This window comes from Gossypium hirsutum, chromosome A01, assembly GCF_007990345.1.
Source record: "Gossypium hirsutum isolate 1008001.06 chromosome A01, Gossypium_hirsutum_v2.1, whole genome shotgun sequence".
NCBI classification, from domain to species: domain Eukaryota; kingdom Viridiplantae; phylum Streptophyta; class Magnoliopsida; order Malvales; family Malvaceae; genus Gossypium; species Gossypium hirsutum.
This window is the reverse complement of record NC_053424.1, coordinates 113,599,539-113,670,708: the sequence shown is the minus strand read 5'-3', so window position 1 is coordinate 113,670,708 and position 71,170 is coordinate 113,599,539. Positions and strand designations below refer to the sequence as shown.

The window sequence follows — 71,170 nt, the reverse complement described above, 5'->3', positions numbered from 1 at the left end:
AACTTTTATGGTAAGTAGGAATATGAGTCTAGTTTCACGGAAAATTTACGGATTTAAATTTTGAGTTTCGTAACTCAAGTTATAATTAAATTAGTGACAGTTGCGCAGGTGGACAGTGTTGTTATGAACAGTGAATTTAATTTTAAAAGCAAATTTTTATGCTCCGAATCGGTAAGTTAAATTGGATGACATCTCGTACTCGATTCCGGAGACGATCTCGGGTAAGGGGTGTTACATTTAGTGGTATCAGAGCTACGGTTTAGTCGATTCTCGGACTAACGTAGCGAGTGTAATAGACTATCTATACATGCCATAATTGAATAATGATAGTGTGACGACTCCTGACATCTTAAAATGTTTTTTTTATAGTAATGGATTCTAACCGAGATACAGCTGATGATGCTCAAAGTAATGTGCCTGTTGAAAGTCGATTCGAGACTCAGGGTCAAGGAGATGAGGCTCGAGAAGCTTTTCTCCAAATGATGAACAATTGGTACACTGAGTTTGTTAGAACTAATCCTAATGCTCAACCTCCTCCGCCCCCTCCTATTCCTCAAGCTGTTCCCATAGCTCCTCAACAAACTGAAGTGTTAAAATTGTCAAAGCCTCCAGTGGACAAAATTCGAAAGTATGGAGCCGAAGAGTTCCGAGCTAATGTAAATGATGATCCTGAAAGAGCAGAGTTCTGGCTTGATAATACTATCAGAGTGTTGGATGAATTATCTTGTACTCCAGAAGAAAGTCTCAAATGTGCTATCTCATTGTTGAGGGATTCGGCTTATAATTGGTGGAAAACTTTAGTGTCAGTGGTGCCTAAAGAGAAAGTTACATGGGACTTCTTTCAAGAAGAATTCCGGAAGAAGTATGTGAGTCAGCGTTTCATTGATCAAAAAAGAAAAGAGTTTCTTGAATTGAAACAAGGGCGCATGACGGTAGCCGAATATGAGCGAGAATTTGTCAAATTAAGCAAGTATGCCCAAGAGTGTGTATCTAATGAAGCTACATTGTGTAAAAGGTTTGAAGATGGATTAAACGAGGATATCCGATTGCTAGTGGGAATTCTTGAAATTAAAGAGTTAGTGGTACTAGTTGAAAGAGCTATCAAGGCTGAAGAATTGAGCAAAGAGAAAAGAAAGGTGGAAAGTGAAGCAAGAGATGAAAGAAAAAGATCAATGGGCAAGCCATTTTAGTCTCAAGCGAAGAAGTTTAAAGAAATGAATACTCGATCGAATGTTTCTAGTGTGAATTTTCAAAGAGATTGAGGAAGACAATATTCAGGTTCTAAAGCTCAGGCAACTTCTATGGCAAGTACAGGTAGTGTTAAACCTACTAGACCGGAATGTCAACATTGTGGAAAACGACATTTGGGGGAATGTTATTTAATCAGCCGAGCTTGTTTTAAATGTGGATCTCAAGATCATTTTGTGAAAGATTGTCCGGAAAGAGAAGAGATAGAAAAGTTTCAGAATGTGAGATCGAGCAGTGTGACTACTAGAGGAAGACCACAGAGAAATGTGGGGATTGGAACTAGTGGTAGAGGCGTAACAAAAGACACGACTGTAAGATCTGAAGTGGGAGCTCCAGCAAGAGCTTATGCCATCCGAGCTAGAGAGGAAGCATCTTCTCCTGATGTGATCACTGGTATATTTTCTCTTTACGACACTAATGTTCTTGCATTGATTGATCCTGGTTCTACTCACTCGTATGTATGCATGAATTTAGTGTCTGATAAGAATTTGTGTGTTGAATTGACTAAGTATGTGGTTAAAGTGTCGAATCCTTTAGGCAAGCATATGATAGTTGATAAAATATGCAAAAATTGTCCTTTGATTATACAAGGTCAGTGTTTCCCTGCCAACTTAATGTTGTTGCCATTTGATGAATTTGATGTTATTTTGGGAATGGATTGGTTGACATTACATAAGGCCAAGATAGATTGCAGTCAGAAAATTCTTGAGTTGAAGTGTGGTAGTGGTACAGTTCTTCGGGTTGAAACAGATAAGTCAAATGTGATGCCAATTGTGATTTCTGCCATGTCTGCTCAGAAATGTTTGAAAAATGGTTGTGAAGCATATCTTGCTTATGTGTTGAACACAAAAGTGTCTGAAATAAAGATCGAATCAGTGCCAGTGGTATGTGAATATGTAGATGTGTTCCCAGAAGAGTTGCCAGGTTTGCCTCCGATTAGAGAAGTAGAGTTTGGTATTGAAGTAATGCCAGGTACTGCTCCAATATCGATTGCTCCCTACAGAATGGCACCAACTGAATTAAAAGAATTAAAAGTGCAATTACAAGAGCTGACAGATAAAGGATTTGTTAGACCAAGTTACTCTCCGTGGGGTGCTCCCGTGCTATTTGTGAAGAAAAAGGATGGGACATTGAGATTGTGTATTGATTATCGTCAACTTAACAAAGTGACAGTGAAGAATAAGTATCCATTACCCCGAATAGATGACTTGTTTGATCAGTTAAAGGATGCCACAGTGTTTTCCAAAATTGATTTGAGATCCGGATATTATCAATTGAGGGTTAAAGAGTCAGATGTGCCAAAGACTGCTTTCAGAACCCGATATGGCCACTATGAATTTCTTGTAATGCCTTTTGGTCTGACTAATGCTCCAGCTATTTTTATGGATTTGATGAATCGAATTTTCCGGCCCTATTTGGATAAATTTGTTGTGGTGTTTATAGATGATATTGTTATTTATTCCCGAAGTGAAGCCGAGCATGCTGAACATTTAAGAATTGTGCTACAAACGCTGCGAGAAAAGAAATTGTTTGCTAAATTTAGCAAAAGTGAATTTTGGCTTAGTGAAGTTGGATTTTTGGGGCATATTGTCTCGGGAGATGGCATTCGAGTGGATCCGAATAAGATATCGGCAATAATTGAGTGGAAGCCTCCAAGAAATGTATCTGAAGTTAGGAGTTTTCTGGGCTTAGCCGGATATTATCGTCGATTTGTAGAAGGTTTTTCGATGATAGCTTCACCGATGACAAAATTGTTGCAAAAAGATGTTAAGTTCGAATGGACCGAGGAGTGTCAACAAAGTTTTGAGAAATTAAAGAAGTGTTTAACTGAGGCACCAGTGTTAGTGCAACCTGAGTCAGGAAAGGAATTTGTTGTTTATAGTGACGCGTCACTAAATGGGCTTGGATGTGTATTGATGCAAGAAGGAAAGGTGATAGCGTATGCTTCTCGACAATTGAAACCGCATGAACGAAATTATCCTACCCATGATTTAGAGTTGGCTGCTATTGTCTTTGCTTTGAAGATTTGGCGTCATTATTTATATGGTGAGAAATGTCGTGTTTTTACAGATCATAAAAGTTTGAAATATGTTATGACACAAAAAGATCTGAATTTGCGGCAAAGAAGATGGTTGGAATTGTTGAAAGATTATGAACTTGTGATAGATTATCATCCGGGAAAAGCTAATATAGTTAAGCAGAAAGTCTCTCTTTGCTTTGAGAGCTTTGAATACGAGATTAACATTGACTGAAGATGGATCATTGTTTGCAGAGTTAAAAGCTAGACCATTGTTTCTTCAAGAAATTTGTGAGGCTCAGAAAGTGGATAATGAATTGCGAAGAAGAAAGACTCAGTGTGCAGTGGACAATAATTCTGATTTTCAGATTGATTCAGATGGATGTTTAATGTTTCGTGATAGAATATGTGTTCCGAAAAATGTTGATTTAATTCAGAAAATTTTGCAAGAAGCACATGATAGTCATTTGGCAGTTCACCCCGGTAGTGTAAAAATGTACAATGATTTGAAGAAATTTTATTGGTGGTCGGGTATGAAACGGGATATCTCCGAGTATGTGACAAAATGTTTAGTGTGCCAACAAGTAAAAGCTGAACACCAAGTACCTTCAGGATTACTTCAACCTATTATGGTGCCCGAGTGGAAATGGGATAGAATTACTATGGATTTTGTTTCTGGATTGCCATTGTCACCGAAAAAGAAAGACTCAATTTGGGTTATAGTTGATCGATTGACTAAGTCGGCTCATTTCATTCCTGTGCGAATGAGTTTTTCACTTGATAAGTTAGCTGAATTGTATATTGCTGAGATAGTCCGATTACATGGTGTACCTATGTCTATTATATCTGATAGAGATCCACGATTTACTTCAAGGTTTTGGAAGAAATTACAAGAGGCATTGGGTACTAAATTGAATTTTAGTACAGCATTCCATCCCCAAACCGATGGACAGTCTGAAAGAGTAATTCAAATACTCGAAGACATGTTGAGATGTTGTGTTTTGGAATTTGAAGGTAATTGGGAAAGATATTTACCTTTGGTGGAATTTGCTTATAATAATAGTTATCAGTCAAGCATAAAAATGGCACCTTATGAAGCGTTCTATGGACGAAAGTGTCGGACTCCATTATATTGGACTGAACTTAATGAAAATCAGTTACATGGAGTCGATTTGGTAAAAGAAACCGAAGACAAAGTGAAGATAATCCGTGATTGTTTGAAAGCTGCATCGGATCGACAGAAGTCGTATGCGGACTTGAAAAGAAAAGAGATTGAGTTTCAAGTGGGAGATAAAGTATTTTTGAAAGTGTCTCCATGGAAGAAAATTTTGAGATTTGGCCGTAAAGGCAAATTAAGTCCAAGATTTATTGGTCCGTATGAAGTGATAGAAAGAATTGGTCCAGTGGCTTATCGATTGTCTTTACCACCGGAATTGGAAAGAATTCATAATGTGTTTCATGTTTCTATGTTGAGGCGATATCGATCGGACCCATCACATGTGATTTCACCGACTGAAGTGGAAATTCGATCGGATATGACATACGAAGAAGAACCGATTCGAATCTTGGCACGAGAAGTGAAACAGTTGAGAAACAAAGAAATTGCTTTAGTGAAAGTGTTATGGCAACGACATGGGGTGGAAGAGGCAACATGGGAAACTGAGGAGGCTATGAGGAAACAGTATCCCAACTTATTCACTGGTAAGATTTTCGGGGACGAAAATCCCTAAGGGGGGAGAATTGTGATAGCCCGAAATAGGGCCTAATCAGAATAGTGGTTTCGTAACCACAAATCCGAAGTGAAATAGTTTAATTTTATAAATTTTTATTAGTTACTGATTGATTGAAATATTGTGTGAAAATATGGATAGGAAATTTTAATACTTTAGTGCTTAATTGAATTTTTAGGACTAAATTGAGAAAAATGCAAAGTGTGTCTAATTAGTGATTAAATGACTTAATTGAATTATTGCATGAAATTGGAAGTGTTTATGTGGCAATTAGACCATAAATTAGTGTTATGGACACAAAAGGGTATTTCTAGAAAAAATATCTAAGTAATGGGTCAAGGGCATTTTTGTCCAAATTGGGTAAAAGACAAAATAAAGAGAAAATAAGTGTCCATCTTCTTCAAAAAAATCAGAAGCTTGCTGCCGAAAGTTTCAGGTTACCATAGTTAAGGGTTTTGATTTTCCTAAGCTCAATTGTAAGTGATTTCTTGCCCCGTTTTTAATTATTTTCGTATTTTTATGCTTATTGAAGCTTGAATTTCATGTTTCTACCATTTAATTTAAATGAAATTAAAGTTTAAAAATTGACCCATTCATGATATAATTGTAAATTGATTAGTGATGTTAGATAATGAATGTTTGAAGTGTTAATTACAAGTTTTACTAGATGAATTTCAATGAAAAATGTTGAAAAAGGGCTAAATTGTGAAAGATGGTAAAGTGTGCATAAAGTTGTGATTTTGTGAAATTGAGGCCCGTTATGAGCATGAAATATGATTTAGTGAAGTTTGAAATTTAAGAATTTAGAGAATTTTATTTTTACGAGCTTAGGGACAAAAGTGGAATTTTTGAAAAGTTATGGGGAAAAATGTAAATGTGTCAAAATGTTGTGTATGAATTGTATTTGAATGGAATATTGATAAAATGTATTAAATTGTGTTAATATAGATCAAGAAAGAAGAAATAGTGCAAGTGATCGGGGAAAAGAGAAAGTTATCGACTAAATTACAAAAATAGTCGTTTTGCATCCGAGGTAAGTTATATGTAAATAATAGTTATATTTGTATAAATTGTGAATTATATTTGATATGTGAATTAATATTGAATGTGGAAGGAAAGTTGTTCATGAATTATTCAAGTGATAAAGTGTTGAAAATAAAGTGTTAAGTGTAAATTCCCGGTTGAACTTAGGAATAGAATTGGATACAAGTGACATGTCACTAGAGACCAGTGTTACAGTGTTACAGTGAGTCCCGGGTGCTGGGTGATCTAGCATGTGTTGCAGACACCTGACAGCTTGTGTGAGCAGACCCGTGGACATTTCCAGTGTTATTGATCAGTGGTAGCTTCGGCTACATTTCAGTGGTAGCTTTGGCTACATCCAGTGGTAGCTTCGGCTACATATCAGTGGTAGCTTCGGCTACATATCAGTGTGGCACTTATGTGCTAAATCTCTACGTATCCGTGTATATTCCAAGTGTTCAACGGGATTAATAATGAATTAAAGTGAATATGAAATGTTAAGTGTGAAAATGTATATGCAAGTGAATTGGTAAGATTGTGTATGTGTAAGTGATTGAAATTGCTAAGAAATATTTTGATTAGTTATATGTTAAAAGTGTTAATTATTAATTGAGTAATTATTGTTTACATGTAACTTACTAAGCTATTTATAGCTTACACATCTCTTTCTTTCCTTTGTTTTATAGTGATTTGAACTTGATCGAATAGTGGACCGTCGGAGCTCGTATCACACTATCATAACCATCTCGGTATTATGTGCTTTTCAAAATGTTTAAACTATGGCATGTATAGAGTCTTAATCATTTTGAGCATGTCCAAATGATATGGCTAATGTTAGCTATTGAAGTAGTTATTAAAGAATATGTTTTGGAGTTATGTATGTTTAAATGGTAACTAATTCAAAGAAGCAGTTTCTTTGACAGCAGCAGTGACGTGAATGTGAAAAATCACCATAAATAGTAGAAATGGAATTAGAGGGTGAATGATATATATAATTAAAGCTTATCAAGTCTATTTTTACATGAAAGAAACGGTGTAGGCAAAGGAATTTTATATTTTGAGATATTTAAATTTTAGTGAGACAGGGTCAGAATGGTTTTTTGAAGTCCCCTGTTCTAACTTTAGAAAATCATTATAAATTGTACAGATATAATTATAGGTCATAATTTATATGTTTAGATTCCTTAGTGAGTCTATTTTCAAAATAAATTAATGGTAACCTTATATGAATTCTGTACAATTAGATATTTGATTTTTAGCGCCAAGAGGTCAGATCTGTCGAGTTGTGAAACAGGGGATACTTTAATGAATAAACTGTACTAATGTGCTAAGTCAAAAATTCTGAAACTTTTATGGTAAGTAGGAATATGAGTCTAGTTTCACGGAAAATTTACGGATTTAAATTTTGAGTTTCGTAACTCAAGTTATAATTAAATTAGTGACAGTTGCGCAGGTGGACAGTGTTGTTATGAACAGTGAATTTAATTTTAAAAGCAAATTTTTATGCTCCGAATCGGTAAGTTAAATTGGATGACATCTCGTACTCGATTCCGGAGACGGTCTCGGGTAAGGGGTGTTACATTCAATGTATATTTAGGGCCTTGAAAGCCCATTTAAGGGACAAGATATGAATGCCTGAAAGTTTCAGATCTAAGCTAAACCTGGTGAGTCGATCCAGTATGTTTTAAATGTAAACTTCTGGTAATTCCTTGAACCCTATCCTGATAACGGATACGGGTGAGGGGTGTTACATAATACTTTTATACATGTGTACATTATTAATACATATGTATCCATATATCACCATGCATTTGCCATTCTTTTCTTTATTCTATTTATTTAATATTTTATTATAATAAAAATCTATTTACTTAAATAAAAAAGTAATTAAATAAACATATCACAATTGTACCAATATAATTATTACACATGTATATTTTTATTCCCATACATTTGTCTTTACTTTAATTTATTTCATAATATAATATCAATTTAATAGAAATAACATTAATAAATATAAAATAAAAAACCATAATAAATAATAATATACATATTTATGCATAAAAATCAAAGATTTTTGTGCGTTTTCCGCCTCAACTATATCAAATGGCATATTTGCCATTTTGGTCCCCTCTTTCTTTTTATTAATCTATAATTAAATCTTTACACTTTATTCAATTTAATCCTTTCATCCAATTATCCTTAATTAAGTTAAATTTACTTAATTAAACTTTAATTAACCACTCACTTAACTTTGTAAATATTTGTAATAAATATTTACAAATTCATTTTTCAGAAATGAAGACCCAAAAATACATTTTTTCGATAACCGTAAAGTTCGGGTTATTACAGTATCCGCCAAGGAATAGTATCTATGAACAACCATTCTGGGGGGGAATGTTAAATGTTTGTTTGAAAAGGAAACTCAAGTGGGCTCTGTATAGATATTCTTTTCAGAATTACCTTCATTGATCAAAAAGAAAAGAATATATATATTGTCCGGTAAGATCTAGAGTCAACCAAGGTGTAAATTGAGAGTTGATACATTAAGTATGGTAATTGGCGTATAAGTATATATCCAATATTATCATTGTATTCGCCAAATGATGTTCACAAAACTAACTATAAATACGACAAATGCAAGCGCACCTATCGAACAATAGTATAGCTACGGTGAGTAAAGACATCGTATCCACAAGGACTAAAAGTATTAGTAATTTTCGTTTTCTTATTATTTAGCCGACAATTTGGAGTGATAATTTTTAATCTAAAATTACTAAACTAATTTAACTAAGAATACAACAGAGAACGAATTAAGAAAATAATCTAAAGATAACCAATGAGAGAGCTGATACCTAGGAAAGAATCCACCTAGACTTCATCTATTGTTATGACTCTGGATTAAACGATTTATTCACTTGGTGTCTTGATCCGTAGAAACCCCTAAATTATGTTAATATCTCTTTCGATACTAAGAACAGCTGACTTTAGGTTGATTAATACAAATGACTTTAAGTTGATTAATACAATTGACTTTAGGTTGATAAATTGAAATCTCTTTCTAATTAAATCCCCTATCGTCGCATTAACTCGATCTATGGATTCCCCTATCAGATTTGACTCTAATCCGGTAGATTTATGTTGTCCTATTTCTAGGATTGCATACAGCACCACTCAATTATGCTAGATCTACTCCTAAACAGGGACTTTTCCTCCATTGAATTAAGCACATTAAACATGAATTAATATCCTAGAAATATTAAAACAAGAAAAAAAAAACACACATAATTGAGAACAAGAATCAAGTATTTATCATGTAAGTTAGAAGTCAAATAATAAAATTCATCTTAGGTTTCATCTTCCCTAGGTATCTAGGGAATTAGTTCACAATCCTGAATAAAAACATCTCAAAGTTAGAAAAATCACAATACATAAAGAAGCTCATAAAAACTTCAAAAGAAATTAAAAGGAGATCTTCAATCTTAATGGAGATCCGCTTCTGAGTTGGCTCTAATGGTGTTCTTCGAGTGTTTTCTTTGATCTTCTTTGATGGCTCCCATATTTATTCTTTTATTTGATATTTATAGACTTTAGAATGCTCAGAAAGCCTAAAAATTGTGTTTTTCCGTGTATTTGGGAAGCAGTCTGTGAAATCGACACGGGCTGGCACATAGGCGTGTGTCCAGCCAGTGTGGCTCTTGAAATCTACTCTTTTCTCTAATTTTCGCTCCTTTTTCTCCCAAATGCTCACCTATGTATAAGAACATGAATTAAAAGATTAGGAGCATCAAATTCACCAATTTGCATAAATAATCATCCAAAAACGCATTAAGAATGGGATTAAAATATGTTAGTTTTATCATTTATCACCAAAGATAAAGATGTAATCCAAAATCTTCAGAATGAGGAATTCAACTAGAAAGGCTCTAAGGTATTCTGTATTAAAACTCACTAAGCTTGCGTGAACTTACAAATGCTTGTTCATGTGTCAGGTTTTGTTGTGATAGTGAGTATGCCAAGAAGGACCAAGCTAGGCATGCGCCAAGAATACAGCGAGTTTGGGTTACTATGCATATAAAGGACATCTTAAGATTATGGCATATAGTATACCATGCCTTAAAGAGTCTGTCTTTTAATGAAATTTTATGTTGTTGTAATGTATTATATTAATTCAAAAGCCTATTGTATTCTTGAATGTTTTCCTTATCTATTTTGTTCAGAAAATCTTTATTAAAATAATGTGAAGTATGTTTTAAAAGGATTATACGCAGATGTCTTAGAAATTATGCTAAGTGTTTGTATATCGTAACATTCATATCCAGAATCAGTGACTCGGGTTGGGTAAAAGGTGTTACAATACTAGTATCAAATACCAAAACCACATATCCAATTTACCACAAGTATGACCAATTCCATCTTACCTATCAATATCCGACCATTATTTACATACCAATTCAATTTTAGCCATGAATCAAACATTCATTATAGCATATCATCAACATTACATTATTTATGTAGTATGATACACAATTCATTTACTTTGTTGTCATCTTATTCAACTCGTTTCTGGAGTCTATCGACTCCTTTACGTTCGTTTTGGCCCTCAAGACTTATTTTCATTTAATTTTCATAATCATAAGCGTAATTCCCTTTATCTCAATTTACATAAAATCATATCTAGTTCGATAGCATCATATGTTACCATATTCACATCATTTATCAAACTCACAATTTACAACCCCTATTACACTTGGACTCGAACGAATACTCAGATCGTCCAACCAACATACCAAACTAGCATCGAAGTGCACCATTGGATAAAATGGAGTAAGGTAATTGACACGTAACGTGCATATTGGCGTGCAAAACGCATCCTAGTGCAAAAAACGCATACTAGCACATGAAGTGCATCCTGGCGCATAGAGTATGTATCTGGCACACAAGGTGGATCCTAGCATGTAAAGTGCATCATGGCGCATAATCGCATAATCCCGTATACAATTTTATGGCATGCCAACTATACCTGACTGATGCGGTCGTTGAGAGTACCAAAAATATCCTATCCCTATAAAATAATAAAAATAATAGTATAAGATAAGTAGAGTCAAATCCTTAGGAACCGGATTCGCACAATTACTTGTTCCTCGAAATCCTAGACAGAATCGTGCCCAATAAAACCTGCGTACCTGAAAAAAATAAAAAAAATAGAATTAAAAGTTTTTATTTAATTAAAAGTGCGAAAATTAAAATTAAAATAGTAGAGATAAATAGAGTTGAGAAAAAGTTTCTTATAGAGAGGTTCTAACCTCCGGTTGTCTCAATCCGCCTTGGGTTCAATCTTCAACTTTTAGGTGATCCTTCTTAAACAGAATAAGCCAGTTATAGTGGAAGAGGACGCCTACGACCACCAGTTCCAAGAATTTAGACTTACGATTTAGAGGAACCTGACTCTAGCCAACAATTATTTCTGTTGGACCATCTTATGCTAGATCATCGTTTATCAATGGCGAATCCCACGCCATTTTGTCTCTTAGGCTCGTCAACCTCTGACGCAGTCAGCTAACGAACCAACTGTGCAACCTTCCCAAAACATACAAAGTGATCGCCTTTGTACACGTTGAAAAGATCACTTTTCAAGGGACATGGATGAAAGCGTCAGCCCTGTAATATGGAGAAACGACGAATACTCGTCGAGAAGGCTAAGTACGGATTCTAAACCTTATGAACCCTTTTTTGGGGAACTTTGACAACTTTCGACTAGATAAATTTAGCGGCTCATGCTTTTTGAGAAAAAAAAATATAATGGAAATGGAATTTTTATTGAAAAAATATGGAAAGAATAAAAAGCTAAACTTTTTGGGGGAGAAAGTGTTTACAGAAAAGATGAGTGAAATTTGTGTCACTCCATCCCCTATTTATAGTACTTAGAAAACCTAGTCCATTCCTAATTAAATTCTAAAAGATAATTAAAGATAAATAAAGATAAAAGCTAAAATTAAATCTAAATAATTATCCTTAATAATTATCCTAATATAATTGAAATTAAAATAGAGTCTTGTGCTATAAAATCTCTTCTTTTGCATTTTTGTCTCCCAAAATCTTCCACGCTTTGTATTTTCGGCACCACTTCTCTCCCACTTCGCATGCTGGCCCAATTTAACTTGAAATTCACGCTTTCAGCCCTTAAATTTCTTTTTGCCTTCAATTTAGTCCCAATAAGATAAAAAAACCATAAATAGCTCAAATTAGTAGGATCATACTCAAAATAAACATATAATTAATACATAAAAATATGTCATCCTAGAGTACTATCACCGACACAGCCCGAACAACCAATACGATACCAATATTCAATTTATTTACAATTTAGTACAATTACCATTTATCAATTATATTCATAATCACAATCCAATCAATTAACATATCACATAAGCTTCATGTCATTCAATACATTTTCATCCAATCTCATAGCACATATAATATTCTGATTAATTCAAAATATTTTACAACTTATTCAATTTAGTCCCTCATTTCGGGCAATTCACAATTAAGCTCAATTCAATAGCTTTCACTATCACTGGGTACTCACCTTGATATTTCTAAATGTATTTAATATGAAGATGCAATCAATTAATACAAGCCTAAATCGTAAATGTACAAGTCGTAGTCTCGCGTCACTCGTCGCAACTCTCGCTTTTCCTTTCCTTTTCGAAAGTTCCACATCAACGTTAGCTACAAGTAGTCACAAAACAAAAAAACATTATCAATTTCCAAAAAATTCATAATAAATTATCAATTCAAGCATATTTTGAAATTTATTCAATTTAGTCCCTAAAATTAAGAGAAACATAACTTTCAATTTAGGACTTTGGATTAAAATCCAATTTCACTAAAATTCATTAGGGGCCTTATATTTTCTATTCTTATCATAACATTTTTTTCATTTTATTCAATTTAGTCCCTAGTGTATGAAACTAACAACCAAGCTTTACAATTAAGTCTTCTTAAACTAAGTTTAATTTCTAACAATTTCACACCAATTTTATTGAATTTTCAACAATGGAAACTTTCAAAAACTTTAAAAACTTTACAAATTAGTATATGGGTTAGTTAAATCAAGCTCACATGATGCAATTTCCATAAAAATCTAAGAAAAATGACTAGGTACTTACTTGAATTAAAGATTAAAAGCTTTAAAAAAACCTTAGCAATGGCATTAAGCTTCTTCCTTTCTCTTATGGTCGACTGCAGAAGATAATGTTTTATCTCTCCATCCACCAAATTTCATTGTATACTTAGATTTTTATTTAATTAACCTTAATTAATCCATAATTATCATTATTGCCCACTAGCAAGTATTTAATAATGGTTTATTAACCATTTTGGCCCTTTAGATAACCGTTTTGGCCCTTTAAATAATTGCAATTTAAGTCCCCAAGCCATTTCCTAAGTAAAAATCTATAGCAATTTGACTTTACAATTTAGTCTCTAGGCCTTAATTAATTATTATTTCGGGTAAATCACTTATCCAAATTTTAATTCATCTATACACTAACTTCGTAAATATCCCTATTTAATATTTACGGACTTGGTTTACAAAAATGGGGTCCTAAAACCATTTTTTTGATACCACTGGAAACTAAGTTGTTACAGTGTCTAGGTCTGTTTTACTAGGGTTCCATTAGGCGAAACATTGAAATTGAATCTTGAAATTGGAAAATGAAATAAATTCAATTTGGTAATCTATTATGATATCTGATTTAAATTGAAATGGTATGAACTTGTAAATTGATTATAGTATATGAAATTTGATGATCTTGTATGAATTGGAATAAGTTGGTGATGTTTTGGACATTCTATAATGCCTAACACATTTGTATACTTATGCTTGTTATGCACTTTTTTGTGACATTATGTACCAAGCTTTAGCCAAATGTATGTCAAATCCTTTTGGTAGTAGCAGGTAAGTGTTGTAATTTTTATATGAACTTACTAAGTGTTGGTTTGGATGGACAGTGTGGTGCAGTGCATTTAGTTTACTTTTTGTCTCATGCTACAGTATCTAATCTCACTGGTACCTCTGCCTTAACACTAACCGTAGGTAAATGCACCGTCCATCCAAACTTACACTAAGCATTAAATGCTTATCTATCTTTGTTTTTCCTACATGCAGATCCCCAACTTGCGGAACTCACCAAGCCAGATTAGTGTGGATATCCCACTATCATCAAGACGGTAAAAATATGTACATTTTGGTATCTCATGTTGTGGCATGTATATAAGGTCTTTAATATGTAAATGGTCATCCCTAATTATGAATGTTATTTTTGGATTTGGGCCTATGGGTATGTGTAATTAAGCTTGATCTATGGCCTAATTATGCCTAGTTTTTGGTCATGAGTTGTGTATGCCATTTGAGCATTTGGTTGTAAAGGTTTCTTAAGCCTTAATTGCATAAGTTGGCATGATATGATGAATTGAGAAGCTGGGATGAAATTTTACTTGTTATGCTTGCCATTATAGGTCCTAAAGTTTGGTCATTTTATGTGATTAATAGGGTGGAACCAAAAATGGATTGAACTTGTAGTAGACTGCTCTCAAGATCGTAACACCACCTCATAGATGTCGTGACACCAGCCTTCAATGTCGGGAGATTGTACCCCTATTATTGTGACACTAACTCAATGAAGTTTGGAAACTTTACATTTTAATCCTCAAGTTGTGATGCCAACTTACTGTTTTGGAGGTCACAACATCGAACCCTTAAAGTCGTAACTCCAACCCGAAATATTTTGAAACCTTGCAATTTAGTCTTTTAATGGTATTAGGTTATGAAAAGAGTTTTTGCAAGCTCGTATAAAGCCAGGATAAGATAATATATTATAAGATAAAGATGTAATAATCAGGTTAGTAGATATAATATGTTGAATCAATATAAATTATGTTACATTTGATTGTAGTTGCTCTAGCAATGGATGTGACATCCTATAGCTCAGACCCGACGATTAGGTCTGGCAAGGGGATAGTTATACTTCTCAAGTGTTAGAATCAAGTCACCCAAATTCTTATTTAAATAAAATACGATGGAAAATAAAATAAAAGTAAAATCCATATAGAACTAGACTTCTTTTATTTTATTTTAGAATAAGGTTTTTAAACCTTATTAAACTCCATCTATTTCATATTGATTAGGATAAGGTGTTTCAATCCTACTAGAATATGGCTTTGCAAGCCTATAAATAGACATAGTCTATTCCTCTTGTATTGATTGAAATTTTTCAACATAGTGAATTTTCTTCTCCTCTGCCCGTGGTTTTTTCCCTGAAAGGGTTTCCACGTAAAATTTGTGTGTTCTTTATTTTATTTATTTTATTTTATTTTTTCACAAATTGGTATCTGAGCTTCTGGGTTATTCATCTCGATCACGGTAATGGCGTCTTTGAAGTATGAAATTCCGCTGTTGGATCGCAACACTAGATTTGCATTGTGGCAAATTAAGATGCAAGCAGTTCTTGCACAGATGGATCTAGAGGATGCCCTGCTAGGGATAGATAAGATGCCTTCGACATTAACAGATGAAGAGAAGAAGCGTAATGATTGAAAGGCATTAACATAATTACATCTGCATTTGTCCAACGAAATTTTGCAAGATGTGATGAAAGAGAAAACTGCCGTTGCATTATGGAAGAGGCTAGAACAAATATGTATGTCGAAAACTCTAACAAGCAAGTTACATATAAAGCAACATCTTTATGCTCATCGTTTGGAGGAAGGTGCGTCTGTACACGAACACTTAACAGTGTTTAAAGAAATTCTCTCAAACTTGGAGGCCATGGAGGTTCAGTATGATAAGGAAGATCTAGGGTTGATTCTACTTTGTTCGTTGCCTCGTCTTATTCAGCCCTTAGAGACACGATTTTATATAGCCGCGAGTCTCTCACAGTTGATGAGGTTTATGATTCTTTAACCTCGTATGATAAGATGAAGCATCTTGTGGTTAAACCCGACTCTCAGGGAGAGGGTCTCATTGTTCGTGGGAGACAAGATCGGAATGTTGATGATGATCGTGGTAGGACACAGGAACGGAATCCTCGTGGTAAATCTAAGGGTAGATCGAAGTCTTCAAATAGAGGTAAAACTTGCAACTTCTGCAAGAAGAAAGGGCACATTAAATCTGAGTGCTATAAGCTACAAAATAAGATTAAAAGGGAGGCTGCGAATCAAAAGGGAAAACAACCAGAAAATTCTGGTGAAGTTGACGTTGTAGAATACTACAGCGATGGTGAACTTCTAGTCGCTTCTGTCAATGATTCTAAAGTAAGCGAGGAGTGGATACTTGATTCAGGTTGCACCTTCCACATGAGTCCCATTCGGGATTGGTTTACAACTTACGAAACAGTATCTGAAGGTGTTGTTTTGATGGGAAATAATGCTTCATGTAAAATCGCAGGTGTTGGAACAATTAAAGTTAAGATGTTTGATGGAGTTGTTAGAACACTTAGTGATGTACGGCATGTTTCAGAATTGAAAAGAAATTTAATTTCGTTGAGTACTATTGATTCAAAAGGGTATAGATACACAACTGAAAGTGGGGTTTTAAAGATTTCCAAAGGGTCCCTTATTGTGATGAAAGGGCAGAGAAAGATTGCCAAGTTATATGTTTTACAGGGTTCTACTGTTACTGGTGATGCAGCTGTCTCTTCCTCTTCCTTGTCAGATGATGATATTACTAAACTTTGGCATATGCGCCTAGGGCATATAAGTGAGAATGGCATGGCAGAATTAAGCAAAAGAGGACTTCTTAATGGGCAAAGAATTTGCAAACTGAATTTCTGTGAGCACTGTGTTTTTGGGAAGCAAAAGAGAGTTCGATTCACTAGAGGAATCCATAACACGAAGGGAACGTTGGAGTATATTCATTCTGATCTGTAGGGGCCATCTAGAGTGCCTTCAAGAGGTGGGGCTAATTATATGCTAACCTTTATTGATAATTTTTCCAGAAAAGTTTAGGTGTTTTTCTTGAAGCAAAAAAGCGATGTGTTTTCCGCATTTAAGTCTTGGAAAATTATGATTGAAAAACAGAAGGGAAAACAGATAAAATACCTCCGCACAGACAATGGCTTAGAGTTTTGTTCTGATGAGTTTAATAGATTGTGCAAGTCAGAAGGGATCATGAGACACTTGACAGTTCGTCATACTCCACAGTAAAACGGCATTGCAGAACGAATGAACAGAACGATCATGGAGAAGGTTCGATGTATGTTGTCAAATGCCAACTTATCGAAGGCATTTTGGGCAGAAGCAGCCTCTACTGCATGTTTTTTGATCAACCGATCTCCATCCGTTGCCATTGAGAAAAAAACTCCACAAGAGGTATGGTCTAGTAATCCTGCTAATTATTCTGATTTAAAGATTTTTGGGTGTCCTGCGTATGCTCATGTTGATAATGGAAAATTGGAACCGAGATCTATTAAATGCATTTTTCTTGGTTATAAAGTTGGTGTAAAAGGGTATAAGTTATGGTGTCCTGAAAATAGAAAAGTTATGATTAGCAGAGATGTTGTTTTCGATGAAACTGCTATGCTACCTAACTTGCCTCTTAAAGACTCTTCCAATAAAGAAAATCAAAAGCAGGTGGAGCATCAGATTAAAACAGAGTCAACTCCTCAAGCCAGAACAAAAATTGAGAATAGAGTTGCTTCTTCACCACAATACTCTATCACCAAAAACAGAACTAGAAGAGAAATTAAACCTCCAAAGAAGTATGCCGAGGTTGATCTAGTTGCTTATGCTTTAAATGTGGCTGAAGATATAGATGCGAATCAAGAGCCATCTAATTATTCTGAGGCGGTTAGCTGTGAAGACTCAGAAAAGTGGATGTTTGCTATGCAAGAAGAGATGGAATCACTCCACAAAAACAAAACATGGGACCTTGTGAAACTTCCTAAAGGTAAAAAGGTTGTTCGTTGTAAATGGGTGTTTAAAAAGAAAGAAGGGACTCTAAGAGTTGAAGAACCTAGATATAAAGCAAGGCTTGTTACAAAGGGTTACAGTCAAATTCCAGGAGTGGACTTCACAGATGTGTTCTCTCCAGTTGTTAAGCATAGTTCGATTCGAGTTTTGCTTGGTATTGTGGCCATGCATGATTTGGAGCTTGAGCAGTTAGATGTAAAAATTGCATTTCTGCATGGAGAACTTGAGGAAGATATTTACATACAACAACCAGAGGGTTTTATAGTCTCAGAAAAAGAGGACTATGTTTGCTTGCTGAGAAAGTCCCTTTACTGTTTGAAACAGTCACCAAGACAGTGGTACAAGAGGTTTGATTCCTTTATGACTTCTCACGATTTCAAAAGAAGTAGTTTAGACAGTTGTGTTTACTTTAAGAAAAACAGTGATGGTTCTTTTGTGTATCTACTTCTTTATGTTGATGACATGTTGATAGCAGCAAAAGATAAAGGAGAGATAAGAAAGGTTAAAGCTCAACTAAGTGAAGAATTTGAGATAAAAGATTTAGGACCAGCAAAGAAGATACTTGGTATGGAAATTCTCAGAGATAGAAAAGCAAGTAAATTGTACCTAAGTCAGAAGGGGTACATTGAGAAAGTTCTTTGCAGGTTCAATATGTAGAGTGCTAAGCCTGTTAGTACTCCTTTAGCAGCCCATTTCAGACTTTCATCGGCCTTGTCTCCTCAATCAGATGATGAGATTGAGTACATGTCACATGTTCCATACTCTAGTGCAGTGGGATCTCTCATGTATGCTATGGTTTGTTCACATCCAGATTTATCATATGCAGTCAGTGTAGTTAGAAGATATATGGAAAATCCCGGTAAAGAACATTGGAAAGTAGTTCAGTGGATTTTAAGATACTTAAGAGGCACTACTGATGTTTTCTTACAGTTTGGAAGAACTAAAGATGGAGTTATAGGGTATGTTGATGCTGATTTTGCTGGAGACCTTGATAGAAGAAGATCTCTCACAGGTTACGTCTTTACAATCGGAGGTTGTGCAATTAGTTGGAAAGCCACTTTGCAAACTACAGTCACTTTGTCTACCACTGAAGCTGAGTACATGGCGATTACTGAGGCTTGTAAAGAAGCTATTTGGTTGAAGGAACTATTTAGTGAACTCAATGAAGACCTTCAAATCAGCACAGTATTTTGTGACAGTCAGAGTGTCATCTTTCTTACAAAAGATCAAATGTTTCATAAGAGAACAAAACACATTGATATTCAGTATCATTTTGTTCGTGATATTATTGCTCGTGGTGATATTGTTGTGAGCAAAATTAGTACTCATGAAAATCCTGCAGATATGATGACTAAGTCACTTCCTATAACCAAGTTTGAGCATTGCTTAGACTTGGTTGGTGTTCATTGTTGAAGTTAAACCCTTAAGGGATTTTATGGAAGAGGTGGAGAACTTGTTTATTGAAAGTTCGCGATGAAGAACTTGTTCATTGAGAATTTGTGTCAAGGTGGAGATTGTTAGAATTAAGTGACCCAAATTCTTATTTAAATAAAATACGATGGAAAATAAAATAAAAGTAAAATCCATATAGAACTAGACTTCTTTTATTTTATTTTAGAATAAGGTTTTTAAACCTTATTAAACTCCATCTATTTTATATTGATTAGGATAAGGTGTTTCAATCCTACTAGAATATGGCTTTGCAAGCCTATAAATAGACATAGTCTATTCTTCTTGTATTTGATTCAAATTTTTCGACACATCAAGTCATCAAGATCTAAGTTACCTACACACGAAAATAAGCAAAACGCATGTTGAACAGTAGAGCTCAATGGTGCTACATTATTTGGAAATAATAGAACACATATATAAGATTCAACAATAGATTAAATCATATCTATCTTTCTTGTCTCATGCATTTATTTATCATGTTTTCATACTTGTTTAACGTACCACATATCATTATCTTGAATTCAACTATTATACCATTTCAATTTCAAGTATCATGATGTATATCAATTACACACATTAAACTATCACATATTTGCCATACCATCTCAATCACATGTACTCTATGACATTTCATAATAACATATTGACTTTCTCATTTCTCACAATTGAATCCATTGATTTTTGTTATATCTATATTAGCCTTCAAGGTTTGTAATAATCAAATCACATGGTCTTTACCATGCTATCATCAATGCTACGATGTTCATATACAATTTCAAAAATCAACATTCAATATTCATCATCATTAACCAATTCACATGTTTTATAATCCATATTAACCAGACATAGACTCAAGACAGATACACGGATCAACCAATCACCACACCAATATAACTGGCACTCAGTGCATCATCGGCACGTTCAGAGTATATTATACTTCTTGCCTTATCAGTATAAACCGAAGTAATAAATATAAATGCGTCTAGCACCTCATTGGTACGTCCGAAATATAATGTGCACTCCATGCCTCATCAGTATAAACCGAAGTAAACACCATATACTAACCTTATAAGATGCCAACTATACCAAATTTAATCCAAGATTGTTAATAGGGTATTCAATGTTTCATAGCATTCGTATTTCACATATTTTAAGTCATCATATGGCAAATTCATATCATACACAATTTATTTTCATATCATTGAATATCAATACATCACATTATCATGCTTTCTAATTGTACATAACACATTCATGTTATATACATGTGTTTACATGAAGACATCATTTGCTTATCATCATATACATATATATATACTTTCATCTCATTTCCATAATTCAACCATAGCATAAATATACTCACCTATTGTGCTATGTATTGAGAACAAATCATGAAAATAAAAACCAGGATAGGTTACTCATCTACTACCTTCGCATTTCCTTTATCTTGAGAAGGTCTAATGTTGTTTTTATCTAAGTACGTTAAATTCGATAATAGAAATAATATTAGTTTCACACAATCACATGTACATACATTAATAAAACATAGTTTGCATTTTATTCATCTTAGTCCTTATATCCGAATTACTCATATCTTTTGATATTTAGTATCGAATCAAAATTCAATTTTATAATTATTCATTAGGGACCTTATACTTTTAATCAATAGCATAATTTCTTAATAGCTTTCAATTTATTCAATTTTTTCCCTAATATAAAGAATTAACTATATAGCTAAACATTTAAATCTACGCTAATTTCACTATTTTATGATACAATCTTAACAAAATTTAAGCTTAACAATTAGGTATCCATCATTTTCAAGCTTTGAACCTAACAACTCTTTATTGGCAACTTGGTATAAAGTTAACAAATTGAAAATCTATTACTTAGGCTAGTTAAACTGAGCTTAAATGATAAAGAAAAATATATTAAAATTTCATGAATTTAACTTAATTACCTTATAGAATCTTGGACCAAAGTGAAAGGAATAAAAAAACCTATTTTTTTTCGTTTTTTCCTTCAAGCCTTGGAAGACAAATCCAAGGGAAGATGATGACTTTCATCCCTTTCCCACCAACTTATCATATATATACTTAGGTTAATAGGTTTAATTAAACTTAATACACTTAACTTAACTTAATGATTATAATATATAATTATTTTTCTTTATTAAAGAATGAATGGATGAAATAATCACACTCCATTTATCTATGTTAAAAAAATGGTTATTGATAACCATTTGCCTTGGTTGAATTACTAATTTAGCTCTATGACATTTTTCTAAATTAAAATTTAATAACGATTGAACTTTTACAATTTAGTTCTTGCATTATAATTACTTGCTTTCTCGATTTAATTATTCGATAATTCAATAATATATTTTGGTACTAAATATGTAATTTCTTCTATTCATAATTTCACAGATTAACTTTATAGAATTTGATTCCGAAATTGCAGTTTTAGACACCAGCTAAAATTGGATCGTTACACCTTCAATACGGGGAATGATAGAGTATTACATGACAACTAGTGCCCTAGGCTGGCACGATCATCTTATCCTAAAATTGTTGATGAAGTGGCGTAATTGGACAAGGAAACCCCTCACCTACAAGTACCCCATAGAAAGGGTAGCAACATACTAGACTATCATTCTCCTCTTTGCATATTTCGACTCTCTGCTTAACTCAAGTGAACTGACTTGTTAACCATCATTACCATCTTCTCCTTATCTCTTCCTTTATTAGTGTCTTGCATCAAAAAGTCTTATTAAAAAGGGCGGGGGATTGTGAAATGATGGGTGGGACTTAATGTTCCCCCATGTATTTAAGGGTGCATGGGCCTCTGTCACATTTTTGCAATGAAAATGAGTAAAAGCACAATATATAAATGCAGGAAAGAGGCTACAAGAAAAGAAAAATGAAGGACCATGCATGGGAAAGCTAAAGAAGTACAAAAGCTTAAATTGCTTATAAAGGATTACACCGCCATAAGCTAAAGTATATTTTTGAGTTATAAGTTGTTTATAATTTTGTTTGCATATTGATGGATGAATTTTTGTTGAAGTAAATTTGTGATGATTTTATTGTTATGAACATGATACATTCTTGAAAATTTTGTGTTTTTGTAAAGTCTATTGTGTTTGGCTATTCTCCATGATAAGTATTTTTTTGGGTGAAAAACATAGAAATAAAATTACATCAATATAAATTGAATAAAAGCATCATTATTCTTATCTTGTTGAATAAGATCTAAAACTTCATTCGGGGCACTATCATAAACCTAAATACTTGAACTTTATGCTGGACTTAATTTCGCCAAACAATTACCAACTTTATTAAAATCTCTAGGACATATCTTATGCATCATTACCCTTCAAATCTCATAATTCTTTGAAATCTTCTGAGCACAATGATATTGGAGTTTGTCATCATTTGTAAAGCCCTAGCAACTTCCAGATCATCCGTTTGAATCGTGGCCCTTTTAATCCCTTTGCTAAGCATCACCGGCAAACCATCCAAGATTCCCTAAAGTCTTAATTTGAAGATTGAGCAACGTCTCAAACAATGATTAAACCTCAAAATCCAACTTCCATGTTGATATCGTAAAACACCCCTAGCAGAAACACTTCCTGCACCGCTAATAACTGCACCATCAGTTAACAAGTTAACCTATGTATTGGCCATAATTGGTTGAGGAGCATTCTTAGAGGGAAGTTGTTGATTGCCTCTATGGCTAAGATCGAACTATTGTGCCCAACTAATGGAAACCCTAACGGTTTCAAGAGCCGTCTAAGTAATGCCTTGAAAAATGAACACGTTCCTGTTTTTCCAAATGCGCAATACGATTAACCTGAAGAGACAAGACCAAGAAAGCCCTCGATCAAACACTTGTACATATGAACGGAGACTAGAAGTCAACTAATATTGTAAGAATCTGGAGAAGAAATGATTTTTCCTATCGATAGCAATGACCTGTAACCAAGCTTCCTTTGCAGCCGAGCAATCTCTAAGAGCATGGAGAGTATCTTTAATTTCACAACTGCAAACAGGACAAGAGCTATTATGACCAATTCCTCGCCTAGAATGCTCCAAATTAGTTAAGAGCCTTTGCTTAGAAGCTAGCCAAAGGAAAATTTTAACTCTCTGCAGCCTCTGATACTTTTAAAATACATCTTTCGCGTTTCAAGAATGCTTCTTAAGAGACCAAAATGCGCTACGTATCAAAAGAGATCCTAAAGCCATACATGTCCAAATAATTCTATCTAATCCTAAAAAGGGATGAAGAGGGGGAATACAAACAATCTCCTTGACCACTTCCTCAGATAACCAAATGCGAAACAACTCAAGATTTCAACTACCATTTGGCATAACCATATCACTAAAATTACAGATCAAATTGAGGTTCACATGAAAAGGAATTTGCAATATCAAAGGAATTTGATCTCTTGATGCTCTAACATTATATGGCTTGTTCATGTCATCTTTTGGCCAATGTGGGGTAAATTACTATTTAATTTTTTTTCCTTTTTCAAAATCCATTTTGTTTAAACTTTCACTACACCAAAACAGACCTTTAGCGGCACCTTTTGTGGCGTTTGGATTAAAAACGCCCTAAAAATCGAGAATTAGCGGCGCAAATCATAAAACGCCGCTGAAGATGTATCAATAGCGGCGATTCTAATAAAACACCGGTAAAAGTCAGACATACAGTGTCGTTTTTTGAATAAACGCCGTAAAAGAACATCTTTAGCGACGTTTACTACCAAGCGCCGCAAAAGCTCTTATCCAAAACGCAGCGCTTTGGTCTTGATGTATAGTAGCCTTAGTGGCGCTTATATTCAAACGCCGCTAAAGTATAGTATTAGCGGCGAGTACTGAAAAGCGCCGCAATATTTCTTAACCAAAACGCAGAGTTTGGTCTTGAGGTACATTAGGATTAGTGGCGCTTATTTAAAAACGCCGCTAACGCATAGTAGTAGCGGCGCTTATTGTAAAGCGTCGCAAAATATTAACCAAAACGCAGCGCTTTGGTCTTGATGTATACTACCAGTAGTGGCACTTATATTAAAACGCTACTAAAGAATAGTATTAGCAGCGAGTAGTGAAAAGCGCCGCAAGATTTCTTAACCAAAACGCAGAGTTTGGTCTTGCGGTATATTAGGATTAGTGGCGCTTATTGGAAAACGCCGCAAAATATTAACCAAAACGCAGCGCTTTGGTCTTGATGTATACTAGCAGTAGTGGCGCTTATATTAAAACGCTGCTAAAGAATAGTATTAGCGGCGAGTAGTGAAAAGCGCCGCAATATTTCTTAACCAAAACGCAGAGTTTGGTCTTGAGGTACATTACGATTAGTGGCGCTTATTTGAAAACGCCGCTAAAGCATAGTATTAGCGGCGCTTATTGTAAAGCGCCGCAAAACATTAACCAAAACGCAGCGCTTTGGTCTTGATGTATACTACCAGTTGTGGCGCTTATGGTAAAACGCCGGTAAAACATATTATTAGCGGCGCGTTGTGGGAAGCGCCGCTAGATTATTATATATGTAGTTTATTATATAATGTAGGTTATTATATAATGTAGGAAATAGGATATTATATAATGTTTATTATTTTTGAATTCTAGTTTAGGGTTTAGAGTTTAGGGTTTAGGGTTTACGATGTAGGTTTAGTGTTTTTGGTTTAGGGTTTGAGAGTTTAGTGATTAAGGTTCAGTGATTATTATAAGTTAAAAAGTTTAATATTGTATATAGTTTAGGGTTTTAGGTTTAATCATTATATAATGTTTATTATTTGTGAATATTAGAGTTTTGAGTTTAGGATTTATGATGTAGGTTTTGGTGTTTAGGGTTTAGAAGTTTATAGTTTACGGTTTGAGGTTTAGGCCGCTTTAGTCATGTTAAGAGGTTAATTAGTGTTTTAGGGCTTGATGCTTGTGGTTAACGGTTTGCATTTTATAATTTAAGGTTAAAATATATGTTTTGTACTACACACTAACATTAGCAACACGAATTCTTGAAAATATGGTTTAGGATTAATTATGGTTAATTTAGGGTTTAGGGTTTAATTTAAGTTTTTTATATTTTCTGAATCTAAAAAAGATATATATAAATTATCAATTTAAAAAATATAAATATATACCAAAATGGGTTAAATCCCAAAACCGTACATGAATAATGATTAAATGTTCAATTGTTTACATGAAGTTTAATTTGATACAGAGGTTTGTAAAATGTTAACACTTGTCCTACTTTTTTAAAAATGACACCGTTTGGACGGTTAATTTAGTGGCGCTTTTGTGTAAACGCCGCAACGTTAGTCGTTTAGTCACTGTTAATTGAGTGGCGCTTATGCCTAAACGCCACAAATTTGACTAACTGGCTGAGGAACGACATCGTTTGTAATTTTATTTTGTGGCGCTTTGTAATAAACGCTGCAAATGGGTTAATTTTGTCATAACTGTTTGGGAAACGTCATCGTTTTTGGGTTTGTTTAGTGGCGCTTATTTAGAAACGCCGCAAATTTGTTAGTTTAGTCATTGAAAACGTCGTCGTTTTTTAATGTTGTGAGTGGCGTTTTATGCCAAAACGCCAGAAATTTGACTGTCTGTTCCTGAAACGACTTCGTTTATGTGGACATTTTGTGGCGCTTATTTACAAACGCCGCTATCAGTGGGTTCATTTATCTACCGAAACGACGTCGTTTTCTTTCCAGCCCTTTTAACCAGGCAAAACCCGATTCTTCTTCATCAGTTTCCCCCAATTGTTTAGCCGAAATCCCTAGCTTCCTTAGTCCCTAATCTCCCCAAACCCGACCAGCTTCGCCGTGACCGTGACCGTCGCCTGCTTCATCACCATCGCCGTCTCATCTACTGCATCACCGTCACCGTCACCGTCTCTCTCTGCTCCCGCAACCACCGGTAAGTTATATTTTTAGTGTGGGAAAAAATTATAATTTTTTTTTTCTTTCTGCCTCGTCTGCTTGGTTGTAATACAAAACATTGATGTTGTCTTCTTTTGCGACCGTCCCCAAACAATGCAGAAGTAATTGGGTGTTGTTAGTTTGCAGCATCAGTAACCCTTTCAAACCGGTACATTACTATTTTCTGGTTTGCTATTCTTTCTATTTTCTTTATTTAGTACACTGCTCTTTTCTATTTTCTTAATTTACTTGAGAATCATTTAGCCAACTAATCCATTATCATATTAGTTTCTCCAAAATAGGGAAATCCTACAAATGCATTATCATCTCATATATTAGTTAATTCTATATTCAGATTTTGATGGTGAGGTATTTTGCCAAATTAGATTGCATTTGTAAAATATGAAGAGTTGGATATGTGTAGAATAATTTCCTTACTTTTATCAAGGTATTTTAGCTTCTTTTAGAATCTGATTTGTAATTGTGAAGGCAATGGTTCAGATGTTATTTTATTTCAAGTGGTTTTGGGGTTTTCTCTCTTTCAATTTCCATGATTGGAGATGAGGGGGGATTCCAACTATATTGTCTTTTATCAAGATAGTTAATTCTATTTTGGTATCATTCCTATTGATCGAAATATTTCCTATTGATAGTAAATTGAAATAATTGTAGATCTCGATCGGTATTAGTTCTACCATTGCGTACTGGCAATATTGATATAATAAGGAAATCAGACATGAATTTACCATTATATAAAGATGCTTCAATAATGTCTTTCAAAAGAAAAATAATAATAACAACAACAATAACAATTTGGTCTCGATAGAAAAAAGTAATGCAATAATAATTGAGCTCGGTCCTCACTCATTATCTTAAAAGAAATATTAATATTTAAAATAAACTTGAATGATTTGATATTATTCTCAATAATAATTTAAATTATTTTTTATTATATATTTTAAAAATTGGTTGGTAGGGTTAAGTTTGGACAAAAAAATCTTGTCGACATAATACATTTAACTTACATTACTTACATAATACATAATAACTTACAACTTACATAATACATTTAACTTACAACTTACATAATACATTTGACTGACATAATACATTTAACTTACAACTTACACAATACATAATAACTTACAACTTACATAATACATAATAACTTACAACTTACACAATACATAATAACTTACAACTTACATAATACATAATAACTTACAACTTACATAATACATTTAACTTGCAACTTACACAATACATAATAACTTACAACTTACATAATACATAATAACTTACAACTTACATAATACATTTAACTTACAACTTACACAATACATTTAACTTACAACTTACATAATACATAATAACTTACAACTTACATTTAACTTACATAATACATTTAACTTACATAACTTACATAACTTACCATTGCAATTTCTGGTGAAAATCAGACTTCAAGATCTAAGAAATGGACCGGTCTTGGATGAATTTGTTAAGGGTAAGCGACGGTTATCGAAATGGAGTACAGACTTTTCTAAATTTTGCATTTCAATATGCAAGCCAAGAGAACATGATTCTTTGCCCGTGTAAGAAGTGTGTCAACATAAACTGGCATTATCGTGAAGTTGTATACGAGCATCTAATTGTTGATGGGTTTGTTCGGGGTTATAAACAATGGTTATTTCATGGAGAATGCCCGCCTAGTACTTCCTCTTCAAGTATGGATGTAACTTATCCTGATACTGCTTACCATCAGTCTGGTAGAGGGGATGACATGGAAGGTATGTTGCGGGATGCATTTAATATGCACAATCATGGTGTCGAATCATTCCCAGCGGACTTTATGGCCTCTGATGATTGTAATATTGGTGGAAATACTTTTACCGAACCGGGAAGTAGTGTACGTCATGAAGAGCCGAATGGAGAAGCGGCGAAGTTCTACGCGCTACTTAATGACATGAACGAAGAACTGTATGAGGGATCAAAATTTTCAAAGATGTCCTTCTGTGTTCGTCTTTTTCAATTAAAGTGTTTGGGAGGGTGGACGGGAAACTCGTTGACAATGCTGTTAGAGTTTTTGAGAGAAATGTTCCCGTTTGCAAAAATCCCTCGGTCCTGCAAAGATATGAAGAAGATGATAAAAGATTTAGGCCTTGGGTATAACAAAATCCATAGTTGCCCAAATGACTGCATGTTGTATTGGGGCGATCGGAGAAACCAACAGTGCTGTCATGTATGCGGCCACTCTCGTTGGACAAGTAGAAACACAGAAGATGGGAACGACGATGAAAATGATGCACAGTCACGGAAGAAGCCAGCCAAGATTTTACGGTATTTTCCGTTGATACCAAGGCTTCAAAGGCTTTTTTTATCGTCGAAGACAGCGGAGTCAATGACATGGCACCATGATGGACGAACCGTTGATGGATTACTAAGGCATCCGGCAGATTCTTTAGCTTGGAAATCATTTGACAATAAATTTACAAGCTTCGCAAGCGATCCTAGGAGTGTGAGGCTTGGGCTAGCATCTGATGGATTTAATCCTTTCAAGATCATGAGCACTGCCTACAGTACTTGGCCAGTAGTGCTTGTTCCTTACAATCTGCCTCCATGGATTTGCATGAAGCAATCTTCCCTAATCTTATCTATGATTATCCCTGGAGAGAAAGGGCCCGGGAATGATATCGACATTTATTTGCAGCCACTTATTGAAGAGTTAAAACAATTGTGGGTTGGTGTTGAGACATACGATGTGCTGAGAAAGGAGAACTTTAATTTACGTGCAGCTTTAATGTGGACCATTAATGACTTTCCCGCTTATGCCAATTTATCCGGTTGGAGTACCAAGGGTCGTTATGCGTGTCCTTGTTGTGCTGCACAAACATGTTCGCAATGGTTATACAATGGGAAGAAGTTCTCTTACATGGGGCATCGTCGGTGGTTACCGGAAAATCATAGATTTAGATTTCAGAGTTCTGTATTTGACGGTACTGAAGAGTTCAGAGAAGCTCCTTCACAGACCAGTGGCTCTGAAATCTTGTTCATGTTGGAAGATATGAATTTTATTTATGGGAAGATGAACCAACCGCCAAACACGCAAAGAAATAGAAGATCCAATGATGAAGCTGATGATGACTCTGATGAAGAGGACGATCCTAATGAGGCGGAGTTGTGGAAAAAAAGAAGTATTTTTTTTCAGTTACCTTATTGGGAGCATCACCTTCTACGACACAATCTTGATGTTATGCACATTGAGAAAAATGTCTGCGAGAACATTGTGGGTACAGTTTTGAATGTCGACGGAAAATCAAAAGACAATCTTCAGAGTCGACTTGATTTAGTCCAAATGGGAATCCGACCTGATCTTCATCCCAATCCACTTCCGAATGGGAAATATCGGTTGCCGCCTTCTATTTTTTCAATGTCAAAGACGGAAAAAGAATTGTTCTGCACGGTGTTGAAGGATATAAAGGTTCCAGATGCGTATGCATCAAATATATCTCGATGTGTTAGTGTTAAAGATAGAAGATTATATTCGCTAAAATCACATGACTATCACATCTTGATGCAAGATTTACTGCCAGTGGCTCTACGATGTTGTATGTCCAAGAAGGTGACGTCTTGTATAATTGAACTATCCAACATAATGAAAGCCATTTGTGGCAAAGTTTTGGACGTTCAAGAACTTCAGAAGGTACAGGATCGAACCGCTTTAATTTTATGCAACATGGAGAAAATCTTCCCACCTTCCTTCTTCACCATTATGGTTCACTTGATAATCCATCTCCCGCACGAAGTAATTCTTGGCGGACCCGTTTTCTATCGATGGATGTATCCCATAGAAAGGTGTTAATTAAAAGTTTTAAAGTTTTCCTTCATTCACCTTTATGCCTTTAGTTTCAATAATTAAGAAATGTTGTATATTATGTTTAGGTTTCTATCCAAATTAAAGTCTTACTGCCGCAACAAGCGATATCCAGAAGGATCGATTGCTGAAGGCTACTTGGCAGAAGAATGTATGACCTTCTGCTCAAGATATTTGGAAGATGTTGAAATAAGGTTAAACAGACCAAATAGGAATGCTGGACTCACGGACCATAACTTAGCCGATACTTATTTGTTCCAAAGTTTTGGAGAACCAATCGGAAAAGTTGAAATTACAGAATTAGATCATTTATCGTGGGTACAAGCACATCGATATGTTCTGTTTCACCATGATTTATTGGAACCTTTACGGAAGTAAGTTCTACAAATTTGATAAATATTTATCAAACTAATAATTGTTTATCTTCTAACAAAGATCACATTTTTTTAACACAGTGAGTACAAACAAATATTGAGATCTCGTTTGCGCTCCCGAAGAACACAACATCGAGATATCAATAAGTTGTTTACAGAATCATTTTATGAATGGTTAAGCCAAACGGTATGCAGTTCGAGCTTCCGCTTACAAATAATAATGTTTTCTCATAACAAATGAATTACTCAGTTTACTTTCCATTCAATAGGTTTGGAGCGGGAAGAACGTAAACGACGATGTTAAATGGCTCTCCCAAGGTCCAAATCGAGTGGTTAAAAGATATAGTGCGTTCCTCATCAACGGATTCAGATTTCATACAAAATATCGCGAGAGGTTGAGGAGAACGCAAAATTGTGGAATTGTTGTCAATTCTGCAATTACGAGTTATGCTAGTGCTAGGGACAATAATCCTGTCGAGGGAAATGTGGAATATTTCGGACAACTTACTGACATAATTGAGTTGGATTACTACGGCAAATGGAAAGTTGTCTTATTTCGTGGTGATTGGGCCGATGTTAATACAGCTCGTGGAATTAAGCAAGATCAATTTGGTTTTACAATGGTGAACTTTGACCGATTGATTCACACAGGACAACAACTGATAGATGAGCCGTATGTATTCTCATCTCAAGTCAAACAAGTTTTTTACTCAAAAGATCCAACTGATGAGGGTTGGTACGTTGTACTCCGTAACATCCCTAGAGACTTGTTTGATATGGGCAGTGGAAGTAGAGATAACATCGAAGATAGATCAGTAACTTTACCCTTTCCAGAACTAAACTTAAACGATAATATCCCTAGTACTAGTGCACAATTTGGATGGGTTCGTCAGGATACCGATGAAGATATTTACGAATAATGATGTAGTAAGATTTTACGATTGTTTAATTATATATAATATCATAATTTAAATCTTCGTCTTATTATATGTTTCAACTGTTTTATATGTGCTGTTATTGTTGTAATTAGCTATTAAGTTATTAACTATTTTATGTGTATTGTAGATAAAATGCCTAGAAGAAAAATTCTAAGGGGAAGCATTGTTCAAAATAATCCAAACTCGACAGAAACTAATAGTACTGAACAACAGACAGCAGTTGGATCTTCAAATGTTCCGATTACAGCTGAGGATCCTACAGAAGTTCAAAGTAATTTTTCATTTAATTTACATGCGTGTTTCTGTTATAGTTGATTTATTTTTCAAATTCTTATATTATAATATACCATTTGTAGCTGAAAATGGTGGGACGCGCAGAGGTCGAGGACGTACGCTACTTAGAGAGTTGTACGAGTTAGATTCAGTCGAGCGTGTCAAAGTTGGACGAAACAGTTTTGGTCAGCCTGTTGGATCAGAAGCTCGACTTTTAGCTGGATACATGGGCATTTTAGCACGAAATCCGAATATGTTACCTATAAACTACGAGTCATGGCATCAAATGCCCGATAGCAACAAAAACCAAGCCCTCGATAATATTAAGGTAACAAAATGTTAATGTCATCTATAATGCTTGGGAAATAGTTTCATTTATATTTACTTTATTAACTTGTGTTTTTTGTTTTTTGCAGGCGAGGTTTGCTTTAGAGGTCTCGGATGCTTATGTAAAGAAGGCATTGGGAAAAAGATGGAGAGACAACAAAAGTACTTTGAAGAAAAATTATTATAAGACAAAAACAACCCTCGATGAGAAATTGCAAAATGTCCCGCCGGGTATGTTGAGGTACCAATGGGAAGATGCGGTTAGATTTTGGCATTCGAATAAAGGCGAGGTCTGACGTCCTTCTAAACTATTGTAATTATTTTGGTTTATAGTATTTTCTATTTACGTACTAAAAAATTTCATAACGTAGGATCGTGAACAAGTTGGAATAAGCAGCAGGCAGAAACAAAAATTCACCCACACAGCCGGGTCGAGAAGTTTCGCATGTGTAGCTGAGGCGGAGGTATTTTTAAATTTTTTAATATTGTCGAATATGTATAACTTTCTATTAAATAATATTTATACTACTATATTGTAGGAACGGTCGTCCGGTCAAAAAGTTGGACGCCTTCAACTTTTTGAAATTACACATAGGAAGAAAGATGGATCTCCCATGACTCCTGAAGCTGCTGAAATAATGGTACGTTTACTTAATACGATTTGACTTATTTTAGTTATTTATAGTGTTTATTTTCTAATGGTTTAATTCATTGCAGTTAATGCGACTATTGTTATGTTGCATATGTTTTTCAATATATAATATTGTGTTCCTAACTATGTGATATATTTATTAGGAAAAACTAAATGATAAAAAGGCGGAGTACGAAGCAATTGCTTCTAGTGATAGTTCGGTTCATCTTGAAGATATTGATAATCGGATTATTACTGAAGTTTTGGGTCCTGAAAGGTATGGTCGGGTTCGATTTCAAGGATCTTTTGTTAGCCCAACCCAATATTTTGGATCCAGCTCCCACCAATACATGGCTTCGGGGAGTCAGGCTCAAGCTGAAGTTCAGAGGTTAAAAGACCAAATGGCTCAGATGCAAGCGACTACAATTGAGGTTCAAAGGAAATATGAAGAACTCCAGCTACAACTTAAAGCAGAGGCGGAAGCGAGGGAAGCAGCGACTGCAGCGAGGGAAGCGGAGGCTGCAGCAAGAGAAGCAGAGCAGAGCAAAAAGTACGACGAACTTCAGCAGCAGCTTCAGATTATGATGAAGATGTTTAAGTCGCAACTTCCACCTTCATAGTGTATGACATAAATATTTTTATCATTTTAACATTTAACATTTAACATTTTTTGCAAAAACAATATGAATTCACTTTTATTTATTGATATTAATATTATTTTATTCCCTTATGTTGAAATATTATATAAATTTATTGCTATTGGTTGCTTTTGAAATGTTGCTTTTGAAATTTTGCTACAGGAGGGCAGAAAAAATGAAAAATTTAATAATAAAAAATCCCAAAAATAGTGGCGTTTTTGTATAAAAGCGCCACTAAAGAACATGTTCTTTTGCGGCGTTTGTAAAAAATGCCACTAAAGAACATGTTCTTTAGCGGCGATTAGAAAAAAAACGCCGCTAAAGAACATGATCTTTAGCGGCGTTTTCCATTAAGCGCCGCTAAAGAACATGTTCTTTAGCGGCGTTTTTTCCTAAGCGCCGCTAAAGAACATGGTCTTTAGTGGCATTTTTTTACAAACGCCGCTAAAGAACATGTTCTTTAGCGGCGTTTTTTTCTAAGCGCCGCTAAAGATCATGTTCTTTAGCGGCGTTTTTTCTAAGCGCCGCTAAAGAACATGATCTTTAGCGGCGTTTTTTTCTAAGCGCCGCTAAAGAACATGGTCTTTAACGGCGTTTTTGTTTGTAAACGCTGCAAACATTTGCGACGTTTTCATTAGCGGCATTTTTTCCGGCGCTTGAAGAAGCGCCGCAAATATCTTTAGTGGCGTTAAAAAGCGCCGCTAAAGGCCTAAAAAAACGCCGCTAAAAACCTATTTTGGTGTAGTGTTTGTTTAAATCTCACATGTATGATTCGTACTAAAATTAATTTTATTTATTTAAATGATATTTTTAAATTAAGAATATTAAAATAAATAATTTTTCTAACATTTTAACAAATTTAAATGTGATATATTTTTATTTTTTATTAGATTTATAATTAAATTAACATAATGTAAATATTGAGGGTTAAACTTGTTATTAAGTTAAATTTAGAACTTCCATGTCTTATCTCCATCACAAAGTTAATAAAATTAGATATTAAAAAAAAAAAGACAAATGTGAATAGTTAAGTGATTATTTTAAAAAATTTATTATTGGATGATAAAAAGAAAAAATAAAGCATAACTTTGGTGACTTACAATATAATTTACTCTTAAAAATTAATAGACCTATGGATGGTGTACAATTAAAAAAAAAAGGGTTAATCAAATATGATGGGTTTCCACCATTCTAATAGCGTTTCTATAGGAACCAATTTTGTTCCAATACCACCTATAATGGCAAGAATGCTCCATTTTGATAAGAGATCGGGACACTCACCCCTAAATTACGTTCTGTTTTAAATTTCATTAGGCATTCATCGTTGCATCATGTTTGAGTCAATTTTGCCCATTTCGTCAGAATTTGAGGTACCGAACGATACCCAAGCAGAGATTGATTTCAATGCATTCTTAAGGGAAGAAAAACGAAACTGCAGATTGCATAAGCCATGGGAGATAAGACGATGGCGTAAAGAAAATATAGGCAAACCCTAGAAAAAAAAAGAGTATCCCTAGACAATTGGGCCGGCCATAAAGAATAAGTCCCAAAATCTTTTTTGATGGTTTAATCTAAATTCTACCTCAAAATAAATTTTCAATCATTATTTTATAATTTTTTTACTTAAGTGTGCAAAAAATTCTTAAATTTTTTCTTTTAAAATTAAACTTATGTTTTTTTTTCACTCATTTGGGTACTTGAACTTTCAAAATGCATAAAAAGAAGACTTTTAAACTTTTTTGAAAAAGCAATTAAACCCCTACTTTTATTAAAAATTAGAAAAAAATTGTAAAACTATAAAATTTTATAAAAAACATAAAGATTTATAAAATATATAGAAATATAAAAAATTTATAAAATTTTATAAAGTCGTAATAAAATTATACAAAATATAAAGAAATATAAATTTTGTAAAAAAGTTCTAAAAATTTTTGTACCAAAAGAAACATTTTATAATTTTTCTATAACATTTATTGATTTTTCATTTTTTTTATCGTTTTAGCCACATATCACGTTGTGTTGCAACACGTGATGACTTTAACTGAAAAAATTAGATATCGTTAATTTTTTTATGATTTTTACAATTTTTTACTTTTTACGATTTTTATAAAAAATTCTAATTTTAATAAATTTTAATTTTTTATTTTTATTATAATTTAATAATTTTTATAAAATTTATTATTTATTATATTTTTTTCTAATTTTTAATAAGATCAGGGGCTTAATTGCTTTTTTTGAAAAATTTTGAGGGTTTTTTTGATGCATTTTGAAAGTTCAAATACTCAATTGAGTGAAAACAAAAGTAGGGGTTTAATTGCTTTTTTTTAAGAAGTTTGAGGGATTTTTTTTTATGTATTTTGAAAGTTCAAGTGCTCAATTGAGTATAAAAAAAAAGGAGGGGCTTAATTGCTTTTTTTTTTGAAAAATTTGAGGGCTTTTTACACCTTTAAACCTAATTTATTTTAAGTTTAATGAATAAAATATAAATTTATTAATAATTTAGTATATTTAAGCATAATTTATCTAATAATTAAAAAAGATTATAATTTAAGGGATAATATATTTTTTGACCTTTAAACTTTTTTTTATCTAATTTTATCTCTAGACTTGAAAATCGTTATTCTTTTTAAACCTATTTTATTAATGACCGTAACAAATAAGAGGATAATGTAACTTTTGATCTCTAAACTTGGTAAGCAGGTTCACTTTGGCCCCTGAACTTGGCGACTAATTTCACTTTGGTAGTTGCAACTTTTTTTAGTTCATTTCGATACTTGAACTTGACAACTAGACCCATTTTAATTCGTGAACTTGAAATATCTAAAAGTTTGATGATGTGACACTCAAAGTTTGAAAAATAAAATTTTTAAGATAAAGATGAGGCACAATCTCAGAGTATTATATTCAGTGTTTTAATAACTACAACGATGGTTGAACAAGTTAGACCCCCAGTTCTTGGTTGAACCGTTTGGTCGATTTGACCGTCGAACCAACAATAATTAATTAGTTAATTAAAAATTCATAAAAATCTACAAAGTCAAGTAAAACTATTTTTTTGGTCCAACAATTGAACTAGTTGAATCAAGAACTGGTGGTCTAACATGTTTAACCATCGGTTCGATTATTAAAACATTGAATATGACACTCTGAGATTGTATCACATCATCATCTATTTTTTTTTTATTCTTTAAGTGATGACGTGGCACAATCTTAGAGTGCTACATCATCAAACTTTTAGATTTTTCAAGTTCAAGGATCAAAATGGATCTAATTGTCAAATTCAAGTGCCAAAGTGAACAAAAAAAAGTATAGGTACCAAAGTGAACCTAGTTGTAAAGTTTAAGGGAAAATGTGGACCTACTTTCCAAATTTGAGGGCCAAAAGTTACATAATCCCCATTTTTTTTCACAGTCATTAACATAATGGGCTTAAATGAATAACAACTTTCAAGTTTAGGGGTCAAAGTGGATAAAAAAAAGTTTAGGGGCCAATATGGACCTACTTGCCAAGTTCAGGGGCCAAAAGTTACATTATCCCATAAACTAATAACCATTCTACCCTTGCTTAAAGTCTAATTCTAAAACCCGCGTCGTCCAAAACCCCTGCCGGAATCCGAATTTGTAAAACCTCAGCGGGTCACTGCAGCTGCTTCATGGCTGCCACTGTATCACTTGACGAAGATTAAACCAAAATATCCTCTCAAAACTTACCAAATCCAAGGTATATTACCTAAACTTAAGCCCTCTTTTTTTTTGTTTTCTTCTTCAAGCTGTAAAAGTTCCTCCTTTTTCTGCTCTCTCTACCTATTTATTTTTAGCAAAGATTCATATTTTTTTGTCAAATTAATAATGACCCATTTTCGAAACCTTAGAAAACCAGCAATTCTCAAATGGGCATCTTCTTGTTTCTTTGAAAACCAACTCAACCCCCCAGTTTTTGTAATGGGTTCGTTTCACTTATCACAAAGGCAAAACCCTAGGTTTTATAGGTCAAAAGGATCAGCTGTAGCAGTGAAGCGTGAGGTTTTAGAGGCTCCCAAAATCCCTCAGGCCACTTTGAAAGAGGCTCAAGCTGCTTTGTTGGAATATTTGCATTGGACTAGGAGTATTCCGTTTATGGATGCGGAGAACATGAGCAAAAACTCACCTCATTTTTTACGAAACCTTTTGAAAAAGGTTAACATTGTTAAGGATGTTAGAAGCTCTATGGCGCGGTTTTTACGTTATCGTCCCATTAATGAATTCGAACCTTTCTTTGAGAGTTTGGGATTTAAGCCTTGGGAGTATACTCCTTTACTTCCTCGGAATTTGATGTTTTTGAGTGATGATTCATTGTTTTTTGAGAATTATAGGGTCTTGTGTCAATTCGGGATTGAACGAAATAAGATTGGTCGGATATATAAGAAAGCAATTCAAGTGTTCCAACTTGAATCTGGTGCTTTGCCATTAAAGCTTCAAGCTTATCAAGAACTGGTGCTTAGCCACTCTTTTATGGTTAAGATTATTGTTTGTAGCCCTTGTGTTTTGATTGGTGATATAGATATGAAATTCATTAAGGTATTAGAGATTTTGAGGAGTATGGGATTTGATAATGCTTGGGTTCAGGAGCATTTGTCAGATCAAGATTCATATAATTGGGGTTTGATACTTCGTGTTCTGAGCATCTTTAGTGAGATGTTCTGCGGTAATGAGTTAGTTAGGTTAATCAGCCAGCATCCAGGGCTTTTGTTTGAGGGTTCTGGGTATGCTACTTTTTCACTAGTCGGGTTCCTGTTGAAATTTGGACTTCCAATAGATCAGATATCTTCTATGTTCCTACAGTTTCCAAAAATCCAAGTTCAGCAATTCGTTTCAAATCTTATTAAATGTTTTGTGTTCTTTCACGAGATTGAGATGGAGGTGGATTGGATTGCGAAACTTGTTTGTTCATACACTGTATTACTTGATTCATGCAGGTTGAAGAAAACTAACAGTTTACTTAGTAACTTGAATGTTGGAAAAAAGAGGCTTTGTAAATACATCCAAGAGAATCCCCAAGAATTGAGTAAATGGGTTATTGGATTAAGAATTGTGCCATTACCAGACTCAGGAGAGAATATAGAGTCAAAAAGGTTGAAGATGAAGTTCCTTTTAGACTTGGGATATGGAGAAAACCCAAACATGATGAACAAAGCATTCAAGGTGTTTCGAGGCAGAGGAGGGGAGCTCCAAGAGAGATTTGATTCAATCGTAAATGCCGGTTTGGATAAGGCAGACGTGTCTGAAATGGTCACCGTATCCCCTCAAATCCTAAATCAATCAAAAACTGTTATCCAATCTAAGATTGATATTCTAGTAAACGAATTGGGTTACCCCTTATCGTCTTTAGTATCATTCCCCTCTTCTCTTTCCTATACAACACAAAGGGTCAGGCTTAGAATGGCAATGTATAATTGGCTCAAAGATCATAAAAAAGCAGAGCCTGACTTGGCCTTGAGCACCATTGTTGCATGTTCAGACAAAATATTCCTGAATCAATATGTGAATCATCATCCTAGTGGCCCTCGAGTTTGGCAGGATCTAAAAGCAAAGCTTAGCATGGATAAATGATACATTATTTACCTATTTTATTGCACCATTATGAGTTATCTCTTGCAATTTTCCACTGATACTTTATGCTGTTTAACATCACCTATCCTGCATTCATACATAGTAAAGAGGAACCAATTTTCTTCAACTACCAGATTAGCCTGTATGGACAGAGTTTATTTACGTCAGGTAATAAAGTTTTAGATTCTGGTTCCTACTTTATGCTTTCTTTTCCTTTTTTTAGGGTTCAGCATTTAGACATCCATCCATATGCATTACTTATTATAACCATTGACTTCAAAGTGAGTCCATCATGATCCTAATAACTTGTTACCAGCTGTAACTATTTATTTCAGTCTCTAAGATGAAAATTTGTCAACTTTGTGTTCTGGTGGTAAAAGTACTATAGAGGTTTCTATACTAGAAGTCAGATTGCATGACTATGTACCACATGGTGTGCTACATGTGCCTTATGCTGATATACAAGAATCAGTTTGTTCTTTGATCTAATGTACGTGTACCATAGTATTTTTATCTTTCTGGTTCTACATATTTGTATGAGAGTTCTTTGTTTGTCAATTGTTTGTTGGGACTTGGGAGTGGCATAATATGTAATTGACAATAACTTGTCAAAAGGACTTAACTCTTTGTTTTCGCTTTTTCACAACAACACATGACTAAATCAACTACTTCTATATAATCATACTTGGAATTTGATTAAATTTTCAAGGTAAATTCATTGAACAATCAATTAAGCCTCAACTATCTATTTTTATGTCCTAATAGAAAAGTTACTTGCGTGACTTGAATTCAGACCACATCTGAGACGGTGAATATCCTAGTTAACACATGGGTTTTTTTGTTTTTTGCCTTTAATTACTAAGTGCTTTGTTTTGGTATTTGAAACTATTTTATTAACACCCCAAGTGCCTGCATAAGGAACATTGTCCATTGTTGGAACTTGAAAACGTACAATCTCTAAACCCAAGTCTTTTTTTTTTCCATCCTCCAATAATAAAAGTTATTACTAAATAAATTAAAAGAAAAAGGGAAAAGAAAAACCCTTCTTTTATAAAAAAAAAAAAACCTTCTTTTATCTTTTGTAATGGTGTGAAAAACACCATTCAACTACAAAGACAGATCCATTTCATCAGATACAGACATTTATCGTTTATATATTTAGATATAATATAATTCCATGTGTAATTTTCTATTTCCTTTTGGGATATTCCAATATTATTACTCAATGACGATTATACCCTCGTGTCAATAGATACTTAATAAAATTATCCGTTTCAGTTTTAGCTTTGAAATTCCCCTTCAAGCCTTCAGCCAACCATGAAAAGAAACAAATAAAAAATGTAAAATGCTTGGGTAAAAATATCATAGAAGCTCTTGTATTAAGAGTTAGATTACATTTTACTCTTTCTACTAAAAAAATGGGTAAATTTATCCTTGTATATTAGATCTAAAAGTAAATTGATTTTTCTATTTAAAAATTCATCAATTTCTATTGTTAAAAATTGGTCCCTATACATCGGCATATGGCATGCCACGTGTCACATTGTTTGGTTATTCTGTGAATCATGCTAGTTTTGTAGTAGAATTAGAGCAAACTATGGGATGGGTCGGGCTAGTGCAAAAAATCAATTCCATTTTTTAAGCTTGGGCTTGACCTAAAAAATGGGTCTAAAATTTTACCAAGTCCAACCTAGATTAAAAATACAAAACTCGAGCTCGGCCCGGCTTGGCTCAGCCCAATTTTCCCATATTAATTTTTTTATATTTTTATATAAAAATGAATTTAAAAAAATATAATACTTCAAATAGACTAAAAATATTAAAACAAATGTTTTCCAACAAATTGAAAGTACATATAAAAAAATTATAATTAAATAATACTAACATAGTTACAACTTAATAAGCAAATACCTCTAAAATAGGAACAAAATTAACAATAAAACAAGAATGATATAATATTTAAGCAGTAACAACAAAATAGTAGTAATATAATATTGAAATAGCAGCAAAACAAACAACATAATAATAGTAAACAACAACAAACAACTGAATTTTTTTATGTTGAATTTGGGCTGTGCCAAGCCCATGCCAAAAAAAATTGTTCGAGACTTGGCCCATTTTTTAAATTAGCCTAATTTTTTATCTAAATTTATTTTTCGAGTTTATATTTTTGCCCAAATTCTCTCACTTTTCAAGTGAACTTTTGAGTTGAGATAGGTGGCCTGACCCATGATTAGGTCTAAGTAGAATTGGATGAAATTTTTAATAAAAAAAGATCAGTTCATTCTTTAATCTCATGTATAGGAGTTAATTTATCTATTTTTAGTAAAATTAAATATGACATCTACAAGAAGGACCTTCATGGTAATTTTACCCAAAATAAACCCTTACTCTTCTGATATAATGGCCATTATCACCCTACACGTGTCAGTGAAAAACCCACAGTCAATGTTGAGAGAGATGATGATGATGATCTAAAGTGTAGACAAATTGTTCTTTGACAGTGAGGACTGAAGCAATGTCTGTTAAGTTAAACCTTTTTTCTACTTTAGTTTTTTACCCTACAAAATATTTTTTCTAACTCTAGAACTAGAACTAGAACTAGAAAACAACCCTTCTAAGGCACACCCAAGAAATATACAATACATATCATTTTAACACTTTTTTGTCTTCATCTATTACCCTTCTTCCTTCTCTACATTTTCTCTTTCTCAACTCCATGGATTAGAGCTCTGCTAAAAACCCATTGTGCCTTTGCTCATCTCTCCTTTTAACTGATCTGGGTTTTCTTTATTTCTCATTCAGATCATAGTTTTCCAAGAAAAAAAAAACTTCTCTCTTTCTTTCTTTCTTTGCTTCACTCAACCTTTGAAAGAAATAAAAAATCCAGCTTTTCTTTTTTCTGTTATAGTAACTTCTTGGATTGGTAAACGAGATTCTGAAAAATGGGATTTTGTTTCAAAGATGCAGAATATTGATGTATGTTTTAAGATCAGCTTCATTTTTCTTGCTTCTTTCCTTATTCATAGAGAAAAAGCTGTGTATGTAAATGTTTCTTTTATGTCGTATTGATTTATCATTTATGAGGAGTTAATGCTGTGTTTGGTGGTGAAATTATAGGAGTCATAGATGCTTTTATCTTTTAGTAATTCAGAAAATGATAAAAACTTTTGCTTTACTTAAACCTTAGATTGATCTACTGAAGATGTTATGAGTTCATATTGCAAAGTGAATAACATTGAGTTATGGATTTGGTATTGATTTGGGGGTTTCTCAATTCTTTGTTGGTTACTCAAACTTGAAGATTTGTATGGCTTTGGGGTTGTTTAGATTTTCAGGTTAAATTCAGTTTGGGATAAGGTTGATTTGTCTTGAATCTTTTTTATTTGATTTATTATAGTTCTATTCAATGATTTATGTGTTTATGAACTCTTTTATCTTTGATTTATTCCTAGAAAATGTAGGGAAAAAACAGGAATCAAAACCTGCAGTTGGATGAACCAAATAGGAGTTTCTGTTTTGATTTAGGTGGGTTTTTACAAAGTTTCTTAGGAGAGTGAACATTATACATACATACATATTATATATATACAGACACATAAATAAGCAATTTCTTTTGTTGTGATGATGGAATGACAGCATGAGTGTTTCACTTATTTAGTATTGCCTGTATGTATATAAACTGATGACCTGCTATATGTATTTTGCTTAATCTTTAATTGGTTAATCTTTTCTTACTTAATGTGGATTATTTTGGCCTGAATCCATCGTTTCATCTTTGCAGAAACCTTCTTTAGTTGTTTGAAATTGTTGTTTTACGATGAGAAGAGGAAGAGGAAAAGCAAAGAAGCAGAATGTTGTTTCATCTCTGGAAGATCCGGGTAGTGGTGAAGATGAAAAAATACCGGCATATAAGAGAAGAGGAAGGCCACAAAAGCAGATGAAGGATGATATCGATGAAGATGAAGCGGAGAAGGTTGAAGAAGATGGTGAAGATATAAAAGTTTCAGTTCTTACCAAAGAGATGAAAAACCAGGCTGTCCCGGAGAACGGACGGAAGAGGAAAAGATCAATGCAAGCAAAAGAAAACATAGATTCAATCAAGAAAGGAAATGGCATTACGACAAAGTCAAGCACCGATGATGCAACTAAATCGGTTGGGTACCGACAAAACGGTAGCAGACGCAAAAACAAGCCTCGACGGGCTGCTGAGGCTGTTGTCGAGTGCAAGTAATGCTTGTGAGATCATGTATGGATTGAGATGTTTCTTGTTGTTACATGGTATTTGTTTTTTGGGGTTCCAAGGATTCCATTTTGATAAGTTTGCAGTACATGCTTGTAATATTCCATGGTGTCATCACAAATTTTAAAAAGAAAACTAGTGATTTTTTTTTTCTCTGAGAAAATCTTGTTATTCAGATGAGAAATTTGTCTCTCTGCAACATCTGTAAGGAACCTTGTTTTTATATCTATCTTGGTAATTTTCTTAATGGAGACCAGGTTATATGTAACATAGTAGAGAGAATGAGTGGATTTATGCAGAGTTAGAGAAAGAAGATGAAGTCTGTAAGCTCGAGAACCGGTGGAGAAATGCTTGCGTATGTGCCGAGCAGTGAGCCAAAGGGAATCTTTGTCGGTTACTTATCCCAATTTTTTACGTCAAAGGTTGTTGTTTTCAATAATGTTATTTTTAAGATTCAAACTTTCGTAATTAATAATATGTAATCATTAAATTAATAAGTCTCGTCAAATTAAATTAAAATTTTCAAGTATACTATATAGCTTTTAAAAGTAGAGTAAGAACTCGAGTAATTAATAAAATTACATATAATATTTATTTATTTATTTTTGTTAATTTTGTTAATTTTAATAGTAATTATATTGTCTAATTTAATAGTAAGTAGTTCTCTAATTATAATTCATACTATCATAATTATATTTTCATCTAATTACTTTTACATATATAAATGTAATAATTCAACTCGATAAACTTAAAAATTTAGAATTTTTAGTTAAAAACTAATTATTTATTAAAATACGTCAAAAAAATATATTAAAGTTAATTCATATTAATTAAAATGTAACCTATCCAGACCCGAATTTATTAGAGCCGGGCGGGGCGGGTAACAGGTTTAGTAGCGCATCATCAACAAGCAAATGAATTTCTCGAAAACCTTTGTGAGCTAAACGCCCTCACTCTTTCACTTCGTCTTCTCCAATTTCCTCCGAAAGGTAATTTTTCTCCATTTTCTCTTCCTTTTCTTTTTTCTCTTCTTAATTAATTACCGCTATTTTCCTACAACTTATCGCTTTCAAGTTATTGGAGTCAGCTGCATAATCTAGGGTTTTCTTTTTATAAATCTAATCTAATCCTTTGGTTTGCTTGATTCGATCTATTCTCAATTCCTTTGTTTCCTCTTTTTTTTTCAATTTAATATAATTTTTTCCGTTGGGATCTGACCGATAGTAAATTAGCATTTCAGAAATTCTTTTTTCTCATTTTCGAAATAAAAAAGATGTTTTAATTTGGTACATAGGCATTGTTGGTTCGCAGCTGTGCAATTAAACTGAAAATGATTGGTTCATTGCCCTTTTTCCCTGTATTTAACGGTTTCAAACTCTTGTATATGGATGTGTTTTTATTTCAATTTGTAAGTGTTTTTATTTCAAGTTGTAAGTGCTTTTCTATATTATTATGAACATATGACAGTATGATTATGTTGATTTTATGCATTGAGTTTGTGTTGTTTTTCCGGTATTATCGAAGGTCCATTTTGAATTCTAATTTGCTTTAGATGATACGCTCGTTGTTGTGTTCCAGAAAGGATACCAAATGGTTAAAATTTGAAATTGAACTTAGAAGTCTGAGATTCTCAAGCTTGAGTCTCAGGAAAGGATGGGATTTATGGGATGGAGAGAACTACCTTCCTCTATGTAGCCCACGCCCAATCCTTGTTACTTTCCAAATGTATTTTAATTGTGTCATTTCCTTTTCCTATAATATATATGCTAGACAAAGTTCTTTGGCTAAACACATTCGATATTGGTTGTTATGCAGTAAGATGGCTGTGGATCCCTCAGAGCTTCGGTATTATGAGGATGATGACACTCCAACAATGAAAACAATCAAGGGTGCAACTACTGGTTTTGTTGCTGGAACTATCTGGGGAACCGTTGTTGCTACATGGTATGATGTGCCTCGTGTTGAGAGAAGTGTTGCCATACCTGGGCTTGTAAGAACGCTAAAGATGATGGGAAATTATGGAATGACATTTGCTGCAATTGGGGGAGTCTATATTGGTGTTGAGCAACTGTTGCAGAATTATAGGATGAAGAGAGACTTTGTCAATGGTGCTGTTGGTGGTTTCGTGGCTGGGGCTTCCATTCTCGGTTTCAAAGGTATAAATTTTATTCAGAGTGCTAGTCTGGTATGCTTTGTGCGCCTCATGACTTTCTATCTGATTTTATTATTTCTTACAGCAATATTTTCTGATAATTGGCATAGCTTGGATGATTCATCTAAACTAAGTCACTGAAAACTTTAACCTTAGAAAACTTTACCTCTTCACAATTTCAAAACTTGTGATGTTTCTTAGGATCTCCTCTACCATCTAAAGAATGGTGCTAAAGTTATACTCATATATTCCAGTATTGCTTTGACTTGTTTTTGTTTGTCTTGTTGATATTTACTAAACATATTTACTTGTTATACATGTAGTGGTAGGAGTTCTGCATCTTGTGAATAGTAAAAGTTAATACTTTCTGATTTCACCTATCATTTCCCCTTTTTTTTTTTTTTGTACATTTCGATAGTTGCTTGCTTTGTTGTTTACATCTGTACAGTGAACTATCTGTAGAGTTGAGCAAGGCTTGACAATTTTGAGCTGAAATATGTTGTGATAAAAATCCTTGAGTTAGGGGTCTGAGTTTGTCTTTCGAAGCAGAGGGTTGCGTAAAGGCATTACTTCATATAGTGGATCTCCATAAGTTTTTGTGCTTTTAAGGAGAATAAAATGGATTGTCGATGCCCTTTTATGGGTTTCTTGACCTATGTTAAACTTAATCTGCTTTGGCCACTTGTAATGTTCAACAAATGTATTACGTGTTATGTATTTCCTAGGGAGGAGCATCTCAACAGCTATTTCTGCCGGATCAGCACTGGCATTCACCTCTGCGGTGATTGATGCTGGAGGTCAGACTACAAGGCTGGACACAGGGAAGGAGTATTACCCATACACCACCAAGAAAAGGCCTGTTGAGTCATAAATCTTGCATGTCGCTGTTGAGAAGGCACTTCCAGTGAAATGTGAGATAATTGATCCTGTTCGATGATCTGTCTTTGTTTTTTGAAGATATAATCATACTTGCGGACTCCGTTTTGCTTTTCGCTGTTCACTTTTAAACCGAGGATGTTGATTTGAATAAAAATGCATCGGAATTTATGGAATTCTCGACGACGAATTGTTGCATTCGTTAAATATTGGTGCCTGTTATAATGAGTATCGTTGTTAATGAAATGAAAGAGAGATCTTCGCCATAAATCTGTTATAGCTTTAGCTAAATGTGAAATCAATTATTGCACTTGTTAAATTTAGGGTTCCATGTTGACATTGCCAAATGACATGCCATCTAGGTCCCAATGTTCACGTGCCACACCATAAGTTAGTACGAATCCCGTGACTCCCGTTTATCAGTTTTACCAATTAGCTTAAAAGCAGAAGGGCATAAGCACTTCAATTCATTATGATGGGTCCAATATGCCCACTTCCTAATAGTAAAAGGACTGAATAGATATATTAACGGTCAAGCTCTTAGATACTTATCAACTACAAGTGAGATTTAAAAAATGATTGTCTCATTTATTTAATTTTTATTTTTTTAAAATGCTAATTAAGGACACGTGTCAATTTATGAAGTTGAAAATTTTCACTAAAATATATCAAATAATAATTAATTTTTAATACAATTAACTTATTTAATTACTAATTTTAATATGTGATTATTTTTATACCTTTTATCTTTTCACAGCAATGGGGTTATCTCAGATCCATTTCTCATGCCATTTTTAGAACTTTATGAATTTGTCTTATCAACAGTTCATTTTCATAATTAATAATTCTATAACTTATAAAAATAAGAGTTAATGTACCATTTTGTACTTAAATTTAATTTCAATGTTGAATTTGATGTCTAGATCAAATGATATTGTATGTCCCAATTAATATTTTATGTATGTGTTCTAATAAAAAAATATAGATATTTTTTTTATACAACGTTTAGAACTACTTATAATATTTCCCCAACTTTTAAATAAGAAGATTATTGGTATAGATTATCAATAAAGGTGGAAAAAGAGGAGAGGGGATGGTGTCGAGAAAGACCAGTTCACCCAAGTCGGGCCCGAGAGTAAAAAAAGTTGGAGAATGGAGAGGAGAAAGATGAGGGCTTAGCATCTTAAGATTTGTTGGCGGGAAGGAGAGAATCTCCTTTCTATATGGTAACTTGGGATATTTATAGGAGAGGTAATGGTTTCCGAATGATCCCCTCTTCAAGAGAATACAGCTATGATACGAGCAGCTCAGTCCAATTCAAAAGTCATAATAGAGATGTAATTAGTTTCCCTCAAGACTCAATCACGAGATCCAAATCCAAGCAGCTAAAGTCAAACCTTAACTTATTTGTTTAAGACTTTATCACAAAAAACATAAAAATCAAGAAGAGTTGAAGCTTCAAGCCCATATGGAGAATGTTAATAAGCTTAGGCGTTTCATTACAAGGACCCTAATCAATTCCACAAGTTTAGGCGCTTCATATTGGGTTCGGGTCCTAGTCTTAATTTTTATTACACATAAGCCCAATATTGTATTTATTATCTGTTATTATTTTATTATGATTTCTTTATAATTATTAAGTATTCTAAGTAATTTAAGAGTTGTATGTTAATAAAAAAGTTTTGTTTAAAACTACTTATTTAGATTAAATAGAATTTTAGTATACTTTAAAGTTTTATTTGGATGTACTTAGCTAACCTATATAAAGGCTTTTTCATTGTTCATTAAGCAGACAATTTGATTTTCATTAATAAAATTTTCAAGTTTGGGAGTTTGTTTCTTTGTGCAATATTTTTTTGATTAAAACTATTAATTGAGTTTGTTGAAATTTATATCTCAAAGGGTTCAATTTGGCATTTATCATTCTATCTGTCATATCCCATCGGTTTACTCATCTATCTTTCAATTTGTTCTTTTTTATACTTTTATTTCTTATTTATTTATGATTTTATTTATTCTTAAATTTCTTCTTATTATTTTTTATTTCCTTATTACCAAATATGTTTATTCCTTCTTTTTAGATCAGATCCAAATCTTTCCTTTTTGAGTTGAATAACTTGAATTCGATTTTTCTTCCACTTCCTCCATTCATTCCATATCAACCTGTTAATAGCAAATGGCTTAATAGAGGATCTGATTGGATGGATAGTCCCTCCCATGAGGGGGTTCGAGGCACTTGGGTAGTTAGTCACTAAGTGACCATTCGGATGGTAAGTTGCTTGTGGGTATCATTAGGTAGTTCCTGTGTTGTCATGTTTCCCAATCGGAGTAAGGGTATGACAAAGATAATTATGCTTCAGTGCGTTTAAATGCATGTCCTCTTGCAAAGATAATAATATGGATGTCAATTGAGTTAAAACTCATTTGGTAAAAAAATATAAATATCAAATAGAGATAGAGAAAAAACTCAAAGAACTAAATTGAGACAGAGAAATTTTGAATATTTGAAAAAATTCGGATACCAAAATTAACATTTAAATCAAACTCAATTGCCCAAAAAAAAAAACGTTAAATTTCAAAGGAGTGGGGTGTGGGTCAATCTAAAATCATACAATGTAGTTTCAACTTTTTATATTGCTTGTTGTTCTTGGAAAGCAAAATCAAGGGAGGAAGACTCCAGAAATAATAATATCATATATCCGATTTTGATGTACACGTGGCAGAAACCCATTGCTCCTTCCAAATTTCTTGGGTCAATCTCGTGGCTATCCTCAGTTCTAAGCTGGCTCCAGTTTAACCACTCTGAAAACACGGAGAGGAGCAGCAGCAACAAAACCAAGTAGATATTTCTTTCAATGGCTGGAATTGCTACTACTTGTTATTATTTGACCCTCTCTTCTACAAGGTAAACTTATTTTCTTCTCAAATTTGCTTAATTTCGAAACCTGATATGTGGGTCTACTGTTTGGTTTCTGAGAAAATTAGAATGCTTCAATATTGAGCTTTATTTTGAGTTTGGAAAGACAAGTTTCTCGAAGAAATATACATATTGAGTGCTAAAATTGAAAATGTTCTACAGTAAAGATCACTGTGTTTACCAAGAAATGTGGGATCGGAGTGTTACAATGCATTCTACTCCATCCTTCATTTGTTGTGTAAATTTTTGTTTGGATTCCTGAGAAAATGGACAAAAAAGAACGAACATGAATTTTTGAGTTTTCCTATGTCTATGGGTTAGTGATCTTAGAATGTAGTAGTTTGTCCAATGCAGTTTGATTTTGCTCTATGCATGAACATTTTTGTTGGGATATTTGTACTCAATATCACAACTACTGTAGAAATTTAAATAAAAAAGAAGATATGAACATTGGAAGTAATGAATTGAGATGAGATTTCAGCACTAGGAACACCTGGTTGGAATTAAAGACCAACTATGGAAGAGCCACACCTATCCGGAGAAGAAACTTAAGCATTAGAGCTGAAGTCAATTTTGTAAATGCTGAAGAAGCCAAAAAACTTATAGCTGTTGAGGGTTATGCCGTTCTCGACGTCCGCGATAAATCTCAGTTCGATCGAGCTCATATCAAATCATGTTATCATGTTCCCCTTTTCATTGAAAACACAGACAATGATCCTGGTGAAGCCTCCTATATCCAATCCTTATAAACTCAGCTCATTTCTCAGTTTAAGTACTACATAACTTACATGTTGATCTGTTCTGTTTGTGCAGGCACAATTGTTAAGAGGACTTTGCACAATAACTTTTCAGGCTTATTCTTTGGGTTGCCATTTACAAAACTCAATCCTGAATTTGTACAGTCCGTGAAAAGTCAGTTTTCTCCCGAATCTAAATTGTTACTTGTATGTCAAGAGGGGCTGAGGTTAGTTCTTACCATGCTCTGGATATGCTTGATTTGCAATCTGATTTATTAGTATACATCCGAATCTGATTCATTCTAGATCCGATTAAAGGCTATTCTGCATTGAATATACTCAACTGATGAATGGTCTGAATTTATTTCGATGCCCTTATCTTCATTTTAGCCTCAATGTGAGTAATCATTGATGGAACTGAACTTCTTTTTTCAATGTGAAGGTCTACTGCTGCTGCCAATAAATTGGAGCAAGCTGGTTTCCAGAATATAGCATGTATAACATCAGGGCTTCAAACTGTAAAACCAGGTTAAGCATCAACCGCGTACTGTTGTAATGACCATGCTTGTGATGTATGCAAGGAACAAAAACATGAAATGGTTCTTGTTTTTTGCAGGTACATTTGATTCCGTAGGTAAAACTGAGTTGCAAGATGCTGGCAAAGCTGGTTTGGTGACAATTCAAGGCAAGATTTCGGCTGTGCTCGGAACTGTACTCATCTGTGCATATCTGTTTATAACTTTGTTCCCGGATCAAGCGGAGAAGCTGCTTCAGATGAGTCCTGTAAGGTAGCCCTTTGCAAGGAGCCTAAAAGTTTTGTAGTTTTCACAGTGCCAATGCCAACAAAGGAATTCTAAACATGGAGTTTCGTCATTCACACTGTATATTTTATTTTGTTAAATCATTTTCTTTTAAAGATGATTGCTCAAAAAATATTATGAAAATTCAAGGTTGAGTATGAAAGAAATGATGGTGGTGAGATTTGTCAAAAAGTATAGGTTGTCACAAGTTGAGTTCAATAAACGAAACTGAATACAAATATTAGCTAAATAGTAAGTCGGTTTAGTCTTGTTTGATTATGAAATTCAATAATCAACTGACATAATCAAATAAACCGATCCTACAGTTGAGTTAATTTCCAAAATCAACTTAACCAAATTGTTTAAATCGATTCCATACTTACTTCAGTATTCTTTAGTTAGCTCATTTTAATTTTTCAAGGGGTCGATAATAGTTCTATATATATATATAGCACTATCATTTTGTATCGTCGTTTCATTTTTTTACTTTTATCCGTCTAGTCATTAGTTTTTGACGTTAAATGTTAACTTGAATCTAACATATCAAAAATATTAATTATTAATCCATATTTATTAAAAAATATCACATCAGATCCAAATTGACATTTAATGCCAAAGTTAATTGGCTAGAAATACTTTAGTTCAAGGATTAAATTGAAACATTTTGAAGTAAGGGAACCAATTTAAAAATTAGTTTATAGTTTGGAGGGTATCAAGTAAAATTAACCCAAGAGGAAATGGCAGTTAGGGGCTGGACTTGAATGGATATAAAGAAAGTTAGGCTGATTTGGACCTAATCGAAGTTGGATTAGAAATAGAGCCCAAAAAGGATCTCAAAATGGCTAAGATTCTTTTGGATTATTATGGCCGTGAATTATCAGCCCTAGCTACTAGCTATTAAATATCTCTATCTTTCAACCTTTTTTCCCACTCTCTGGCTTTGTTTCTCTTCCTCATCTTCTCCCAAGCTAGGGTTACTCTTCTTCTTCCTTCTCTCTCTGGGTTTTTACATTCCTCTTTCTTGGGTTTTTAGGGTTCCTGAAACTCTTGCAGTCGTTTGATTTTTTTGTTGGTATCTTTTTCCTTTGGATATGGATCTGTGATTTTTCATTAAAAGCAAAGTTCTCAAATGGATACTCGTAAAAGAGGAAGACGCGAAGCTGGGTTCAATGCTAATGGCGGCATCAAGAAATCTAAGCCAGGTTTGCCCCTCCCCTCCTTTTTTCACTCTAATAAATGGTCTTTGTTCCTGTTAATATTCACCAGCTTGTTCAAGTGTTAATATAGAAGTAATTAATTATATAATTATTAGTAATTAAATTTCAATAACATCTCAAATGAAGAATTAATAACGTGTAATTTTTTGGAGGTAATTTCAATAAAAGAGAAAAAGTAATTAATTAATGTTGTGCAACAGAAATGGAATCTTTATCAACTGGTGTAGGAAGCAAATCGAAGCCTTGCACCAAATTTTTCAGGTTAAAATTCTTATACCCACCTAAATAATAAATATTGGTGTTGTTCAGTTTATATTGTACTTAAATTCTGTTTTTTTTTAATAATTCATTTCTAATGCTTATACTGTAAAGGATTTAACTTTATAAATTAGCTAATACTGATAGTTAAAAAATTGTGGTTTTGCTAATCAAATGTGGGGTATTGAGCTATGACAGGTACATTACTGTTGTTTGATCATAATCAAGTTAATGATTAACAGAGATCTGCTTGGTGAAAAAGGCAAATTATATCAAAGATGTTTCATTTGTTTCAACTTATAAACTGTACCTAAGATTGAATTAAATGGTAAAAACTTCGTACAGTTATTGAGTCCGATGGTAAGTTATAAATCGAAGTATTATGAAATTCAGGTATGATGTGTTTTTGTGAAAATTATGTCATTGGAGCTCTGTCATGTTTGATTTTGTTTTACTATTTTCTGGATGAAGGTTTTGTGGTTTGTTTTGTTGATCCGGTGATTGCAATCTCTAATAGAAAACATGACAGGGAACTAGCGTGGTCTGGTTCTTTTCGCTGTTATGCGTTTACGCTTGATATATTTATTTTGTGCTTGCACTAGCTAGGTTTCTGGCCTACTGAATTTCCGGGTTTGACATCTTATACCGGTGAAGTGTATGTATGTCATCTTCTAATGGTTTATATTTAGCTGATTCCTGTGTTGGTTTAATTGCAGTACTGCTGGTTGTCAATTTGGTGAGAGCTGCCATTTCCTGCACTATGTTCCTGGAGGTTACAATGCGGTGGCCCAGATGATGAACCTTGCACCAGCTGTTCCACCGGCTTCTAGAAATGTGACAGCAACAGCTGCAGTCCCGCATGGATCTGGCTCCCAAGTCAAAACTCGCTTATGCAACAAATTTAGTGGTCCTGAAGGTTGTAAGTACGGTGACAAATGTCATTTTGCACATGGAGAGTGGGAACTTGGCAAGCCTATTGCTCCATCTCAAGATGATCCCCGTTCCATGGCACCTCTTCCTGGTCGCATGGGCAGTCGGATGGAACCACCACCCCCATCAGGTCCTGCTGCTACATTTGGTGCTTCAGCAACTGCAAAAATTAGTGTGGATGCTTCCCTTGCAGGAGCCATCATAGGGAAAGGCGGTGTGCATTCGAAACAGATATGTCGTCAAACAGGAGCAAAGCTATCTATTCGGGAGCATGAGTCAGATCCATCACTTAGGAACATCGAGCTTGAAGGATCGTTTGAGCAAATTAAAGAAGCGAGTGCAATGGTTAGAGAACTAATCAGCAGCCTAGGTCCGGTTCCAGGTCCTGCCAAAACACCCGGTGCGCATGGTGGTCAAGGGCATCCAGGAAGCAACTACAAAACGAAGTTGTGCGACAATTTTGCAAAGGGAAGTTGCACGTTCGGAGAAAGATGTCACTTTGCACATGGTGCAGCGGAGTTGCGGAAGTCAATAGTGTGAGGGCTTGCATTGGTTACTAGTGCATTCCAAGTAGTTAATAGCTGGAGATTCATGTAATGAAGTGTTGTATCAGATAGAGCCCTTGTTTAACATGCTAGCCGTTGAATTGCTGTCATTTTACTGTTTGAGTTTTTTACTTATTAGTCTCAGGTTTGGTATCCGCAATTTTTCAGTATCTAATGTGGTTTTGTAAGTGTTTTGATTGGTAGGCCAAATAATCTAAGTTTATGCGTTGATGTCCTTTCTTTTTTATTTCTTTTACTAGACAATTCCATTTCATTAAGGAAATACTTGATTTGAGTCATTTCACAGTAATCCTGTCGACTCCTACATATTCTTTCAGTAATAAATCGGTGCAATCCGTTTTGCATCTATCAAAAATTTCAAATCTTAAAATTGAATTAATTGGTTAAATTAATTTAATTTGGTTAATTTGTCAATGACCGAACTTAATTTAATTAGAGGTTCGGTTAATAATTTTTTAAAATTTTGGCTATTGATTAATTTGATTTGAAATCGGGTAATTAACGGAATTAATTGAATTTAATAATTAATATTATGCATTAATTATGTGTTAATTTCAAGATTTAATGTAGTGTGTTTAATTATATAGTGTTAAAAAATATAAAATTTCGGTTAACTTTCAAAACAAAAATTTAGTTAATTTCAATATATTTTTTATATATTTTATACTTGTTTTAATCAAAAGGCAAAAACATATAAATTTTAGTTCTTGGCTAAACCCCTTACTAATTGAAATATTGTCCATCGGTTAATGCATGAATAATATTGAAAAATATTAAAATTCCAATTTTTTACCCGTAATAAATAATAATTTTTTATTAAAATTCATGAATATTTCACATTTCAAATTTGTTTAATATTATTCATTTGTAAATATTTATATATATTAAATATTTACTTTTTAAAATTTTTTTTGATAGATCTGAAATTACAGAACAAAATAAATTAATATCAATTGATATTGATATGCTAGAAAAACAGTAACATCATTATATCTTTATGACTCTTCATAATTTGACATTTCATTTTTGGAATAATAATTTCACATTATTGATAGAATGGTCTTTGTTCTCTTGTCAAACAGGCCTGTAAATTATCACTACATTTAGTTTAATAGCTTCCATTTTGAGTCAATAATATGATATAATTAACTAAAATAATAATTAATTAAATTTTTAGTACAATTGTAATTTAAACCTAAATAACCAATAAATAAAAACTAGTACAATAATATTTAATTCGCTATAGTAAAAATTGCACAAATAAATTGTAACAATCAACTATACTTCGCTACAATTGGCTATGCATTATTTTTTAAGCTTCGAAACATATACAATGATAAGTTTAACATGCATGAAACAAAAACCAACAGGTTTGTTCATACAAGGATCAACAATAAGGAAATAAGAAGAAGATAATGGCGGTAACTGTGTAACGTGCAGAGAGTTGGAAGGAGGAGAGGGGAGAGGAGAAAGGAAAGGAGAAGGTTGGTTAATTGACAAATTGTTACAGGTCAATTGTCATCAAAGCCTTAATAGTTCTTCAGTAGTCGCTGACCAAAAGTGATCACCTCTTGTAATGGATGACTTTTACAATTTTATATTTGTAATGATAAAATAAAAATTTAATTTAATTTGGAAGAGCGAAGGGAGGAATTCAAATTACCAAAACTTTTCCACTTTATGTCCCAACCGAATTCAAAGTTGATTTTTGTTGAAGATAATGTCTATGCGTTATCATAACCATTAAGCTCAAGCTTCATGCAAAAACCTCGTTTCACAGTACTAAGCTCAATATTTGATTTCTATCATAACATAACTGCATCATCTTTTGCATTACTTATTTCCTCAAACAAAACAAGAAAAAAGGGATTAACTGTAAGTCCCTCCAGTACCATATCCATGGGGATTTCCCTCCCCTCGAGTATTATGTGATTTGGCCCCTCCCACACCAGGATTTGACCCAATAGGATGGGCAGCAGCAGTACCCTCAACCACTTGCCCTGCAGGCTGCCCACTCCCATGTCCAGGCAACGCCGACATCTGATGAGCTCCAGTGGATTGTCCACGTTCCCCAGTGGTGGAATAAGAGTGAGTCCCAGTTGCTTTGTAAGCACCAGTTCCCGTTGCGGTGAATCCGCCCTCTGCTCCGGCTTGTTTGGCAGCCGCATTATGCTGACGAGCCTCTAGTTTGTTAAGCTCCGCCTGGTGGATCCTCTCCTCTTTCCTTTCCTTGGCAATTTGTTTCTCCATTTGGTCATTGCTTCTTGCTTTCTCCACCTGCACGACAATCCAAATTAGAATTAAGTTTTTGGTGTGTAAAATACAAGAAGGAAATGAAAGGACCACCTTCTCTTCCATGGTGGCCTTGGTCTTTTCCAAGCCAGATTTGGCCGAAGCCGCGACGTTGGCTGCTTTTTCCTTCATGGACTGCATTTTTCTTTTCTTCTTCAATGGATCAAACTTGTCAAAATGAACATGGTTTTTAGCAGCTTCATCGTTTTTCAATTAAATAGAAGCAAAGGGGGATGTGGATTTCTGCCACGTATTGCTAAAATTACACGTGGCACTTACTGAGATGTCTTTTTCTAAGGTGCTGCCACGTTGTTATTTATTTATGGCGGTTTGCATTTGGGGAGGGAAGTTTTGACCTGACACATGGCGAGCTGAGGATATGCGGTGACAGGAGGTCCTATTAGGAGGACTATTGTTGATTTCCATGCCAATTCACCTTCCCCCTTCTTTCAACTTTCAACACTTTCTTCTTTTTTCTTTTCTTTTGGCTTATGATTCGGCTCATCAAACTGTTCAATAGTAGGAAATGGAGCATCCTTTTTCGATTTGCTACAAAAAAGAAGAAGCAAATATGACATTGGATTATGGGGTTAAGTGTAAGCGTATAATCCAAAATATAACCCATTGCTTGTTATAATAAATAACCAAGTCCTCCAAATCCAATCAGCTAGAAGGACACTTGGAGAGAAAATGATGCGTTTAATATAAACCCAAAGAAACTGCCCGCTGTGGAACTACTTCTTCCCTTCTCTTCTTCATCGCCAGTGTCCGTTGGTGTCCGTTTTCCAACTCCGGTTTCTTGACCGTGTCGAACTCTTTCTTTTTGTCGAATCCCAGCGTGTCTTGTACATATCCGAGCTTACCCGTATGACACCGATACGATGGCGGAAGAGCCATGTCGGTGCTTCATAATTTCCGGGGGACAAGTCTCTGAAAGTAGCATAGCCCATGCAACAACACAGCATGCAAGGTTGTCACTCCAACACTTAACACAGTTGCCTTGTTCATTGTCTTTGATTCGGATGGTGGAGCCTTAAGTGTGTCCTATACAAGTATCATACTGTTATCGGAGTTAGATAAATTGGATAAAATGAAGTTACATGACAAACCTGAATTTCAATGAGTATGAGGGAGTAAGTAAGGCAAAAAGCTATATCTCCTAGTCCCTGGAACCTAAATGTTTTTTGTGTTTGGGTAACGGTTCCAACACTGGTCCTAGTCAGGCTTCCCCTAATTTTTCCATTCGCTGATACATTATCCAAACAAAGCACCCTAAGTCAGCTAAACCATACCCATTTTCCTTTCTAAAAAGTTCATCTCAACAACATTAGGCTGCCTCCATTTTAAGTGTCTAAAAGAATGCTGTTAATACATACCTACTATTTTAGCAATTCCAAGAGCAAGTCCAATCCCAATTGTTGTGTAACTGAAGGACACGACAGCAGCAACAATGGAAAGCCAAAGTCAGGGACTTGAGAGAAAATGATTTCAGCAATGCCTAAAGCAATCCTACAAGGGCTGCTATTCATGTGAAATGGATTTTTGCCACCGCTTTCATGGAAGCAATTAGACCTTTTTATAGCCCTGTTATAATGAAAACACCAACAAACAAAGAGAAAAAAAACCTGTTAGCCCCCCAAACAAATGCAAGTAAAGAAAGCAAACATGTTCTTGGCTGGAACCCTTGTGTTAAGGAACTCACATCATGCTAATTGATGATGCAATTGTGTATCCAATGGCAACTCCAAAAGGTTCAAGTATTGAACCCACCCACATATCTTCACCTTAAACCCACCAGAAAAGACAAAAAGGTTAAGTTTACAAGTTTAGGAAGAATCCTCCCATTTTGTTAATGCAAATGAAAGTTTCATTTTAGTTTACCAAGATTTGATCTGACAGCATCCATGTAAGTATAGTTTCTCTTGCCATTAACAGGGTCATCACAGCGGTAACAAGCAGCAAGAAGAGTAGAGGTGTAGTAAGTTACAAAAGAGAACAAAAACATAACTGCTGGGCTAGCTATCCATCCAAGCTGAGCAGTGGCCCAAGCCAGGGACAGGACGCCAGAACCAATCACAGCCGTAATAATATGAGCACTTGCCGTCCATACAGTTCCTGGCACAGGAAAAAAAACAGTGACATCACATAAGCATGTGTTTGGTGCAAAGGGATGTCGTCATAAACTTGGTGGAATTTACCAGTTCGCTTGAGTCGGCCGTCGTCATCAAAGCATTTGGAACCACCTTGTGGAAGCACGGAGAGATCAAAAACTTGGTTGTTGTGAAGGTGAGTTTTCCCAGCACACTTCTCCCCCATCTTTGCTAAGTGACACTGAGATTTACACAGAAAAAAACCAAAACAACACCTAGAGATCAAGAAAGAGAGTGTTGCAGGGGTGGAAATTAAAGAAGAAAAGAGAAAAGGCCGGTGAGAAATGAAGAAGAAGAATAGAGTGCAGTGGAGCATGATGTCAAACCTCCCCTGCGCCTCCATTTCCCCACAACGTTGGCCCCAAACCTACCTCTTCTAGTACGCGGTTTAAAATTTAATCTTACTTTTTATTTAAAAATCTTCAAAATGCACATTATAATAAAAAATAAAAAAATAAATCCATTCGGTAATTAATCTTTAAAATTACATTAACAATTACAAAAAAAATTTAAAAATTATTTTTTCAATAAAAATATAAAAATTTTGAAAAAATAAGAAATCTTTAAAAGAGAAAAAAAACATTTTAAATAATATTAAAAAAATAAGAAAAATAAAAATTTCTAAAAATTCAAAATTTATGTTATTTGTTCCATAAATGGTAACAAGGCTACTCATTAAGTTTATATTAAATTAAATTTAAATAAGTTTTTATTATTATTTTAAATCAATTTATTTATATACCAACAATATTTTTATATAAATTTAATTATAAAATATATAAAATATCAATATAAAATAATTTTTATAAAATGATGAAAACTCTAAATCAATTCAAATTAAAAAAGTTGATTTCGCTTTTAATTTTTGAATAATGTGTTACCTTACATTCACATGCTTTACTGTTGAAATAAAATTCTATTCGAAGTCGCAAGTTCATTAAATTCTAATAATAATAATAATAATAATAATCATTAATATTATTAACATTTGATATTTTAATTACTCTTTTAATTAAATAATTAGTGAAATACTAATATAATATTTTTTATTAGCATAATAATAAATTTAGTCATCTAATATTTACAGAATTTATTAATTTGATCTTGAATTTAAAAAATTCAACAAATTCCATTATTGACTTTACACATTTTCTAATTTAATTGTATTCTAAAAACGTTAACAAAATAAACATTAAAAATAAAAATTATTAGAAAATCATTTTCGATAAAAATACTTAAAATTGTAAAAACTATAAAAACAATCAAATATATAAAAATTCTATTAATATTGTATCATTTCACAACTATTCAGGTTTTACTTTATATATGTTATTATAGAAAATGATTTTTTAAATAATTTTTTATTTTAAATTTTTTAGAATTAAAACTAAATTAGTAGAATATCTAAAGTTGATGGTTAAATTTATTAAATTTTTTAAAATTAGAACTAAATTGATAATAAATGTAAATTGGAGGATAAAATTTGTTACCAAGCCATTAAAAAAGGCTGCAATAGTATTCTATTAATGATTTAACCGGAGAGTGGTAAAAATATTAAATGTCAATAACATTATGATTAAATTATAAATTTTAAAAAATAGTAACTAAAACAAAAAAAACATTATTTAATTCTTTTTTACTTTAAACTAAAAAATTAAATGTCAATAACATTGATGATTAAATTTATTTTTTTTATTTTTAATACTTTATTTACATAAAACTAAATGAACCAATCGAATCGAAACTTGATAGTCTAATTAGTTCTACTATTATTCGATTCCAAAAACATTGGTAGTTTTTTATTAAAATAGATTACAAAAAATGACAATCTAGGTAATAAAAAAACTAATATTTAAATATTTATGGGTGCAATTAACCCAAATTTAAAAAAAAAAAGAATACATAAATTAACTCAACAAGTGGTTGAAAATATATTTAACACAAAATCAATTCAAGTACCATGGTGACGCAAAATCAAGATACTGACATTACATAATGAAGACTACTACTTGAGAGAAAAACTGCGACCTCCATTGTAATGTGCAGCGGTTGGATAGATGGGAATCCACCCACCTTGAGAGTTAAGATCAGTACCTGCAGCCGTGAATCCACCGTCTCCTCCCATATGCTTGGTCACAGCATCGTGTAGGCGTGCCTCTTCTTCATCGAGTTCCGCCTGCTCCATCCTCACCTCTTTCTTTTGGCTCACCGTTTCTTCCTGCTTAGCGTCATTACTATTATTACCTTTCGTTTTCACCAACTGCACCACCACACACACACACACACATATATATATATATCCACCATTGTTAAAATCAAACATATCGTTAAAATAATTGTAATAACATTTTACTTTTTCATTACACTTGAAAGACATAAAAAAAATTTGGGTTCCTTCATGTTCATCTAATAGACCACCTTGTCTTCGACGGTGGCTTTGACCTTTTCCAACCCAGATTTGGCTGAAGCCGCTGCATTGGATGCTTTTTCCTTTATAGCTTGCATTTTATGTTCTTCCTCCACACACTAATCAAAATCTTGCATGTTATTCCCAATTTAACATGATTTTTTTTGGTTCGTTAAACAAAAAATGAGGGAAGTACTGTTCCATTCACTTGTTTATCTAAATCTAGAACAAAGATCCAATAGACCCGTTCTTTTTTAGTTAAAATATGCACTTAGTCCCATTACGTGTTTAGAATTTGAGATTTGGTCCCTATATTTTAAAAGTTAAATATTCAATCCTTTTATTTTTTTTAATTTAAAATCATAATCCAAGCATTATTGTTATTGGTAGCTTTTATCCAAATTTGTCAGCTTAACATATTTATTTTTTTGTTACTCATATGCCACATTATATAAGAACAAACTAACCAAAATTTCAAATTGACAATTTGACCGAAAATACTTATGATTTTAATGATTGAATTAAAATTTTTAAATAAAGAAATAAGAAGACTTAATTTTTAACTTTTAAGTATAAGGACTAAATCTCAAAATTTGTCAACATATAAAGACTAATTGCAGACTTTAACCTTCTTTTTTATCCATTTTAATCAAAGCATTTGAATCTTATTTATTTTCATTTATTAATTTCGATAAAATAAGTTCACCAAGCTTTAATTTCAAATTATAATGGCCCTTGTATTAGGGTATAATTTTGATTTGTCATATAAACCTTTTTTATGCATGCAACAAAGTTTAAATCTCATTTAACTATTTGAACAATTTTAACATCACTTCATTACATTTTTTTATGATTTAACAAGAGAGAAAGTGCTTTAAGACATTTAACATTATTATTTTTTCAAAAAAAAATACAGCAAAATAGTGACTATAAGGTAAAAAAAACACTAACGAGCGACATTGGACATGGTAGCAAGATTGTCATTAAGTAAATCTTGGATCGAAATCGGTGGTTCTTCAAACAATTGCAAGTTGTTGTAATTTAAGCTGGCAATTTTAGCTATAAGATCAACAACTTTGTTGTGGTCCTTAAGAATATGTTGAATTCGTACTTCCCAATTGTGGCATAAGAGACAATGGATCAAGACATCCTACTATTTGAAACACCTCTAGCTAGGGGTGTTTCAACTAACAATGTGATTACTTGATCCATTGTTATTTTAGGCAGTGTTTGATACCGAATTATAAGGTATTTTGAATGGTCTGATTCTTTTTTAAGGCCGAAGGTACCAAAGGGTGATGATTCAAAATGATTACTTGGAGGTCGTCAAGGTTCTTCAAGACACTTCATTGGCAGTATTGAATTTACGACAAGTCTCAAGGAAGATAAACAAGCTGCTAACCGTATGTTTAAAATGGTCTCGGAAGGGAAAGAGGGCTTGCAGGTGTTCGATGATCCTCCTAAGGAGATGCTAGCAATCTTTTACTTTGATAAAATAAGTGGTGTTTTTGCTCAGTTTAATATAATGCAATTCAACTGTTTTAATTTTATTCACCAAAAAAAAAATGATTCATAATTTTTTTTTGACAATCAACCCAAGTAGCTTGGTTTGTCTAAATTTGAATCATAAATCTTTCGCAATAAATTTATTTTAGTGATGAATTAGATGGATCAAACTTAAAGAATAAAAAAAGAAGATAAAAATTACAAATATTGTAAGGGAGAAAGTGTCATGCTTAAGATCCTCTTCTTCGTCAAGTTTCATCTGTTGGTTGGATGCTCTCCTCTTTCTTTTGGCTCGCCGTTTCTTTATGCTTTTTGTCTGTGCCTTTTGCTTTCTCCAACTGCACCACCACATGATCCGAATGTTAAAATTTTATAATAAAATATTAAGCATCGAAGCAATAAAACTTGGATTGGTTTATGTTGCTGAAATAATAATAAGTTGTGGTCATAAAACAACACTAATCTATTTGACCTTCTCTTCAACAGTGTGCTTGGCCTTTACCAAGCCAGATTTGGCCGAAGCCACTATGCTTGTTGCTTTTTCCTTAATCGCTTGCATTTAGTTTTCTTCTTCATACTAATCAAAACCTCGCAATTTAACATGTTTCTTGTATGGTGGACACGATATGAAGTCAGTTTGGGTAGTTATTAATAGAAGTTTAATCTTGAAATGAGGTCCTACTCTTGTTTTCATCCCATGACCAACTATTTTGAAATTTGACCTTTTTTTAGTTTTATTTTCATCCCAAACACCAATGTTGCACTTTTTGTCTAATTTGAGACTAAACATCCATCACAACTATTTTTTTTCATCCACTTTAATTCAAATTAAATGAGCTTATCAAGTCTGAATTTCTATATGTGAAAATAAAATAAAATAAAATAAAATGAAATGAAAAACACATATTTTTACGTGAAAACCCTTTCGGGAAAAAAATCACGGGCAGAGGAGAAGAAAATTCACTATGTCGAATTCGAATAATTATAAGAGGAATAGACTATTCTATTTATAGGCTTGTAAAGCCATATTCAAGTAAGATTAAAACACCTTATTCTAATCAATATAAAACAGATGGAGTTTAATAAGGTTTAAAAAACCTTATTCTAAAATAAAATAAAACAAGTATAGTTCTATATATATTTTACTTTTTTTTATTTTACCACTATATTTTATTTAAATAAGGATTCGGGTCATTTAATTCTAACAATCTCCACATTAACACGAATTATCAATGAACAAGTTCTTCATCGCGAAAATGAACAAGTTCTCCACCTCTTCCATAAAACCCCTTAAGGGTTTAACTTCAGCAATGAACACCAACCAAGTCTAAGCAATGCTCAAACTTGATTATAGGAAGTGACTTAGTCATCATATCTGCAGGATTTTCATGAGTACTAATTTTGCTCACAACAATATCACCACGAGCAATAATATCACGAATAAAATGATACCGAATATCAATGTGTTTTGTTCTCTCATGAAACATTTGATCTTTTTTAAGGAAGATTGCACTCTGACTGTCACAAAATACTGTACTAATTTGAAGGTCTTCATTGAGTTTACTAATGATTCCCTTCAACCCAATAACTTATTTACAAGCCTCAGTAATCACCATTGCACAACCTTCGATTGTAAAGACATAACCTGTGAGAGATCTTCTTCTATCAAGGTCTCTAGCAAAATCAGCATCAACATACCCAATGACTCCATCTCTAGTTTTTCCAAACTGTAAGCAGACATCAGTAGTACCTCGTAAGTATCTTAAAATCCACTGAACTGATTTCCAGTGTTCTTTATCGGGATTCGCCATGTATCTGCTAACTGCACTAACTGCATATAATAAATCTGGACGTGAACAAACCATAGCATACATGAGAGATCCCACTGCACCAAAGTATGGAACATGTGACATGTACTCAATCTCATTATCTAATTGTAAAGACAAAGTCGATGAAAGTCTGGAATGAGCTATTAAAAGAGTACTAACAGGCTTAGCACCCTGCATATTGAACCTGCAAAGAATTTTCTCAATGTACCCCTTCTGACTTAAGTATAATTTACTTGCTTTTCTATCTCTGAGAATCTCCATACCAAGTATCTTCTTTGCTGGTCCCAAATCTTTCATCTCAAATTCATCACTTAGTTAGGTTTTGACCTTTCTTATCTCTCTTTTATCTTTTGCTGCTATCAACATGTCATCAACATAAAGAAGTAGATACACGAAAGAACCATTACTGTTTTTCTTAAAGTAAACACAACTGTCAAAACTACTTCTTTTGAAATCATGAAAAGTCATAAAGGAATCAAACCTCTTGTACCACTATCTTGGTGACTGTTTCAAACTGTAAAGGGACTTTTTCAACAAGCAAACATAGTCCTCTTTTTCTGAGACTGTAAAACCCTCAGGTTGTTGCATGTAAATATCCTCTTCAAGTTCTTCATAAAAAATGTAGTTTTTACATCTAACTGCTCAAGCTCCAAATCATGCATTGTCATAATACCAAGCAAAGTTCGAATCGAACTATGCTTCATAACTGGGGAAAACATATCTGTGAAGTCCACTTCTGGAATTTGACTGTAACCCTTTGCAACAAGCCTTGCTTTATATTTGGGTTCTTCAACTCTTGGAGTCTCTTCTTTCTTTTTAAACACCCATTTTCAACTAACAACTTTTTTACCTTTAGGAAGTTTCACAAGATCCCATGTTTTGTTTTTATGGAGTGATTCCATCTTCTCTTACATAGCAAATATCCACTTTTTCTGAGTCTTCACAGCTAACTGCCTCAGAATAATTAGATGGCTCTCGGTTTGTATCTATATCTTCAGCCATATTTAAAGCATAAGCAACTAGATCAGCTTTGGCATACTTCTTTGGAGGTTTAGTTTCTCTTCTAGTTTCGTTTTTGGCAATAGAGTATTGTGGTGAAGAAGCAACTCTATTCTCAATTTTTGTACTGGCTTGAAGAGTCGACTCTGTATTAATCTAATGCTCCACCTGCTTTTGATTTTCTTTACTGGAAGATTCTTTAAGAGATAAGTTAGGTAGCATAGCAGTTTTATAAAAAACGACATCTCTGCTAATCACAACTTTTCTATTTTCAGGACATCATAACTTATAACCTTTTACACGTACTTTATAACCAAGAAAAACACATTTAATGGATCTCGGTTCCAATTTTCCATTATCAACATAAGCATACGCAGGACACCCAAAGATCTTTAAGTCAGAATAATTAGTAGGATTACCAGACCATACCTCTTGTGGAGTCTTTTTCTCAATGGCGACGAATGGAGATCGGTTGATCAAAAAACATGCAGTAGAAGCTGCTTCTGCCCAAAACGACTTTGGTAAGTTTTCATTTGACAACATACATCGAACCTTCTCCATGATCATTTTGTTTATTCGTTCTGCAATGCCGTTTTGCTGTGAAGTATGACGAACTGTCAAGTGTCTCACGATCCCTTCTGACTTGTAAAATCTATTAAACTCATCAGAACAGAACTTTAAGCCATTGTCTGTGCGGAGGTATTTTATTTGTTTTCCTGTCTGTTTTTCAATCATAATTTTTCAAGACTTAAATGCGGAAAGCACATCGCTTTTTTGCTTCAGGAAGAATGCCCAAACTTTTCTAGAAAAATCATCAATAAAGGTTAGTATATAATTAGCTCCACCTCTCGAAGACACTCTCGATGGCCCCCACAGATCAGAATGAATATACTTTAACGTTCCCTTCGTGTTATGGATTCCTCTAGTGAATCGAACTCTCTTTTACTTCTCAAAAACACAGTACTCACAAAACTTCAGTTTGCAAATTCCTTACCTATCAAAAAGTCCACTTTTACTCAATTCTGCCATGCCATTCTCATTCATATGCCTTAGGCGCATATGCCAAAGTTTAGTAATATCATCATTTGACAAGGAAGAGGAAGCGACAGTTGCATCACCAGTAACAGTAGAACCCTGCAAAATATATAACTTGGTAGTCTTTCTCTGCACTTTCATCACAACAAGGGAACCTTTGGAAATATTTAAAACCCCACTTTCAGCTATGTATTTGTACCCTTTTGAATCAAGAGTACTCAATGAAATTAAATTTCCCTTCAATTCTAGAACATGTCATACGTCACTAAGTGTTTTGACAACTCTATCAAACATCTTAACTTTAATTGTTTAAACACCTACAATTTTACATGAAGCATTATTTCCCATCAAAACAACACCTTCAGACACTGTTTCGTAAGTTGTAAACCAATCCCGATTGGGACTCATGTGGAAGGTGCAGCCTGAATCAAGTATCCAGTCCTCGCTCACTTTAGAATTATTGACAGAAGCGACTAGAAGTTCACCATCGTTGTAGTCTTTTACAACATCAGTTTCACCAGAATTTTCTGGTTATTTTCTCTTTTGATTCGCAGCCTCCCTTTTAATCTTATTTTGTAGCTTATAGCACTCAGATTTAATGTGCCCTTTCTTTTTGCAAAAGTTACAAGTTTTACCTCTATTTGAAGACTTCGATCTACCCTTAAATTTACCACGAGGATTCCGTTCTTGTGTCCTTCTACGATCACCATCAGCATTCTGATCTTGTCTCCCACGAACAATAAGACCCTCTCCTTGAGAGTTCAAAGATGCTTCATCTTATCATACGAGATTAAAGAAGCATAAATCTCATCAACTGTGAGAGACTCGTGACTATATAAAATTGTGTCTCTAAAGGTTGAATAAGACAATGGGCAACGAACAAAGTAGAATCAACCCTAGATCTTCCTTATCATACTGAACCTCCATGGCCTCCAAGTTTGAGAGAATTTCTTTAAACACTATTAAGTGTTCGTGTACAGATGCACCTTCCTCCAAGGGATGAGCATAAAGACGCTGCTTCATATGCAACTTGCTTGTTAGAGTTTTCGACATACATATTTGTTCTAGCCTCTTCCATAATACAACGGCGGTCTTCTCTTTCATCAAATCCTGTAAAATTTCGTTGGATAAATGCAGATGTAATTGTGTTAAAGCCTTTCGATCCTTACGCTTCTTCTCTTCATCTGTTAATGTCGAAGGCATCTTATCTATCCCTAGCTGGGTATCCTCTAGATCCATCTGCACAAGAACTGTTTGCATCTTAATCTACCACAACGTGAATCTGGTATTGCAATCCAAAAGCTGAATTTCATACTTCAAAGACGCCATTACTATGTTCGAGATAAACAACCCAAAAGCTCTGATACTAATTTGTGAAAATAAAATAAAATGAAGAACGCACAGATTTTTACGTGGAAACCTTTTTGGGAAAAAACCACGGGCAGAGGAGAAGAAAATTCACTATGTTGAATTCGAATAATTACAAGAAGAATAGATTATGTCTATTTATAGGCTTGTAAAGCTATATTCTAATAAGATTGAAACACCTTATTCTAATAAATATAAAATAGATGGAGTTTAATAAGATTTAAAAAACCTTATTCTAAAATAAAATAAAATAAGTGTAGTTCTATATGGATTTTACTTTTATTTTATTTTACCACTGTATTTTATTTAAATAAGGATTTGAGTTATTTAATTTTAACACTATAGTTAAATTATCATTTTCGTACCTATTACTCTAATATGATTGTTCATTAAAAAATTAAACCAACCAATGACATGTTGTCTTGTGTCAAAAAAAAAGTTACATAAAAACCATTAAAAATCCCAAAAAGAAAATGTTGAAACTTGAAAAATTATAAAAACTAAAATAAAAAAAATCAATTATCAATTTTTGTTAGGATAAGACATTTGAGACTTGATTTTCTATGCGTCATTGGTGCAATACGATCTCTTCGAGGCTATTGGAAGTGGTTAATTGTTTGACCAAAATTTTCCGTGAGATTAGTCTGATAATGATAAGATTAAGATGCAATTATTGACGGTTGGTCAAGGTAATAAATCTTTTGTTTGTTTCCAAATTTGAATTCAAAGTTGTAGATGCTGTCAAATTATCTTTATTCTCTATTAGACTCTTTTTGGAAACAGTTGCATTTGTATACTAATTTAAAGTCTTATACTATTATGTGTAATGTTTATATTTCTATTTTTATATGGTTCTTTTTCTTAAAAACAATGGTAATCTTAATCAAATGCAGGTATATAGAAACTCAAGCGGCTCCACAAATTCTGTACTGTTTCACATCGATTGGGGAGTTTTGCTAGTGGTAGAGTAATGCTTACTCCGCTTTGGCGACTCAAATTTTCGAAGTTACTACTTTACACCTTATGGTATTCTATATACTTTTTTATATATATTTTATATATATCAAGGTTGATGATCAAATCAATCAAGTCGTTAATTTTTGATTTGTTTGTTCTGTTTAATTAAATAAATAATTAAAAATTTGTTAAAAATTTAAACATATTAAAAATAGAAAAAAATCAGTTTAATCGAGTTTTTAATTTAATTCAACCTTGTTTCGAATTGATACCTTAATTGATTTTTAATCCAACCAATCTGATCTATCAATTCAATCGATTATAAAGAGAGTGATACATATTAAATATATATTAAAAATATATATTATTGCTGTAGTAGGCCAATTTTGGCCCACTAATACCAAGCCCATTTCCCCCTCTTACAACCCAAACCCGATTGATCCATTTCAATACACTAAAACCCCTGCCCAAACCTTAGCCCAACTACCCAAAACCCAACACTTGACCCAGGCCCAGAAGCCCAAACTCTAGACTTAGGGTTTCAGAAACCTTAGCCTACTCAGCTGCAACCCTCCCCACTTGTACTTAGCCCCATACACTGCTCCACTATAGCAGCCCCATACCCTCACGCGTCTGACACCATCTGCCGCTGCATGCTCCTCCTCCACCACCAGCTCCTCCATACCCTGCAAAGACAGAAGCAGACCAAACAGAATAGGACAAAAGATAAACAATATTTTCCTAGTTTTATAGTCGGCTATAAAGCTGAGAAATAAGCATTTGTAAAAGGGAGGATTTTTGCTATGAAAACAAAGATTTTCTTTCAATATTAACAGATTGAATACAAGAACCATTCGAAAATACATATACAATCAGGGGCTCTAACACCAAATCGGAGAATCAAACCTAAAACCTACGCTGACCTTTTTTTCTTTTTTTCTTTACTGTTTTGAGTTTGTTTTTTACATAAAAATACTAAAAAATATCAAACATAAAAACATATGTATTATTAAGCAAAAAAAAAAATTACCTCGGTGGCCGGCGCCGGCGCCGGCAACGGTCCGGCGATCGGACCGGAGCCCTCCCCCTTGGCCGGAAATCGCTCCGGACTTCCCTCTCCCCTCCCCCTTTTCTTTTTTTTTCTCTCAGCTGTTTCAAATGAAAAAAAAACAAAAAAATTTGGCTTATATAAGGGTCCAAAACGCACCGTTTTGGACCCCCCCTTAAAGCAGAAAACGACGCCGTTTTGATTCGGGTAGGGTCGACCCGACCCGTCCGGCTAGGGTCCTCGTGTTTTTGAAGTGGAAGGGCTAATTGCGCGATCGGCCCTTCCGCATTTTTGCTATTTTACAATCAGGTTTTTAATATTTTAATTTCGCCCCAGAATTTTGCCCGTTCATCAATTTAGTCCCTCCGTGTTGCGCTGCGTTTTGGTAATAGAGAATATTGCACTTTTGGTCCTTGTTGTTTTCACGCGTGTCCATTTTAGTCCTTTATTTCTTTATTTCTTTTTAAATTTGCCCTGAAATTCTGTTCTTATTCCGATTTAATCCTTTTTCGTTTATTTTCCTTTTCTTACATATTACTAATATTGTTACTATTATATTTATTATTATATTATTTATTTTCACTATTATTATTATTATTTTCATCATTATTATACATATATGTATATATTTATGTAATATTATTAATAGGCGTCCCAACATTATTATTATGTATGTATATACATTTTAATACCGTGCATGTATATGATTCTATTTAATTGTTAGTTTTGTATACTAGATTCATACGTATATTTCTCATGTCATTTCATGTATCCATTTTTATTATTATATATGTGTACAGGTAATAATTTTTCAAAACTTCGTTTTAATCTTATGCATTATTTGTTTCGTTCCCTTTCATAATATTATATATTGGTATATATATGTTCTTTAGGTGCATGTGTTCCTCAATATTTATTTTATGTACATATGTAAATATTATGAATATATATTTAACATTACTAGTTATATATTTTTATTATCTTATATATCTTTCTAATACCATTAATATTTATATATACATATTTTACATATATACTCTTAATTATTTTCATGTGTATATTCATCATATTCTCTTTACGTTCTCGTATTCAATGCTAACATTGCATTTGATCTTGCACGCGCGGTTATTATTTTCTAATATTATTGTCATGTTTGTTATTTGTTTCAAATATGCCTAGCCCTATCATTTATTTATTTTTATTTCATATCAATTTACTTTGCATTATTTCGAAAATCATATACTTGTTTTGCTAATTAATTTCAATAAACAAGGAAATGTACCGATTTAACATTAAGTCATCGAGTTCATCGCTATGTTGGGTGAACGTCAATTGACTCGTGTTAAAACGGCATACCCTTCTCAAAAACCGGAATAAACTAAAATTTCTCGTTTTTTTTCGGATCATAACTAAACTTTACATTGAATTCACATTTTTGAAAATTAAGACAACATGTGTTTATGAGATACCAATTTTTGGGCGTCGCGAGGGTGCTAATACCTTCCTCGCGCATAACCGACTCCCGAACCCTAATTTTCCTCTGGCTTTTAACGTAGACCTAAATCCAGCCTTCCTTTTGTTTTAAAAAATGAATCTAATAGGTGTCCGATCACACCTAGGAAAAGGATCAGTGGCGACTCCCTCTTTATTTTAAAATCAAACTTCAGTTTTCAAACTTTTTCACTAGATTGCCACAATTAGCGACCCGAAACCAATTTTTACGTCGCTACAGCTGGCGACTCCACTGGGGAACAGCCTTGTTGAGAGTCGTGTCTGGAATTAAACACATTTTGTCAAAATTTTCAAATTTCCTTATTCAAAGTAAATATTTGGTCATGATCCGAAAATCTCGTTTTCAAAATTCATGCATTTGTATCG

General features: G+C 33.6%; 8 protein-coding genes across 11 annotated transcripts; 5 read left to right on the top strand and 3 right to left on the bottom strand.

Annotated features, from left to right (window-relative positions):
- The first annotated feature begins 37,009 nt into the window (after positions 1-37,009).
- Positions 37,010-39,201, top strand: LOC107921261 (transcription termination factor MTEF18, mitochondrial). Its single transcript, XM_016851136.2, has one exon. It carries the CDS (start codon positions 37,266-37,268, stop codon positions 39,003-39,005), a length of 1,740 nt encoding a protein of 579 aa, XP_016706625.2. The 5' UTR covers positions 37,010-37,265; the 3' UTR covers positions 39,006-39,201.
- Positions 39,202-41,515: 2,314 nt separating this feature from the next.
- LOC107922634 (uncharacterized) lies at positions 41,516-43,495 on the top strand. Of its 3 annotated transcripts, none has more exons than XM_041113955.1 (3): positions 41,576-41,984; positions 42,461-42,533; positions 42,790-43,495. In XM_041113955.1, the coding sequence occupies exon 3, from the start codon at positions 42,826-42,828 to the stop codon at positions 43,237-43,239; it is 414 nt and encodes a 137-aa protein (XP_040969889.1). In that variant the 5' UTR covers positions 41,576-41,984; positions 42,461-42,533; positions 42,790-42,825; the 3' UTR covers positions 43,240-43,495. The 3 variants fall into 3 exon arrangements, with proteins under 3 accessions (XP_016708245.1, XP_040969889.1, XP_040969891.1); XM_041113957.1 differs by lacking the exon at positions 41,576-41,984 and adding an exon at positions 42,046-42,365; XM_016852756.2 differs by lacking the exon at positions 42,461-42,533 and having other exon boundaries at positions 41,516-41,984.
- A 591-nt stretch (positions 43,496-44,086) lies between these two features.
- LOC107922528 (outer envelope pore protein 16-3, chloroplastic/mitochondrial) lies at positions 44,087-46,452 on the top strand. Its single transcript, XM_016852610.2, has 3 exons — positions 44,087-44,237; positions 45,064-45,404; positions 46,126-46,452. The coding sequence occupies exons 2-3, from the start codon at positions 45,068-45,070 to the stop codon at positions 46,269-46,271; spliced, it is 483 nt and encodes a 160-aa protein (XP_016708099.1). The 5' UTR covers positions 44,087-44,237; positions 45,064-45,067; the 3' UTR covers positions 46,272-46,452.
- A 2,393-nt stretch (positions 46,453-48,845) lies between these two features.
- Positions 48,846-50,846, top strand: LOC107921190 (rhodanese-like domain-containing protein 9, chloroplastic). Its single transcript, XM_016851072.2, has 5 exons — positions 48,846-49,181; positions 49,675-49,913; positions 50,007-50,157; positions 50,373-50,458; positions 50,547-50,846. Exons 1-5 carry the CDS (start codon positions 49,132-49,134, stop codon positions 50,720-50,722), a joined length of 702 nt encoding a protein of 233 aa, XP_016706561.2. The 5' UTR covers positions 48,846-49,131; the 3' UTR covers positions 50,723-50,846.
- Positions 50,847-51,547: 701 nt separating this feature from the next.
- On the top strand, positions 51,548-53,915 carry LOC107922374 (zinc finger CCCH domain-containing protein 14). Its single transcript, XM_016852375.2, has 3 exons — positions 51,548-51,932; positions 52,148-52,208; positions 52,922-53,915. The coding sequence occupies exons 1-3, from the start codon at positions 51,860-51,862 to the stop codon at positions 53,673-53,675; spliced, it is 888 nt and encodes a 295-aa protein (XP_016707864.2). The 5' UTR covers positions 51,548-51,859; the 3' UTR covers positions 53,676-53,915.
- Positions 53,916-55,473: 1,558 nt separating this feature from the next.
- On the bottom strand, positions 55,474-56,821 carry LOC121203045 (late embryogenesis abundant protein 46). The gene is made up of 3 exons (XM_041113933.1): positions 56,273-56,821; positions 56,048-56,161; positions 55,474-55,978 (listed from the first exon to the last, which is right to left on the bottom strand). The coding sequence occupies exons 2-3, from the start codon at positions 56,132-56,134 to the stop codon at positions 55,571-55,573; spliced, it is 495 nt and encodes a 164-aa protein (XP_040969867.1). The 5' UTR covers positions 56,135-56,161; positions 56,273-56,821; the 3' UTR covers positions 55,474-55,570.
- Positions 56,457-58,529, bottom strand: LOC107921073 (amino acid permease 2). Its single transcript, XM_041113932.1, is given in 7 exon segments — positions 56,457-57,037; positions 57,103-57,239; positions 57,370-57,456; positions 57,459-57,577; positions 57,696-57,777; positions 57,875-58,108; positions 58,192-58,529. Coding segments are annotated over 7 exon segments (1,092 nt in total). The 5' UTR covers positions 58,487-58,529; the 3' UTR covers positions 56,457-56,899.
- A 1,363-nt stretch (positions 58,530-59,892) lies between these two features.
- On the bottom strand, positions 59,893-60,721 carry LOC107921922 (18 kDa seed maturation protein). 2 transcript variants are annotated; one of them, XM_041113928.1, is made up of 2 exons: positions 60,562-60,721; positions 59,893-60,361 (listed from the first exon to the last, which is right to left on the bottom strand). In XM_041113928.1, exons 1-2 carry the CDS (start codon positions 60,646-60,648, stop codon positions 60,149-60,151), a joined length of 300 nt encoding a protein of 99 aa, XP_040969862.1. In that variant the 5' UTR covers positions 60,649-60,721; the 3' UTR covers positions 59,893-60,148. The 2 variants fall into 2 exon arrangements, with proteins under 2 accessions (XP_040969862.1, XP_016707217.1); XM_016851728.2 differs by having other exon boundaries at positions 59,893-60,403; positions 60,562-60,719.
- Between the last annotated feature and the right edge of the window lie 10,449 nt (positions 60,722-71,170).

What these genes read in the sequence shown, in the direction of transcription:
- LOC107922374 (XM_016852375.2), top strand. Translation starts at nt 51,860, where the DNA reads ATGGATACTCGTAAAAGAGGAAGACGCGAAGCTGGGTTCAATGCTAAT. An exon ending in CATCAAGAAATCTAAGCCAG is followed by an intron (nt 51,933 to 52,147) that starts GTTTGCCCCTCC and finishes GTTGTGCAACAG; the next exon opens with AAATGGAATCTTTATCAACT. An exon ending in CCTTGCACCAAATTTTTCAG is followed by an intron (nt 52,209 to 52,921) that starts GTTAAAATTCTT and finishes GTTTAATTGCAG; the next exon opens with TACTGCTGGTTGTCAATTTG.
- LOC107921190 (XM_016851072.2), top strand. Translation starts at nt 49,132, where the DNA reads ATGGCTGGAATTGCTACTACTTGTTATTATTTGACCCTCTCTTCTACA. An exon ending in TTGACCCTCTCTTCTACAAG is followed by an intron (nt 49,182 to 49,674) that starts GTAAACTTATTT and finishes ATGAGATTTCAG; the next exon opens with CACTAGGAACACCTGGTTGG. An exon ending in AAACACAGACAATGATCCTG is followed by an intron (nt 49,914 to 50,006) that starts GTGAAGCCTCCT and finishes CTGTTTGTGCAG; the next exon opens with GCACAATTGTTAAGAGGACT.
- LOC107921261 (XM_016851136.2), top strand. Translation starts at nt 37,266, where the DNA reads ATGACCCATTTTCGAAACCTTAGAAAACCAGCAATTCTCAAATGGGCA.
- LOC107921922 (XM_016851728.2), bottom strand. Translation starts at nt 60,648, where the DNA reads ATGCAAGCTATAAAGGAAAAAGCATCCAATGCAGCGGCTTCAGCCAAA. An exon ending in AAGCCACCGTCGAAGACAAG is followed by an intron (nt 60,404 to 60,561) that starts GTGGTCTATTAG and finishes GTGGTGGTGCAG; the next exon opens with TTGGTGAAAACGAAAGGTAA.
- LOC107922634 (XM_016852756.2), top strand. Translation starts at nt 42,826, where the DNA reads ATGAGAAGAGGAAGAGGAAAAGCAAAGAAGCAGAATGTTGTTTCATCT.
- LOC107922528 (XM_016852610.2), top strand. Translation starts at nt 45,068, where the DNA reads ATGGCTGTGGATCCCTCAGAGCTTCGGTATTATGAGGATGATGACACT. An exon ending in TTCCATTCTCGGTTTCAAAG is followed by an intron (nt 45,405 to 46,125) that starts GTATAAATTTTA and finishes TGTATTTCCTAG; the next exon opens with GGAGGAGCATCTCAACAGCT.
- LOC121203045 (XM_041113933.1), bottom strand. Translation starts at nt 56,134, where the DNA reads ATGCAGTCCATGAAGGAAAAAGCAGCCAACGTCGCGGCTTCGGCCAAA. An exon ending in AGGCCACCATGGAAGAGAAG is followed by an intron (nt 55,979 to 56,047) that starts GTGGTCCTTTCA and finishes ATTGTCGTGCAG; the next exon opens with GTGGAGAAAGCAAGAAGCAA.